Source organism: Cupressus sempervirens, chromosome 1 (assembly GCF_028749045.1).
Source record: "Cupressus sempervirens isolate cs-2001-9-10 chromosome 1, ASM2874904v1, whole genome shotgun sequence".
In the NCBI taxonomy this organism is placed as follows: Eukaryota; Viridiplantae; Streptophyta; class Pinopsida; order Cupressales; family Cupressaceae; genus Cupressus; species Cupressus sempervirens.
The window spans coordinates 442,082,822-442,154,910 of NC_143118.1; the positions used below are offsets into that span (position 1 = coordinate 442,082,822).

At 35.1% G+C, this 72,089-nt stretch overlaps 3 non-coding genes across 3 annotated transcripts; 2 read left to right on the forward strand and 1 right to left on the reverse strand.

The window, feature by feature from the left end:
* Positions 1 to 30,886: 30,886 nt before the first annotated feature.
* TRNAR-ACG (transfer RNA arginine (anticodon ACG)) lies at positions 30,887 to 30,959 on the reverse strand. Its single transcript has one exon. It is a non-coding gene; the product is annotated as a tRNA-Arg (tRNA).
* A 284-nt stretch (positions 30,960 to 31,243) lies between these two features.
* On the forward strand, positions 31,244 to 31,324 carry TRNAL-CAG (transfer RNA leucine (anticodon CAG)). The gene has a single exon. It is a non-coding gene; the product is annotated as a tRNA-Leu (tRNA).
* Positions 31,325 to 31,641: 317 nt separating this feature from the next.
* Positions 31,642 to 31,715, forward strand: TRNAV-UAC (transfer RNA valine (anticodon UAC)). The gene has a single exon. It is a non-coding gene; the product is annotated as a tRNA-Val (tRNA).
* The last annotated feature ends 40,374 nt before the right edge of the window (positions 31,716 to 72,089 follow it).

Genomic DNA, 72,089 nt, shown 5'->3' on the forward strand with positions numbered 1-72,089 from the left:
CATATACTAAAATTGGATAAATCATTGTGAGATATCGATGTACCTATCCATCTCTGATCAAATGATTTTTTAAATCTAAACACAATCTTGGGCCTCATGACCTTTTACCTATGAAATAAAGAAATAAATTTCAAGTTTTTAAATCTTAACTCCTATGTCATTTGTAATACATTTAGATTATAATAATAATTTATGCATTCAATTAGAAAAAATAGGTTTGATGAGTAAAAGTACAAAGTCATGTCACACTCTGATAAATCAAATAATTTTTGGTGATATAGTTTTAATTAATTTTTTTGTTCTAGACCAATGGTAGATGTCACAGTGCCAACGTGAATCATAATATTCTAATGAAAGGAGTCTTTTATAAAATGTTTTCAATTAGAACTCCTGAGACTCTAATCATACATAGAGACAAATCTTATAAAATAGTGTTGAATAGTTTCAATTCTAGAATTATTTCATCTCAAATTATATTGAAACTATGGGACAAAGATGAACATTCGTATATCGATAAATTTCTAGAAAATAAGGTAATAAAGAGATAAAGATCACACACACACACACACCATAGAAAGAGAGAGATAATATAAATATGATAATTCAAGAATGGAATTTTGAAAGAGGTTTACAATTTTTTGAAGGTGATCACATTCGTAGAGAAAGGAATACCCAATAACTTTCCAAAATAACCAAAATTATTCTATAATATTAATATTACTAATGTAAATATTGATTTTTGCAAAATCTGTCAAAGATTTTATCTTAATTGTTTGTTTTCTCTGGTTCCCCTCAAATGAATGAAGCAAGGACAGTTTAGATAGGAAAAGAGAAAGGAAAATTGGGGGAAAATCTAGGTAAGGATAAAACAAGCTATACAAGTATGACATCCATCATTCAATCCCTAGCTGAAACTTAATCTATTTATTCTAGTAAGATCTAGCTATTCTAGTCACTTGTAATGACTATTACCTTAAAAATGGAATGTATGATTATAACACATAAAGAAAAAAAGCTTGCAATCAATAGATCAACAACTAACATTATATTTGATGTGCATGTTTCCCTAAATTCCAGTTCCAATTATATGGAGCCATTAAAAATATTTCATATACAATTCCACATAAGTAAGAAAAGGAGGTCCTGACAATAGGAATAAGGCATTAGAAAAAATATTAATAAGAGGTTTGCTATATCTTTTTGTTCCTTATAATAAGACTCGAAACAAATGTCTTCATAAATTATCTTTTAAAAATAAACAACTAAAATTTATTTAAAAACAATGTAAAAAAGATAGTCTTAGCAAATAATTGACCTCAGTCAAAAGAATAGTAAAAATAATACAAAAAATCTTCCTATGAATTTCTTTTCAAAAATATCAACATAAGAATTAGTAAAAAGTATTGTAAGAAGATTACCATAGAACATTATTCACTTCAATAAGAAGGGTATTGATTATTTTACCATTTATTGATTTAGGCATATCATCATTGTACAATGGCTAGCTAATCTTTGTAGGGGAGAGGATCATAGTTGAACACTCTAAATTTGTGTTTCTTAAGATTCTAAGTAGAAATTTCAAATCACTTCCAATTTTTCTATAGCAATTTGTTTGAAAGGTTCATTGCTTGTAAATAAAATTTTAGTAGCCACATCATAATATATAATGTGACAATAACATGAAATTTTAAAACATCTCCAAGAAAATGAGAATCCTACATTAGCTCATGTTTTATAGTGCATTCATATAAAATCACATCATTTGTCAGTCTCTTAAATTTAGAAATCAAGGAGTCTTTGAAATTTAGATAGGGATAATCTAAGAGAAGGTTAAAATAAATCTAAAAATATGAGATGGTGCTAGGTTGGCTGACCCAACAACCCTTCCAAAATGGTCGGTATATAAAACAATTGCAAATTATTGATTTTAACAAACTTCTATAAGAAAAATCCAAGAAGAAATCTTACAAATTTTGGTAAACTCCTCAATATGGGAAAGACCACTTTGAATTAAATATATTTGGAAAAGGTCAAGAGAACAAGGAAGAGAGGGAATACAATAGAATCCATGTGGAAGTGAATTCATACATAGTAGAAAATAGAACAAAAATAGTTTTAGGAAAAATCCTTTTTGGTAGAGAAATCAATAAGGATAATTCTAAGGAATTATGGGAGGAATTCAAAGTGTAAGAAAATCTAAATCCAAATCAATATGAATCAACAAGCCAAAGAAAACACAAATCAAAAGAAATTAAGAAGATAGCACCTCGAGCTAAATCTAACTTAAGCAGTAAAATCTTCAAAGAAATAAGAGATGAAGAGGAAGAAATTGAAGATGATATAGTAGAAAATAATATAAACAATGCAAAGGATAATATTGATTCACTTGGACTAGCATGCAATCTAGAAGGCATAAATTATCCTCACTATGGTAAAAAAAATAAGAAAATAAGAAGGAAAATACATGATGAGTTAGGAACAAGAACTGGTAAAGCAAAGAATCAAAAGAAGATCCATGAAATTCTTAAAGCTGGGAAGCAGAAGCACCTTCCCACAGAGAAATGAAGTTAACTACATAGAATGTTAGGGGATAAAATGCCCATAATAAAAAATGCTTACTAAAGCAGAACCTAACCTTATTTGGATAAGAAGTAATATTAATCAAGGAACAAAACTAAGCAAATCAGGAGGAGTCAAATTAAGTAGGAAAGTTGGGGTTTGGAAAATTGATCTGATAGAGTTTGAGGGTGCATTGGGAGGTATTGGTATTATTTGGGATCCAAGAAAAATTGAATACAACAGATGGCCATCAAACAAAAACTAGATGAGAGAAAGAATTAAAAGTTATAAAGAGGACTTATATTTTGTGCTAATCAATGTATATGGACCCACACTAATAGCCAGTAAGAAAGCTCTATGGTATGAAATAAGTACCTTTATAAATAGTAATCCTTAATAATTATTTTGGATTAGTGGGGACTTTAATGATATTTTAAATCCTGAAGAAAAACATGGAGGCTCTCAAATAACCTCCCAAGTCATGACATAATTTAGAAATTGGATCATCAAAGAAAGTCTAATTGATTTTTCCCTTACAAATGGTCTCTATACATGGTATAACAAAAGACAAGATTTCTATCAAATTGTGGAAGGACTTGGAAAAATTTATATTTAGAGGGGATCTTATAGATTTTGAACATTGTGTGCAATCCTTTATCCTCCCAAATGCTAAATCAGATCACTTCACAGTCAGATTAGAAATATCAGAACAACACAAACTATCTAGAAATTCATTCAAATGCAAAAAGATGTGGTTCCGAGATGAGAAGTTTATGACACTCATTAAACAATGGTGGTTAGAAGGGAAGTTAGAAGGATCCAAAATGTTCTATTTTATATCCAAATTAAAGATATTAAAAGAAAACATACTAAGGTGGAACGAACATCACTTTAAGAATATATTCAAAGAAAAAAATTAGAAATAGAAGAAGAATTAAAAAAACTTAATGAAAAAATCATAAAAGAAGGACTAGACAATAACAAATACATAAAAGAAAAATAATTACTATCAAAACAAGAATCTATACTAGAAAAAGAAGAAATCTTTTGGAAGCAGAAATCAAGGGAAATCTGGCTATCATGTGGGGTTCAGAATACAAAATTCTTTCATAATAGTACTTTCAATAATATAAATATTAACAGAATATCAAAAAATAAAGACGGCAAAAGAAATGTTATAGAAGATCCAAAATAGATAGAAAAAACATTTGTAGACTACTATACTAACATTCTTAATACTTATGAATATTCCAACTTAATAGAACAAAGAACCATTGTTACATACCATTCCAAAATTAATATCAAATGAGGACAATAAATTCTTAAATATGACTGTCTCAAAAGAGGAAAATAAAATACCTATTTTAAACGTAAATCCAAATAAGTCCCTAAGATCAGATGAATTTTAAGTCTTCCTCTTTTCAAAATGCTAGAACATATTAGAAGACAATTTATGGAAAGCAATTGAAGCCATTAGGAACACAGGGTCACTGTTAGCAAAAATTAATAATACTTTCTTAACTCCTGTTCCTAAAAAAGTCAATCATGTAGAACCAAGAGATTATCGTCCTATTGCACTATGTAATATCATATATAAAATTTTAACTAAGGCCCTAGCTAACATACTCAAAGTAGTTTTTCTTAAGCTCAATTTAGAAGAGAAAACATAATTCATGCCTAATAGATCGATTCTAAGTGCTATTATTATAAATCAAGAAGTGATCCACTTTTCCCAATCTAATAAGGAAGCATGTACACTCATGAAGTTGGACATACAAAAATCATATGATAAGGTAGACTAGAGATTTTTGTGTAAATCTCTCAAAGTATTTGATTTCTCACATCAATGGATTAATCTCATTTTCAATTGTATGGGTACAGGAAAAACATCTCTCCTCATCAATGAAACTCTAGAAAGTTTCTTCAATATTTCAATCTAGGAATAAGGCAAGGAGATCCGATATCTCCCTTCCTAAATTTATTATTATGGAAGAAGCCTTTGGGATAAGTATTAGACAACTCAAGAGTAGTCCCTCATTAAAGGAGCCTTAGCCGTGGAAGGTATGTCTAGAATTTCACATCAACCAATTGCGGATGACACTATCCTCATGTGAAAGTCCCCTAGAAGAAGGCCACAACTCCCAAAAAATCATCACTATATATATGGAAGCCTTTGGTTAGAAAGCTAATGAAGACAAATCCAATCCCCCCCACCCCCTTAAATACTACTCCAAATCTAGAAGATAGTATATGCCAATTAATGAGATTCAAGAAAGGTGCTTTCCATTGCAAATGCTTAGGAATTCAACTTGAAAAAAGTTTAAGGGAAACAAAATATTGGCTTCCTGTATTAGAGAAAATAGATTAAAAAAATAGAAAATTGGAAAGGTAAATGGTTAATCAAGGTAGTCCTAAAGAGCAACTAAAATTAAACCATTTCTATTGATGTAACTATTCTAAGAATCCCTCTGTGGCTTCTCTTGTTAGGGTCAAGAAAATTTGGAGAAAAAAGACCACCATCTAGGGCCAAAAGGGTCCACTTTTGGTGAATATCAAGGAGGACGAAGTTTCAACAAAGGTAAATCAAATGCTACCGTCTAAATCAACTTTGCCTCAGGGCATAGAAGATAAAACGGGTCCTCAAGTTGAGTTGTCGAAGTTGGTTGAGTTGTCGAAGTTGGCCTCGATCTCCTCTCTTGTCTTTAGGGAGAAGCAAACTATTGTTCAATCCCAACTAACTGAGGGTGTTCTGGTAGAGGGAAGGTTGGATTCTAGAGTTGAGGAAGGAAAGAAATCCCCACAGCAGGCTGCTCAGGTGGTGGTGCTGTTAAGGTCTCCACTTTTTGAGGGTAGGCTGGCCCCGGCTCCCTTAGAGGTGGAAAATGATAGAGTTAATAGGGATATTATCATCTATCAAGACCCAAAGGAAAATCTTGTCTCCTCTTTAGCTGGAGGGACCAACACAAGAAATTTGGATTTTTTGGTTAAGGAATTGGACCAGTGGCAGGTTCTTCCAACCAACCCTAAGACTGCCCTTAAGGCTTGCAGGTCATTGAATTTTGGCATGAAGGGTGAAGTTCTTCTTTCCCCAAAGCCCAGGAAGAAAAAGGTTAGAGGACCTTCTCAAGCCTCTTCGATAGAGACTAGAAGCAGTTGCAAACCAGATGTGGGCTCAGTGGCCAAAAGAGGCAAAAAATCTGAGAAGGAAGCTAGAGATGAAGAGACCAGAAGAAGCTTGGCGAATGGATGCCAAAAAACTCTTCAGGAGTGTTCCAAGAATTAATCATGAAGATCATATCATGGAATATTAGGGGCCTTAATGGAGCCCATAAATAAGAAATTATCAGGAACCTGATCAGAGATCAGAGACCAGACATCTTGATGATCCAGGAAACTAAGATGAAAAAGGATTTTTTGGAGAAGATTAAGTTTAGCAACTTGATGAGTGGGGAGGCTTCGGACTCTGATGGTGCCTCTGGGGGTCTGCTAACCCTTTTTAATACCAAATTTTTTAGAATGGAAGCGATCTACAATGATGGTAATATTCTTTTGTGCAAAGTTTTTCATTTCCCTTCCAATGATTGCTGGTTCTTGATGAACTTATATGCTCCTAACAATAAGAGAGAAAGAAAGAATTACTAGACCAGAGCTTGAAGTCTAGTGTAGCGAAACAATTTAAAGAAAGGAATTATTATGGGTGACTTTAATACGCCACTATTGGATGAGGAGAAGAAGGGAGGTTTTCCTCCAGACTGGGAAAGCAAAACTGACCCTGCAAACTTCATTAATGGTCTAAATTTTTTGGATATGGACCTCATGGGAGGTGCCTTGGTCAAATAAATTCATTGGTCAGGACTGTATTCAGGTCAGACTGGATAGGGCTCTTATTCGATCTCGATTGGCTGAAGACCTCCTCTTGCAAATTAGCTATTTTGCCTAGAGTGGGTTCTGACCACTCCCTTATTTCCCTTTCAGTTGTTCCTATAGGTCCCAAAAGGCCTCCCCCTTTTCATTTTGAAAAAAATGTGGACCTCCCACCCTAACCTTTTAGACAATATTAAGCTCTAGTGGAGTATTGATGTGGAAGGCACAGCTATGTACAAGGTAGCAAGAAAACTTAGCAATGTTAAAAGGATGGTTAAAGCTTGGAACAAGTCTAATTTTGGCCATATTTTCTTTGAGAAGGAAATCCTAACCAACAATCTTTCTACTATCCAAACCTCAATTCAGGAGGAAGGGTATTACGAGTTAAATAGGGAGGTTGAGTTGTCTATCCTATCAGATTTACACAATATTATCAGTAAAGAGGAGAAGTTCTGGAGACAAAGATCTAGGGTAAATTGGCTCAAAGAGGGAGATCGGAATACGAAGTTTTTTCATCTCACCACTCTAAAACACCGTACAAACAATAGAATTACAGGTTTAAAGAAAGGATAGGGATTGCTGACCAAGGATGAGGAAATATCATTTGAGGCTGTTTCTTTTTTCTCTTCCTTGTTGTCTTGGGATCCTTTGCTTTCCAAAGTGGATCAGGGTGAAATTGTCTCTTGTATCCCTAAGGTCATCCTTCCTCACCATAATAAACTGCTTCATGCCATTCCCTCTGAGACAGAAGTTAAAGAAGCTCTCTTCTCTCTGCCAGCTAATAAATCCCCTAGCCTTGATGGCTTCCCTTATTTATTTTTCCAATTGTTTTGGCCTATTTTGAGGAAGGATGTGGTTCAGGCTGTTCAAGAATTCTTTAGGGCTAGAAGCATTCTTAAGGAGATTAACTCAAATTTTTTAGTTCTCATTCCTAAAATTCCTGGAGCCAATTCCTTGGACAAGTTTAGACCTATTAGTCTTTGCAATTCTTTCCATAAGATTATTTCAAAGGTTCTTACTTCTAGGCTGCTCAAACTCCTCCCATTGATTATTTCTCATTAGTAAACTGGCTTTTGTCCGGGGCAGAAAAATTTTAGACTCCATAATGATGGTGCATAAAGTGATTCACTCTATGGAAGTGGGAAAAAGAGAAGGGATGCTACTTAAACTGGACCTTTCTAAAGCCTATGACAGGGTCGACTAGTCTTTCCTGCATAGAGTGCTCAAGGCTTTTGGGTTTGATGACAAAACTTGTAAGCTAATATCTCAGCTGGTGTCTACTTCTTCTCTTACAGTTTTAGTGAATGGATCCCCCTCTGATTTTTTCAAACCCTCTCGTGGCCTTTGTCAGGGGGATACTCTTTCGCCTATTCTCTTCATTATCTTGGCAAAATGTTTAGGCATACTTATTGAGAAGTATAAGAAGGAAGGGAGAATCAAAGGTTTTAAACCTTCTTCTATAAGTGCCCCTTTTTCTCATCAAAAATTTGTTGATGATACCATAATTGAAGGGGAGGCTTCTGTTAAGGAGGCTAAGGCTATGAAGGACATCTTGGATATCTACTCCAGAGCGTCAGGGCAGCTCATCAACTAGGATAAGAGCTCTATTTTCTTTATCAACACCCCTAAGGACAAACATAAGAAAATCTCCAGAATCTTGGGATGCAATGTGGGGAAGCTTCCCTCTACCTATCTTGGGCTTCCTTTGGGCACGAACCCTCCTGATTCTTTCTGGAATGGCATTATGGATAGATTTAGTAAGAAGCTGGTTGGTTGGAAAGGGGCCTCTCTTAGCCAAGCTGGAAAATGCCAACTGGTTAAATCCACCCTTCAAAACTTGCCTATCTATGCTTTGAGCCTCTTTGTGATCCCTGTGAAATTTGCTGAGAGAATGGAAATAATTCAGAGAGACTTCTTATGGATGGGGGCTGAAAAGAATAAAAGGTATCCTCTTGTTGCTTGGGAAAAAGTTTGCCTCCCAAAGAAATATGGGGGTCTAGGCATTAGGAAGCTAACTCACCTTAACAAGGCTCTTTTGGCTAAGAAAATATGGCATATCTTTAGCAGCACAGGGGAATGGAGAGACATTATGAATAACAAGTATATTAAGAGACCCTCTAAACAATTTACCCTCTTCAACAAAGATATCCCAAGAGGATCTGTTGTTTGGAATGGTTTTTTAAAAGCCAGAGACCTGGCTAATTCTAGAGTTTCTTGGAAACTGGGAAATGGGGAGGATATCTAGTTCTGGTCTGATAGTTGCCTCATTCAGGGCCCCCTTATGAACAACCCCATCTATGAGGTCTGGATGAATGACTGCATCAACTATTTTGGGCAGAAAGTTAGTAACTATAGGAATGACCACGGATGGATAGACCTTTCTGTCATCTTTGAAGATCTTAACCCTATTATGATTATGCTTAACTCTATGGCCCTAAATAACAACAGGTACAAGTTGGTCCGGGGAGATAATGCTAATGGGCAATATACTACTGCCTCTAGGTACTCGGCCCTTTGGAGATTAAAAGAGATTCCTCCTTGGTCGAGGGCTTGGATTCTTGGCCTCATTCCAAAATTTAATATGTCCTATTGGCTGGCTCTATAGGACAAAATCCATACCCAGGATAACCTCATTAAAATAGGTCATTTTATGCCTAGCAGATGTGAGTTATGTAAAGATTAGATGGAGACTGGAAATCATTTGTTCATTCATTGCTCTTTCTCTAGGGAGGTTTGGGTTTCCCTCACCCAATACTTTGGATTCAGTTGGTGTGTGCCTTTTAACCTCCTGGATCTCTTCTATCAATAGAAGTCTATGTTCAATGGGTCTGAACTTCAAGAATTAAGTTCCCAGATCCTGCCTCATTTTTGTTGGAGCATCTAGAAGGAGAGAAATAACAGAATCTTCAGAGATAAAGAGGAGCCGACTATAGTGATAGGAAAGAATTTTTTTGCAAACATAAAGGAAAACTATTCAGTAAGGAAAGGGGGAGATATTGAATTAGGTGGCAGAAAAAAAGAGAAGGCAAAAGATAGAAAGATGAAAAGATAGGAAGCCAAATGGCTTCTCCCCCCGGAAGGATGGCATAAAGCCAACTTTGACGGAGCATCCAAGGGAAATCCTGGTTCCTCGAGAAGTGGAGGCATAATAAGGAATGGAAATGGAGATGGGATTGTGGCTTTTTCCCTCCCGCTAGGTTATCAAACCAACCACTTTGTGGAAGCGAATGCTGCGTGAAATGCTGTCAAAATGGCTTTTGAAATTGGAGTTACTAATCTTTGGCTTGAAGGGGATTCAAACAACATAATAAAATGTATTAATGGAAACTCTCAACCATCATGGTCGATTGCGAATCTTATTGATGAAACCCATGAGACTCGCCAAATTCAGTAGAGTCCACGTCACTCATATTTTCTAGGAAGCTAACCTGATCGCTGACAAGTTGCAAATATTGGGGTCGGCGCAAGCCAAATTATGACATGGCATCTCGGAAATACTTTGCCGGTGGATCTTAAAAGCTTGATCGATCTGGACAAGATCCAAGGAAGTATGGAGAAGATCAACTTGCAATTATGAGTATGAATGGATTAAGGGGAAAGGGCACTTCCCAAAAAGTTAGCATGGGAAATTGTAATTGTTGCAATTTATGATAGACTAGTCGACACGCTTTGTGGGTTGTTTATTACATTTACAATAGAAGCAACGGAAGGGTTAATTCTTTTTGCATTCTACTTAGTCACAGAGGATCCAATCTGTTGTAGTGCGAGGTGCATATGAGAATTGAGGGTGCGCAGAGTATAGATATGGTTGGTGAAAGGTGTAGAAAGGAGCCAGTGGGCAAAATTGAGAAATGGAAGAGCAGTGACAAAGTTTGGGAGCAGCTAGATTTGGACAGGATTACTAGATACATTACGAAATTGCATGGCTTTGATCAGGAGGTGACTAATAGTATGATTGGTTCATGGAAGGATGGTAGAGTGAAGGTGAATGGGGTTTCTTTCATGATCACTGAGGAGGTGATTTTGACCATTGCTAAAATCCTGATTGAGGGTTTTAAGTTTTTCAGGGACAAGAAGCTCTTGGCTAATGCTGTGCGAGATTTTGTTAAGGATGAGAAGGAACTAAAAGCCCTGAAGAAGATTGACACGTACTATGTTCCTGATACCATGAATAAACTATGGAGGTATGTTCTGAGAGCTGTTATAGAGTATATTACTTTGGACCCTAGGTTTGATAGGGCTCGTACCCACCACTTTTTTCTTTTGAATCATTTTCGGCACAGCCATAAAATTTCTTTTCCTTTTTCCTTGTTAACTTCTTTGAGCAAGGCGGTGGTTAGCTACAAAAAGAAGCCCTCTGATAAGCCCGCATTGCATGCGGGGTTCCTGTTGCTTATTTATGAGCATTTTAAGGCTCAGACTATAAGAAAGGATCCCCCTCAGACTGAGAATGTGACCTCTGGTAGCTCTAGCTACTCTTCAGACTCGGATGACATTCAAAGCTTTAACTCTGAGGATGACATGATTTCATTCGTTGATAAAAAAGCCACCCATCAAGTCAAGAACTCGCCTTCCTCCATCACCCCCAGCAGAAAAAGTCCTAGGGATCATCCGCAGAAGCATCTTGTGAAAGATGTGAAGGATGACAATGATGAGGAGGAGGATGTGGAGATGAAAGAGGAGGAAATGGAGATGTAGGAGGAAATTAAGGAGGATCAAGGAGGGAAGAAATGCAAGAGGGAGGGTCTGGAGGATGAGATTATGCAACAAGAATGGGACATGTCTTCGCTACCTCTTTCACCTATCCATATTCATGCACAACCTGAGGAACAAAATTTGGATTCTGAGACTGAGGGTGGGGAGGTGCAAGTAAATAATAGGAGGAAAGCTTGGAAAAAATTTAAAGTTAAGACCTCAAAAATAGGTATTTTTAGAGAGGCCATGATCTCGTAGGTCCTTGTGGATAACCAAGAAGAGACGAGGCTTGAAGAACTCATTGACCTAGCTATTGTGGCTATTTCGGACAAAGCTAGGGAAAATGGGCTGAATCTCTTGGACAATGCCTGCAATAGCATGATTGATAACTTCAGATCAATCAAGTGGTTTTTCCATGAGCTGGAGGAGGTTAAAGAGCAGGTGGGTCATATGGAGAATAATAGGAATGGAGCGAACTCTGATAAAAGAGATGACAATGGTGAGAGGCTTAGTCTAGCGGAGAGAAGGATCAACACCCTCGAAATCTACAATCATAATCTCTCGAATCAGATGATTTCGATGCTAAGCTTCATTAACAGCAACATCATATCCTTAACGGGCTAGATCAAAGACAGAGTTATGAAGGATGATGAGGATGGCAAAGACAAGGAAGAAGTCAGAATGGGGGTCGACACCGCAAAGGACAACATCAACAATGTTAAGGACCAGGAGGATCAAAGGGCGCACCAGCAAGAGGCTGAGGAGAACAAGATGGCCTATGAGGCAGCTCAAGTCATGCAAGACCTAGAGAGAAAGAATGAGGACTAATCCTCTACCTATTCTTTTTTTTCTTTCTGTGCCTTTTTTTGGCTTTTTGTAAGGGCTTTTGCCTTGGTCATTTCATGCTTTTTTTGTTCCTAGCCTTTTCTTTGGTTTTTGTTTGTCGGCTAGGCCTTGTGCTTATTTTCAGCCTTTGAACTGGAACTTTTTTGGCTGGGATTTTCACGCTTATTATCAGCCTTGTTAATGTTTTAACTCTTGTGTTTCAGGGTTCCTGTAAAACCTATTTATCTAATAAAAAACTATTCCAACCTACCAAATGCCATGTCTACCTTTACCTAAAATGTGTTTAAAAAGCATTAGACAAAAATATGAGAAACTTCTTTTGAAATGGGCTAGAAGATAAGAAGATTTTTTTTTTTTTTATCAAATGGGATAAAATTTGTAGACCTAAAGAAGTAGGAGGTTTAGTTATTAAAAATTTAAATTAGCAAAATGAAGCTTTGGGGGATAAACTAGTTTGGAGAATGTTCCAAGAGGAGGAAAGTAAATGGGCTAAAATTCTATATCAGAAATATCTATCTTCATCGGTCAATTATCTATTTTTTCATATCATTAATCCCCCTAGGTTATCTAGAATCTAGAATTTTATGATGTTATGTCGACCTCTCATATAAAAAAACTTAACTTGGGTTATAAGTGACCAGTGAAATGCTCTATTCTGGGAAGATTCTTGGGATGGTCTTGCAACCCTTGACAAATTGAGTCATACACTGAATACCAAAAATACCTTAACTAGTCTATGGGGTAAATTAGTATTTGATTGTCAAACCACCAGTACTTTAGAACATTTAGTTAAATGTGAATGAAAATCAGTCACTCAAACAAACCTTTCAAAAAATGAAAAAATAGAATATAATCATTTCATTAACCAAAGAATAGCAAATCATAAAATTATAAATGATAAACTAAATTGGGAAGCTTTCAAAGATGGGAAATACAAAGTAAAAATGGGATATGAGCTCATCACTAAATCTCAAAGATGGGAAGCAATTGAAATTCATTTAGATCTATGTTGGGATTCAACTTGCCTACCAAAAGTAGATATCTTTTTACAAGAAATAATCCAAAATAAGATTTTAATTGTAGATAGATTTATGAAAATAGGATTTGAAGGGCCCTTTAGATGTTCACTATGTAGAAGCAAATTTAAAATAACAAATCATCTGTTATTTAGTTGTCCCTTTGCAAAAACATGTTGGTTTTGGTTATGTAACAAACTTAATTGGCCAACAACATTTGACAATAATCTTTGGGACCATCTCAAAGGCTGGCCTAAGATTTGATCTTCTAAAATCTATAACAATCTTTGGAATGCATCCCCATCTATTTTTAAGAGAGAAATTTGGAAGAAAAGGGAATCGTAGAATCTTCATGAATGAGGACCTGCCTATCCCTTCTTTCTTGGACAAAGTAGATGCTAGTATTATAGAAAATGTCAACAACAATCTTAAAAACTCAATCAAAGAAGAAGATTCATTTTCTTACTGGGATGCAGAAATAAGAAATAATCAACACAATCTTATTAACCCTCCCATGATGTACTCTAAAAATGATAAGCAAGAACGAGCAAATTGTAATTCAAATCCTCCACCAAGTGGGTGGGCTGAATTAAACTTTGATGGTGCATCAAGAGGCAATCTCGAGAATGCTGGGATAGGATGCATCATACATGTTGCTGTAGACACATAAATTTGATTACACTGCTTTGGTAATCTAATTTAGCCATCTCTAAAGGCATCATTAATTAAATTTTTATTTAATTAATCCCTCGCCATCCCTAGTTGATTAATTTAATTAATCATCTATAGTCCTAATTGATAAATCAAATAATCTATTATTTATCAATTAAATCCTTTTCTCCTATCTAATTCCAAAAATCTCCATTTATTAAATAAATCTATTTGATAAATGAAATCCTCAAATTCAAAAACCCCTAACCTATCTCTAATCCTCCATTTAGCCTAATCCACCCCATCCACCCATAATAACCAAGCTTAGCCACTAACTCACCCACCCTCATTAATGCCATCCACTTGCACATCTCTAACATCCCTAATCTAATCCTAAACCCAAGCCTAATCCACCCCCTAATGTTGTCACATTCCTTAAACAAGTTTAAGACTTTCCTAATCCAAACCAAAGTCTCCCCTCAAAAAACCCAACCACTAAGTCATGAGTGCTCTTACAAAACATAAAAGACTCCTACAAGCCCACTCATGACTCTTACACCCATCTTCCACACTCTTCCCTCTTCCACACTCATTCCTCTTACATCCCTCTTACATACTCAACCCCACTCATCATGCCTTTAACCAACCCTTTACCCTACCCTCTCACACTCATCCTCCTTGTGACAAGTGTCACCTTCCCATTGGTGCTAAACAAGCACAATCCATGTGCTCCCCTTTGAGTGCATCTTAGCCCTCCTTAAGCCTTCATCCATCCTTGCATCTAAGCCCTCCATCTCTCTACCCCTTAGCCTATAAATTGAATCCCATCCCAAGCCATTTCATCAACAATCTTTGAGCTAAAGTTACCATGCTATTTTGAGAACCAAAGCCATCAATATTACCCTTATAATGCCAAATTGAGAGCTCACAAAGCTACCAATTTGCCATTACCCATCTCCATTGAAGCAGCTTTTGAGCATCTTGAGCATACATCCACAGCAAAATGACACATCTACAGAATCAAGAAAGCATGGAGTGTTTTCTCTTGTGAGGTTTGCACTTCTTGTTTGCTTTCTTTGTCTAAGCATATATGTGAATTTAGTTTTTGGTTTGTGAATGTTTACTTTATTTGTTAATGTTCTTTGCATACTGATTCTGGTTCTACATTTTGGCACGCCCGGTGGGACCCCACTATGGGTCATTTAATCATCTATTTTCATCTATATGTCATTTTTCTAACCATCTAATGTTTGTTGTTGTTTGAGTGTGTTGTGAGGGTGTTTTGCTTGTTTTTGCAGGTTAAAGAATGCACTTAGGAAGAAGAAATACCATCTAAATTTTTTTTTTTTTGCGTTTTTCAAATTTTTTGGCGCAGTTTTGGCGTCTGCAACTTGTTCTGTCTACGAAAATCCGCGTCTGCAAAAATCGTCGTCTGCGAAAATCCGCATCTGCGCAAATCGGCGTCTCTGCTTGTCACCTGTGTTCTGTGCTGCAAATCTATTTTGTCCTCTTCGTATTTTGGCGTCTCTGTATTTCAGCGTCTTCGTATTTTGACAGACTGTCTTCTCTGCTTTAAGCATTTTTACGCGTAGAAAAAACAACAAAAAAAGTTAAAATTTTTTTTCCCATAGTTAAGCTCTCATTTTTGAAGATTTTGGCTAACTAACTAAATTGCTGTTTTTTTTGTCTCATTGCAGGTTGGAGCACATATGGAACCACTAACCATGTTTCTTGTAGGTTTTCATGTTGCTAAAAAATGAACTTGAATGTTTAACCATTTGTCTTTGAATGCATGTTGCTAAAAAAAAAATGAACTTGAATGGTTAAACACATTTTCCATTGAATGAATGTTGCTCAAAACACACTCTTGAATGTCATGGATTAAAATCAACTTTCTTTGGAATGCATGCTTAAAACAAAAAATCCAATCTTGAATGCCAAGGATCAATTAACCATTACAATATACAACACTTCATTTGGAGCTTCTATAATTGAACAAAACAAATCTCTTTTTCACATGCAATCTAGATAAAGTTTGATTTTTGGACATTTAAGAAACTTTGTTAAGTTAAAATACAAATTTACAAAATCAATTTGAGTAGTTTCTTGGACTCACCTCTTTTCTAATCACCCATCAAATATTAACCATTGGTTGCAATCTCAGCGCCATTTATGGGGATGGGTCTACTTGAAAAAGGTGTTAAATGTTCCACAATCTAACTCACTCACTTGGTCTTTGAACGTTTGCTTTAAATTTATCAAAATTCTTAAATGGCCAAAACTCTAGATTAAATCGATCACACTTCAAGTTTGGGCACTAAAATTGAACAACAACTGACGTGGAGAGCCTCCGGGCGCGCGCTTGAAATTGAATCTCACAAACTTTTGTTTTGGGCTTAAAACAAACTCACACTCAATCTTGAATGCCTTAAAGAAAATTAATCGATACTTGACGTGGAGGGCCTCCGGGCGCGCGAGTTTTCTTTTGTTGACCCTAACTCTTCTTATTGTTTGCATTCTTCGATCGATTTACTTTTGTTGGCGCTTCAAGTTGGAATTGAACATTGTCTCTTAAACATGAGTGCTTGCAAAGTCTAGATTAGCACACATAAGAGTCAGTTGGTAAAAGAACAAGCGTGTTTTTTAGCCCAAGGTCATCCGAATCTTCTCTCCCCTTGTCGTCTTTCGAGGCCATCTTGGGTGCATAAGATTAGGATCCAAAACCTTGTTTCTTTTTAGGAGGCCTGCTTGGGGATTTCATCACCCCTTGGACGACCTCAACTCCAGTGCTCCGACGGAGTATAAGAATCGGGAGGTGAATTGAAAGACACCTCTCTTGGGATCAAGATTTTGTCATTCGGGCTAAGCCTCAAGGAACTTTATACCCTTGAGAAGTCAAAGAGGAGAAGTGGGTTACCGCTCCTCTCGGCTGTGTGACATCCTTTTGGTCTCATCTACGGATTTGGGCCTCACGTACCTTGCGTATATCGAGGACTCCCTAGCTAAACCAATTGTCAGCCTTGCAGAAAACCATCTAGGATGTTAATGTGTTTGGAGTGACTGATCGAAACATTTGTAGAACATACAGACTCCTTGGTGCAAGTATCACATTTTGAGAACCACAAACTTCTATCTGGGTGTTCCTATCTATTGTTTGTTTTTATTTTACTTGTTGAATGAATGTTTGCCAAACTTGGTCGATCTTAGCTTAGGGCACACTTAGCGTAGTCACTGCCTATTTTGGAAGTTGAACAAGTTGAAGCAAAACAACTGAGATTTTTCCCAAAGCCTAGCAAATTCAAGAATTTATATCGGAACAACCCAAACCCAAACAGAAGTTCCACAAGGTCAAACTCAAGCCATCTCTAGCATACCAAGAACTTTCAACCAAGAGAAAAGAAATAACACCAAGCCCAAAAATTGCCAAACTCCATAAAGCAGAGGACAAAGCTACCGACGAAGCACTTCAAGAGGCCTGGTTAGAGCGCACCATCAAATTTAGCCAACATCCAGGAGTTAATCCTGCTTCTGCCTTACCAACTAGGCATGATTTCTATGATTAGACACCCTTGTTTCTCCACATCTTCTTGGATAAGCTTCACTTTAGAGTCATCTTTGTAGAAAAGCCAGCCATCTTAGGTTATCCCCTTAAGCATTATTAGCTCATCCATCTCATTTAGAATCATACCATCTAGCTAGTAATCGAAAATCTGCACATCTAAGCTTTCAAAATTGTTGTCACCTTGCTAAAAGTTTGCCATTCCTAAAATCTTCCAAATCCACCAATCTCACCAAGGTTATCCCTTTGACAGAGCTTTGTCTAGGGTAATCTAGCTTTGTCACTTGTTATCCCTCATCACCTTGAGCTAAAGGTTGGGATCCACAAGTGGTCAATCTCGTGTTCTTCCTAAAGGATCATCAGTCTATCCTTAAGTTGACACAATCACCACCAAGCTTGCACATAGGAAAGCAGACCTTTTGCACTTTGGCAACATATCTTTGAAGTTAGAATCCCCAACCCAATCCTCCTTAGGTTTTGTCATATAGCTTTGCCTCAACCTAGGAAATCATTTGCATAGAAAAGCCTTCCCCCTTTTGCATCCATCAGCATTATTGCATCTCATCCCTAGGAGCATTTTTCATGCCACCCGTCACTTGCTTAGCCAAGAAGAAAGAAACAATGGAGCCCTATCGTTTGGATCGAACAGCCTCACCCCCCTTGAGCACTCAGCCATCCTTCAGCCCAGAGCAAGCTATGCCATCACCTACTAACATTGAAGCTTTCATGAACCAACCAGGAAATGCAGTATTGGTAAACGCCATTATAGACAAAAACAAAGAGACAATCATGGCTAATTTTCGAAGGGACAATGTAGGAACCTTTGACTTCGGAAGACCCCCTCCATTATCAGATCCATCTCACCCGTTGTTTGGGCAGCTGCCACCACCCATAGGCTCTTATGATCCAAATTATCCTCAATATATTCCAAAAGAAGAGCCTCCAGCCAATCCATATGACCCAACAGACCCAAACATACCATCATCCACCCAAGTAGAAATCTCCATGCCGCAAGCCAACCCAGCCACCACCACTCCATCCTTGGTTCATACCTCTCCGCTGCAAACCCCCTTTACTCAAAACACCTCACCGTTCACCCCCTTCACTATTGCTACTGCTTCCCAACCCAGCCTTCCAAATCCACCCATCTCCCAAATCAGTGCTAGCATCTTTGGCCAACCTCAGCAATATACAATAGGGATGCCACCCATGGGGCCAAGTAATCAACCTTTCATCGCCCTCAGCTTGTTCACCATAGCCCAAAGTACAATCCCATCATTTCCATTAAGTCTTGGGAGCTCAATACCACCAGCCACAAATCCACAAGCTACTACCTTCACTCCACAAAGCTATCAAAACCCACAAGCTACTGCCAATCTTCTACCAAGCTCCCAAGTGACCCCAGCTCCCACCACCACTCTACCAAGCTTCCAAATCCAGCCACAAAGCTATCAAACCCCATCAGTTCCATTCCCAAGCTTTCAATTCCCACCACCTCCACCACCAACTAATCCATTACCTCCAATTACCAACTACTTTTCAATGCCACTTCTAGGAGGTAATCCACCACCCCAGCCAACCACCAATTATTTGCAGATACCATCCCAAATGGGGGCACAACCCACATATATTGGTCAAACCCCACAAGCCCCCCGATCCTTTCCCCAAGCCTCACAACCATCTTATACCTTACCTCCACAAAGCAATTCATTTATCCCATAGCCAGCTTATGTTCCTCAATCCAAACCTCAAATCCCATATCAACAGCAAGCCTCGCAGCACATGCAGCAATATGCACCACCTCCCCCTCAACAACCCGTCATCCACCATGCAGCTGCCCAAACAATGTACGATCCCTATCAGCAAATCCCTCATAACCATCCATATTCAATGGCCCCATCCAGCACATACCTACCTCAAGGCACTCCTACATTGGGGGCACCCCAACCATCACCTATCAATTTAGAGTGGGAGCAAATGAAGACAGCTCTGAAAGCCATCCAAGAAGGGAATGATCCAAAGACATTCAAGTTTGAGAATGTGTGTCCTTACCCATTTGACAGAGCCATTACCACGACACCATTTCCCAAACACTTTGAGGTACCTAAATTTGACAAATTCAGAGGAAAAGGAGACCCTGTCACACATATCAAAGAATTTTACATGCATTGCCAGGACGTGGCATACAATGATGTCTTCCTCTTGCGCCTTTTTCCCAAAAGCTTGGCTGGACCAGCTCTTGAATGGTTTTATAGAATCCCCTATGGCACAATTAAAAACTTTGCTGAATTATCTGAGGCATTTGTAGCCCAATATGCCCATCTTGTTGAAACAGAGCTATCAATAGTTGATCTTGTCCACACCAAACAAAAAGGTGGAGAAAGCCTTGCCGAATACCTGCAAAGATGGCAAACCCTTACCACCCGCATATCCTGCACCTTGCCAGAACGCCATGTGGTGAAAATGTTTATTGATAATGCACATCCCAGCTTGGCTCACCACATGACCATGAACTGTTTGCAGACCTATAAGGATATCAAAGAGAAAGGAATGATCCTTGAGCAAGGACTCATCAAAGATGGTGTGGTAAATATTTACAAAGAGGCCAACCAAAATCAATCACATTCCAATGACAAGTCTAGGTATTGGAACAAAAACAAGCATGTTGCAACAGATGGGGTTACTGACACCAGACATGTGAATATCGTTGGTCCTTCTCAAAACCAGTCTAACCCACCATATCAAACAAACAACCAACAAGCTATCAATTACCAACAACGAAATAACCAAAGCTATCAAAACCACAATACAAGACCCAACTTTCAAGGGTCTAACAATCAAGCTAATGCCATCAATGTAGCTGCAGGGCAAAAGCCCAGATTCCAACTTGCACCTAGAAACTATACACCCCTTGGTGAGCCATTGGATGTTATTTTTGAGAAATTGGCTAAGGAAAACCTCATCAAATTTCCTCCTACCCAGCAAATTGATCCAAGCCAATCCAAAGCTGCATGGTACAAGGACAATGAGTATTGCAAGTTCCATAGGGTAAATGGTCACACCACCCTCAGATGCATGAAACTGAAAGACTATGTGCAGGACCTCATTGATCGGAAGGAAATCACTGTTGGTGCCCAAACCTCTCCCAATGTAGGCTTACAGATTTATCAAAATGCTTTTCCTCCACACAACAACCAAAATCCTGGAAAAACACCTATCCAAAACAACACCAACAACCACCAGCCAAACCAACAGCATGGGAAGAACAATGACCACACTTCATCCTATATAGACTATGGTAGCCTTATAGGTTGTATATCTGAGAAAGAGCCTTATGTCAATGTTATCAATATCCGAGGACTAGACAATGAGTGTGCGGTCACCACTCGAAGAGCGCGATTTAACATCGCAGGCCCACCAGTTTCGTCAGCACCATCAGCTCCATCAAAAAGCCGGTACAATATCTTGGAACGCCTTGGGAACATGCCAGCCCAAATCTCCATTTTAGACCTTCTCCACGCTAGTCCTGTGTACAAAGACATCCTTGACAGTGCTCTCATAGAATCCCGTGTCCCTTCTGATATCAATGCTACTGATTTTCGTAATCTTGTTGGACACCTTTCATCCTCATGTGCCCTATCTTTCAAACCCACCGACATACCTGTGGTTGAGCCAGATCACACCCTTCCGCTTCGCATAGCCATCATGGTATCCAATTTTGCCGTGAAAAGAGTAATGATAGATAATGGATCAGCCTTGAACATTTGCACCCTAAACTTCATAAAACAAGCTGGGTATACTGAGGCAGATATGATCAGTGAGGTTATCACCATCAAAGCTTATGACAACTTGGAAAGGACCACAGAAGGGACTATTTTGCTACCAATCAAGGTTGGGCCAGTCATTCAAGAGACAGTTTGCCATGTTGTTGATCTAAACCTACCATTTAACATCCTCCTTGGTCGCCCATGGATTCATGCTATGAAGGCCGTTCCATCCACCTACCATCAGTGCATCAAATTTCTGCATCAGGGCACTGAGGTAACCATCCATGCCGATCCAGAACCCTTTGCTTATTGCAATGTGGTTGAAGCTTCATATACAAACCATTGCCCTGGAATAGACATCGGCACAACCATCGCCAGCTCATCCCACACTTGTAATGACGCAAAAACCATCCTTGCCTCCACCCTATCTACTGTAAAGATCAATAACAAAGGTTGTGGAGAATATAGTCTATCAGATGCATTTGCTGTCGGAGCAATCCCACTTGATCCACATACCCATGGACGGCCAACATATCAAAAGCTAAGGAGATTCCACCTCCTCGATACAAACAGTTTGGCCCAACCACCAACCACCTTTGTGTCCTCAAAAACCCCTCTTCATGAGGAGCTCACTCAAGATATCAACAATTGGCTACATAAGGATGCACCTCCAAGAAATCAAGCACGCCTTGATCACTTCAACCAGAAGTATCCCCAACAACATAAGCTCATCACTGAAAAATGGAACTATCAAGGAGGTGGACTAGGACCAGAAGAAAGGGGCATGCAATGTCCCATCGAAGCACATAATTGGGAAATAAAGTCAGGTCTTGGCTTTGGCATACCCACAACTGGGGGCACCAACGAGAATGGTCACACTTTTTCGAACATCCACCGCGACCTTGTCAAAATCGAAGACATTCCTAAGGAAGTTGAAAAGAGAGCCTATGACGATATCCCAGACCAAATCTTCCTAGGAGACTCTGTTCTCCGAGAACTATCCATCCATCTCATTGACCTACCACTCGCTCATCCACAACTCATAGATTGGGACCAACCAAGTGTCATACATATTGATGAGTTCGCATCAGAGGAAGTGCTTCTAAGATTCATGGGAGCCGAAACTCCTCATAAGAAGACAAAGCCAGATTCTGCCTACATCTACAAGCTAGATCCCAAGGGGTATTTTGGAGAAAATCCCCAACCTAGTTTCGATACACCCAAAACTAAAACTAAGGTAAATCTGGGACTAGCTAAGGCAGCGAAGAGAACCCCTCAGCAAGAAAATCCAGAGCCACAAGCAGAACATGAGGATTTAGTATTGCCTCCTCAAGATAACCGACCAGAGGTGTCTTCTATTCTAATAGAGGATACTAGAGAAGTCAACATTGGTTCTTTAGAGATCCCTAGAATTGTTCACATTGCTGCATCCCTATCACAAGACCAAGCTGACCTCCTCTTTGAGGTTTTACGAGAGAACATTGGCCGATTTGCATGGTCATATCAGGACATGCCAGGACTTGATCCAAAGCTTGTAGTTCATCATCTTGCAGACGATCCAAAGATCAAGCCCGTCAGACAAAAGCTTAGAAAAATGCACCCCAAGGTGGCATTACTAGTCAAAGCTGAACTAGAAAGAATGTTAGCTGCTAAGGTTATCCGATCTATCAACTACTCAGAATGGATCTCCAACATGGTCCCTGTCACTAAGCCTTCCGGTGACATCAGAATCTGCACTGATTTTGGAGATCTTAACAAAGCTTGTCCAAAGGATGATTTTCCCTTGCCCAACATAGATATGATTGTAGATCTTACAGCTAGACATGAAATTCTGTCCCTTATGGATGGATTTTCCGGGTATAATCAGATCAAGATTGCAGAAGAGGACCAGCATAAGACAACATTCACGACCCCTTGGGGAACCTTTTGCTACACCATGATGCCTTTTGGCCTAAAGAATGCTGGGGGTACCTATCAAAGAGCTATGACAGCCATTTTCCATGATCTTATCCATAGCATTTTGGAAGATTATGTGGACGATATCCTAGTCAAATCTCACACCTTCATGGATCATCTTGCTGACCTGGAAAAAGTCTTTGATAAATTGGCCCAATATCATCTCATGTTAAATCCCAAGAAGTGTGTCTTTGGGGTCACATCTGGCAAGCTTCTAGGCTTCATAGTTTCTAAACGGGGTATAGAGATCGACCCCAAAAAGGTCAAGGCTATCTTAGACATGCCTCCTCCCCAGACACTACGACAACTTCGCTCTCTTCAGGAAAAACTTCAATCTGTCTGGCGCTTCATCTCCCAGCTTGCAGATAAGTGTACACCATTTTCACACTTGCTAAAGAAAAATGAGAACTTCAAGTGGGATCTTTTATGTCAGCGCAGCTTCGATCAGCTCAAGCAGTATCTCACCAATCCCCCTATCTTGGTTCCACCAGTTCCTGGTCGTCCCTTGATCTTGTATATATCAGCAACACCTACTGCCCTAGGGGCACTTCTAGCACAACATGATGATTATAGCAGAGAGAGAGCCATCTACTATATCAGTAGAACCCTAGTTGGTTATGAACTCAATTACACTCCTATGGAAAAAGCTTGTTTGGCAGTTGTTTTCTCAACTCAAAAGCTTCGCCACTACATGCTAAGTCATACCATCCAACTAGTCTCCAAGATTGACCCTCTCAAGTATATGCTCTCCAGAACAGCACTTACAGGCCGTTTGGCCAAATGGGTTATGCTACTAAGTGAGTTTGACATCCAGTATGTGGACAGAAAGGCAATCAAAGAGCAAGCTATAGCAGATCACCTAGCTGATGCACCTCTAGTAGATGCATATCCTTTGCTCACAGAATTTCCAGATGAGCATATCTGCCTAATTGAAGAACAACCCCCATGGAAGCTTTATTTTGATGGCTCATACACCTCTCATGGATCAGGGGCAGGAATATTATTAGTTACACCTCAAGGAGATTACATTCCAAAAGCCTTCAAGCTACAATTCCCTAGCACCAACAATATAGCAGAATATGAAGCTCTTGTAGCAGGATTAAAGATAGCTGCAGAATGGAATATCACTGAGTTAGAAATCTTTGGCGATTCCTAGCTCATCATCAAACAAGTCTTAAATGAATATCAAACCAAAGATGAAAAGCTATTACCCTACAAAGAGCTAGTTGATCAGCTGACCCAGCATTTTACAAAGCTTCAGTTTACACAAGTGCCTCGAATGCAGAATAAGGTAGCAGATGCCATGGCCACTATCGGCTTGCTCTTGGAAATTCCCCAAGATGCTACGCAATATGCATTTTTAGTTGAGCAACTCCTCACACCCGCTTATGCGAATGAGGATTCAAACCGTGTTTGTATCTTGGTTGGTCCCCAATCCCCTTGGTACCATGAAATTCACGCTTACCTTAACGATGGTATCATATCCCCTCACCTCACACGCACCCAATGCTAGAACCTTATTCGAAAATCATTCCGCTATGTTATCATAGCCAATACCCTATATCGTCGGGGTTATCATGATACTCTCTCTCGATGTTTAGATGAAAATGAGGCCGCGATGGCATTAAAAGAAGTACATTCTGGACTTTGCGGTGCCCACACGAGTGGTATTGTCCTAGCACGACAAATCCTTAGAGCAGGCTACTATTGGCCTACCATTGAAGAAGACTCTTCTGACTTTGTCAGAAAGTGTCTCCCATGTCAGCAGCATGCAAATCTTGTGCACGCTCCAGCACAAGATCTATAGCCTATTGCACCACCTTGGCCTTTCGCTTGTTGGGGCCTTGATCTAGTTGGAACTATCACCCCTCTCTCATCTGATGGACATAAATGGATAATAATAGCTACAGACTATTTCACTAAGTGGGTGGAAGCAGTCCCCCTAGTCTCAGCTACAGGAGTTCAAGTCTCCAAGTTCATCTTGTACCACATTGTTTGCCGCTTCGGCATCCCATCCACCATCTTCACTGACCACGAAGGTAACTTTGAAAATCTCAACATGGAAGAATTATGCACTTCCCTTCGCATCCATCACCGCTTTTCTAGCCCATATTTCCCACAAGGTAACGGCCAGGCAGAGGCAACTAACAAAACCCTCCTCAAAATCCTAAAGAAAGTTGTCAATGATTTCGGCCGTGATTGGCACTTTCAAATAAATTCGGCTCTATGGGCCTATCGAACTTCCTTCCGTACATCTACAGGCACAACTCCATACTCCCTAGTCTATGGTGCCGAAGCGGTATTACCTATAGAAGTTGAACTTCCCTCACTACGCATATCTTTGCGAGGGCAAATCTCAGATGAAGAATACAGAGTAGCTCGACTCACCCAGCTAGATCTCTTAGACGAGAAGAGACAACAAGCCTATGACCATCTCACAGTCTATCAAACTCATCTCAAAAGGAATTTCAATAAGAAGGTGCTCCCACGACACTTTCAGCCAGGTGAGATGGTCCTCAAAGAAAATATGAAAGTCCAAGCAGATCGAGAAAAGAAAGGAAAGTTTGAACCCACATGGCTTGGTCCCTATGTGGTTACTGCCTCCTTTGGCTCCGGAGCCTATCAATTGTGTACACCAGAAGGAGAACTCTTGAATGATCCCACTAACATCATTCATCTCAAGAAGTTCTATGCTTGAAGATCCTTGGTATACCCAGCTTTTGAAAAAATACAAAAAAAAATAGTAAAGAGAAATAAGCGTCCAATGGTGAAAACTTGGCAATTCAAGCGCCTTGGATAGGTACCTTGGTGAAAACCTGGTAATTCAGGCGCCTTGTGTGCTAAAGACTAATCCATTATCTATCACTATCCTATCCCTCATCCATCCACCCACCATCCCATAAAACACCTGCTTGTTCCCTTGGTGTTCCAATCAAATATCCAAAATCTGATGGAGCTTGTCAATACCTCCTGTATAGCTTGTAAATCTTGTACCAAAGCTTGTATTATACCTTGTAAATCTTGTACCATACCTTGTATATATTCGAATCTTGTCCAAAGCTTGTACCATATTCCAGCTTGTAAATAATCTTGTATCCTAGCCTATATCATATCACATGCACACACAGAATCCCATTTTCCTTAAGCTTTTCACAAACCATCTACCTATCCACCTATCAACTATTATAGACATCCCATCCTTCAAAAACATTTCCATCTCACAAAAAAACCAAAACATGAACAAACTTGTACATTTGTAACATACCTTGGTCTGTCAGCTTGTACATCCTCTTTAGCTTAGTATCATTGTATCTATCCGGCTTTCGTGTTAGTTCATCCTTGGTCAACATCTTGCACACATCGCACACCTTGGTTAGATATTCCAATGCATCCTTTGGCTAGATCTCCTGTCACCAAAGTGTTATCCTTCTTAGTTCAGCTTGCCATACGCATCACTCATCCAGATCCATCAGCTTAGGTGCTCTTTGATAGATTCCTATAGGATATAGCTTTCCTCATGTCTGATCTTGGTCCGTTAGTACCTCGTCCTACCCATCTCATTGGCAAACAATTCTCTTTTGGATTTTTGCTTTCTTTTGATTTGGGATCTTCCCTTTTGGGTCTTGAAATATCTTTTCCAAGCAATCTCCTTGTTCCCTCCTCAAGGTTGCCACGATCTTCCATATCATGGTATGCTGCGAATGGGGCAATTAGAGCGTAAGGTCTTGATCAGGTCTTTTGCTTGTTTTCTTTTTCTGCTTGTGGGTTACCTAGTGTCGTTTCCATGCTGCTTCCTCTGGGATTCATGTGTGATACTAGGGCAATCTTTGCGTGTTTGTTTCGAGTCAGTTCGTCAGTCCTCTGGACGGTTGGTGAAAAGGCCTTGATGTTCTTGGTAACCTTGGCAATTAACCAACAGTCCTATAGCAAATCTAGTGCTCAACTACATGGTGGTACTTCTCTTTGAAGTATCCCCCCGCTCAAAAAGCTTCAATGGATTCCTTTTATAGCACTCTGCTCCTCCATCTCCCCCCCCAATCTTGGAAAGTCTTAAGCTTGCTTTACTATTGTGCCTCTGATAGCCCTTTATCATTCTCTCGTAGTGAGAGTTTGAGCTAATTCAGCCCTTTCTCTTCGCCAACCTACGTCTCAGCTCGTTTCAATTTCTTGTACTTTTCAAGAAGTCGTCGAGCCTCATTTCTCTCCCCGCCGCCTTCTTGAGGGGGCATCATCTAAGTCTAGTCTCTCCTCTTCTTATCCGAGACTGGGGCAACCTTGTTGCTAAAACATCTTCCTCGTGTCGTCTTCATTCGAACTTCTTTGAAATAGTGTTGTCTCAACACTATGTCAAAGAGGGGCAAAATGTAGACACCTAAATTTGATTACACTGCTTTGGTAATCTAATTTAGCCATCTCTAAAGGCATCATTAATTAAATTTTTATTTAATTAATCCCTTGCCATTCCTAGTTGATTAATTTAATTAATCATCTATAGTCCTAATTGATAAATCAAATAATCTATTATTTATCAATTAAATCCTTTTCTCCTATCTAATTCCAAAAATCCCCATTTATTAAATAAATCTATTTGATAAATGAAATCCTCAAATTCAAAAACCCCTAACCTATCTCTAATCCTCCATTTAGCCTAATCCACCCCATCCACCCATACTAACCAAGCTTAGCCACTAACTCACCCACCCTCATTAATGCCATCCACTTGCACATCTCTAACATCCCTAATCTAATCCTAAACCCAAGCCTAATCCACCCCCTAATGTTGTCACATTCCTTAAACAAGTTTAAGACTTTCCTAATCCAAACCAAAGTCTCCCCTCAAAAAACCCAACCACTAAGTCATGAGTGCTCTTACAAAACATAAAAGACTCTTACAAGCCCACTCATGACTCTTACACCCATCTTCCACACTCTTCCCTCTTCCACACTCATTCCTCTTACATCCCTCTTACATACTCAACCCCACTCATCATGCCTTTAACCAACCCTTTACCCTACCCTCTCACACTCATCCTCCTTGTGACAAGTGTCACCTTCCCATTGGTGCTAAACAAGCACAATCCATGTGCTCCCCCTTGAGTGCATCTTAGCCCTCCTTAAGCCTTCATCCATCCTTGCATCTAAGCCCTCCATCTCTCTACCCCTTAGCCTATAAATTGAATCCCATCCCAAGCCATTTCATCAACAATCTTTGAGCTAAAGTTACCATGCTATTTTGAGAACCAAAGCCATCAATATTACCTTTATAATGCCAAATTGAGAGCTCACAAAGCTACCAGTTTGCCATTACCCATCTCCATTGAAGCAGCTTTTGAGCATCTTGAGCATACATCCACAGCAAAAGGACACATCTACAGAATCAAGAAAGCATGGAGTGTTTTCTCTTGTGAGGTTTGCACTTCTTGTTTGCTTTATTTGTCTAAGCATATATGTGAATTTAGTTTTTGGTTTGTGAATGTTTGCTTTATTTGTTAATGTTCTTTGCATACTGATTCTGGTTCTACAGTTGCCAATCAAGAATGACTAGCCAAACGTGCTAAATGCATAAGAAAGGTTACAAATAACATTGCAAAAATGGAGGCCTTAATTGAAGGATTATACCCGAGTTTGGAATTGGGGATTAGGAATTTGGTTATTGAGGAGATTCTTAAATAATTTTAAATGCAATTAGAAAAAGAGGAACTCCAGATTGGTAGCTCAAGTCCAAATTAGAACAAGCTCTTGAATTAATACACAAATTAGAGGCCTTCTGAATTTAGCACATTTACAGAGAAGGAAATAAAGATGCTGATTCCCTAACAAATGCAAGGACAGATGGAGAGGAAATACTTGTTAAAAAAGAACTAAATACTCTTGATTAAATATTAATCAAATCCACTTATAAAAATTTCAATGACTAAATGGATGCTAGTAAAGTAAAATTCAGTTACTACTTTTGCTTTGAATAAGTAATAATATTTGATTCTTTTATAATGGTTATTTTTATAGACAAGAGAATCAAGGATCTTGGCCAAGAATTTATAGTATTGTAGGACTCTGTACTCTTTATGCTCAAAGGAATGAAAAGCAGCTAATTTGTTGTTCATTTGTGTCCTATTGCTTGCTATTATTGGTGTGGTACTAGAAATCATGGCTTCTAAGCAAATCGTGAAAGAATTGAATCAGCTTTCACAAGCTAGACATTTTTGTAGTTTCTAACCTATTCCTAATTGTAAGGAATATTGATTCTTGCAGCAAATTCATTCCTTGATCAAAACCTAGTCTGTATTGTATAATGTTCTCTCTTACAAGAATGTGATTTTATCATTTTTCAAGTACAAATTTGTAAAGTGGTGAAGACATGTGAGAGCTTAGAAGTGTTGGAATTTAATGCAGTGGTTGTCTTGCCCCTGGAGCCAAATGCCCACCTACCACCTGACGGATTGCAGAATAGCCAGAAAAAATTAATACGGGTAGGTGAGATTTTTAAATTTGGAAATGAGAGGGAAAAATGTTTTAGGTCAGAAGACAAAAAGCAATGATTAGATTCATTCGACGAGATAGGTAGAAGTAGAAGAAGTTGAAGAGCTCAGAAGTTGCAGAGCAGAGAAAGAAAGAAAAAGTTGATCAACAGATCAGTTGTTGCAGAGACAGAAGAAATCGTTGTCGTGCTTGCAGTTGCACGTGCTTCTTCCTATCGTTCTGTAAGTTTGTAGTTTATTGGTTTGTCCTGTTGAAGTAGTGATTGCTCCAGGCACCATTGTATGCAGCCATTAGAGCTCCAAGTTTTAAGTTTATTGAAGTTTGAAGTTTTACCTTTTTAGGGTTAATTTAGGGTTTTTTGGTTGAAGCCGGATGCTCCCAGATTTTGTAATAGTTTAAATCTCAGTTGAATAGAAAAGCAAGCAGGCATACTTGAATCTATTGTTCTTCCTCTTCTATTCATTGCATTTGAGAAATTTGTTTGAAAGGTTAAAGCTTGGATCTCTGGTTTTAATGGTGAAAGCATTCACGTTAGAATTTTTCAAAGTTATAAATTTTTCTCAGTTGGAGCCGAGCTTACTTGGCATCCATTGTTTTCCTTGCAGTGCCGAGCTAACTTGACACTTGTTACATTCCTCTTCAAGTGCCAAGCATCCTGTCACTCGACACCTATTGCCTGTCCCTTGGCACCTTCAAGTGCTGAGCAATCTGTGACTCGACACTTTCAAGTGCCGAACAAAACTGGCACTCGGCACCTTCATGTGCCAAGCAGTTTTTTTTAGTGCCAAGCAAAATTTTTTAGTTTAGAGTTGTGAGTTTTAAGTTTAATTTATATTTCTCACAAGAAGAGCCATCGTAGTTGTTATCAATAGCTATTTGTACATTTGTTAATCACATTTGCGTCTTAGTTGAATGTTTATCAGATGTTCCTATAAAAACATTTTTCGTCTTCATAAATTCGTTTATCAGATGTTCCTAAATTTAGTATTTTTGTCTTCCTAAATGTGACAAATCTGAGAATAAAGTCAGAAACAGAATGATTCCTGTTAGACCTAGATCATGTACATCCCTGCACCGATGACAATAGAATAACTCAATTCTTATCAAACCGATTTCTTCAAGTAGATTTAACTAAAGTGGGTCTCATTACTTCGTGCAATCTAGTAAAATCATGGTGTGCCACAACATTACTGACAACTATTATTTTTTCGCTTCTACCTTCAATGTTTAAGGCATCATTAATCAGCCACTTATTATTTTATTGATGATATATACAATGTTATCTCTCTTCCATTGACTGGCTTTCCCTCTCTCTAAACAACCATCAGGTGATCTCTGAGAGTTTCTTTCATAACCTTGTCCAAAGTAGCATGTCGGAATGGCAGGAGCAAAGTGAAAAGTGACTGCTGATTTTAATGTGGAAAGAGATTTTACCAATTGAGAAAAGAAGCAAGAAAGTGAAACATCGGAAGCAGCTCCACAAAGTAGAGTACCGACTCTACTGGGGATCGAACCCAGAATCTCTGGTTTCGTAGACCAGCGCCTTATCCATTGGGCCATAGAGTCGACACGTTTATTTCTAATCACTTTTGGTTTTCTCTCTCTATTTTACCGCTTGCTCAGTCATCTGTACAGAATTCCTTGTGATCATCTAATGAAAGAAAACAAGAATTAAGTGAAAAATGCTGAGGGATGAGCAAAGGATTGATTTCGGCAATGGTGTTTTGCACGTATATTTTATATCGGAACTATAAAATTGGATATTTGCTGCTACATAAATCCCTAGTCTGTCTTCTTCTGTACAGATGACGCATTTTACAAATCAGTAAAAATAGTCAAGAAATATAAAGGTCAAGATGGCCGAGTTGGTCTAAGGCGCCAGTTTCAGGTACTGGTCCGAAAGGGCATGGGTTCAAATCCCATTCTTGACATTATGAATTTCTCAGTTTTAAAATATCAAAATATGCAAAAAGGATGCTGAGGATATTATGGCGGAGCACCTGCAATGCAATACTATTATGGTGGAGAACCCATTGACAATACCATTAATTTATGTTTTATATGATCTCTATTTTTAAATCAGACTCCTTCACATGTTTCATTTTCATCCTCCATATGTTGGAGAAAAGAAATGATAAATATTTGAACAAGACGAAATCAAATATATAGGTAGGTAGTTTAATATTATATACAATCCACTATTCGTGTGCAAGATTCTCATAAGAGAATGCTGTTAGAAATTCAAATTGGTGCTGTGGTGTAGTCGGTTATCACGTCAGTCTTACACACTGAAGGTCCCCAGTTCGAGCCTGGGCAGCACCAATTGGTAAGCATAGAGTTTTCATTCGCAGCAAAGAGGAATTAGAAAGTCGTTGGTTCCAGCAATACAAAGCAGAAGGAGAAAATACATTTTTAGTCTCTTGGACATTCTATTATAGTGATATCATATCGGCACAGATGACTGTGTAGTAGGAAATATTGTTGGGTCGGTAGCTTAACATTTGAAGAATTTGCAAGCATTAACGTACAGTGTTTAAATTTATGTTTAATGAAGGAAAAGTTTTTCATAATTACGCTGAAGGCGTAGCCTATATGAAGGTGAGGAGCTCTATTTGTAATCGAACGAATGAGAATCTCAGAGAGGTAATGACTACCATTGAAAGCATCTGATCCGTTCATTTACTTTTACTATTCTCTTTGTCTTTTTCGGTGTCACCTCCATCGGGTCTGCTCCTTTTCTTCATCCTCGAACTTATTTTTCAAATGTGACAAAGTGCTCGTTGCAGTAACATAAACGCTCGACCATCCAATACATCTTGGTCACTCGTCATTAATTTGGTATTTGGCTGCATCATTAAAGTGTCATTCAATTCTCCACTCATCAATATGATGCAATACTTTATGAAGTCGTCTTACTCTGTCAAGTTTAACAATTTTTTTCCAATTTTCATTGGCGTTTACACGGGGAGGTGAAAATGGCTTCAAGACATCCTATTGGTGCATGTGGTCGCGTGTACTGAAAATGTTTTGTAGTTCAAGAAATCCTATTTTGCGCTTGTACATTAATGATGCTGCATGTTGTCCCAGGTATGATGGAGATTCCCTTTTGCATTTTAAGGCATCTGTTTGTATAAAAATTGTGGGCCAAAACTCTGTAAGGCTCCCTTCACAGTACCAGAGACATTCCAAATATATCTGATCTTTGGGTTATAAGAACAGGGGATAAATTAGATGGTCACTCCTCAAGTCATCACGTTTAATTTCAATTCACAGCATGACTGCATTACAGACACAATGCCATTAAATTTAATCAGCTCCTTTGAACAATGCCCTCAAACTCAAAAATAAGGAAGAAAAGAGCAAAAAAAAAATCTTGTTTTATCACATCATCCTTCTGGTCTAATTTGTCACATAAATTTGTAGAGTTAGTTGTTCAAGCTCAAATTCTAATTGAAGTCCGATATAGAATGGGTTGGGAAAAATAGAAATCACGAACCAAGAGATATAGTACAGCTAAATAGCTTTTATTATTTACTGTTCCTAAGACTTAAATGTTAAGCCATTGACAAAATACCCAAAATTATATTTCATGGTTCCAATAGTCCCACAACGTATGCCCCCTGTTCCTCGTAACCATAAAACAAATTACAAGTTTCATGATCTTCATTCATTAGCATACTCTCTCCACTTTGAACAGGAGTTTTGATAGGAATCTAAATATTCCGCCCACGCCTTCCTCATTGACTCATTTGGTTGTGGGATAGCAGGCGGTCAGAATCTTGGGATTCGGTACATAATTTTTATCTTTCATCTTCATGGGATCCACCTATAAGTACTGAACCTGCAGAGCATTGCAAACCAGAGTGATGCAACAATTCTCAAGCTTCCTTTTGGATCTTATTTGTTACTTTTGACTCGGAACTCTGTGGTACTTCCTTTGAAACTTACATTCCTACTCAAATTCTGGTTTTCCAAACTGTGTCTTATACTCTGTCATGCCGCAGATAGGAGGAGCAGGGAATTAATGATATCTAAATGAATTTTGCACATGATGATCTAGGCTATGGGGCTTTTACATCGAGCATCAATTGTTAGCTTCTATAAATAACCTCTGCTCTTTTTTTTCACATTCTTCTTTATGCTTACCGAGCCTGGGCAACTGTTAATGCTAAACTGTGGTTTTGTATTGTCAGATCCTTGTATTTGGAAGGCACACTCCAGTGGTGAAGGCCCAATTTTTTCTCTACCCTTTGAAATGTTCTCCCAAATGAGTTTCAAACTTCAAATGTTATCCTTAATTTCACTTTAAACATCATTTAAGACCACGAGAATTAGGCATTGAAATTCAAATTTGCTAATGCACTTTATTTATTTATTTTTTACAGTCACAATGCTTGAACATCCACATTTTATTGACAATTCAAGGGTAGAAGTTGCAGTTTGGTTTACCAGTGCATTTGATTTCTGCTCAGACTGCAACTTCAGTCTGGTTGACCAATGCATTAGCATCTTTGTTCACTTTGCTCCCATCCTATTAGGAAAGCTACTTGTGGAAAACACCTTCCAAATGTCAATTTATAGGAGAAATATAAAAGAATGTAAATCTGCTTTAGAATATTGAGATGCACGAGAAGAAACAAGAACATTGAAAAACAAATACACACAAGACAAACACATACAAGATTTAATGTGGGAAACCCACCATCCAAAAACCCTCGAGAAACTTTGTATTATAATAAACAATTTAAATACAACAAATTCTGGTTTCAGGACAAGCTCATAGGCTCAGATTGCCTTTATAATCAACTTGACTTTCACAGCCCTAGCCTCAGCCTTAACCTCAACCTCAGCTTAATTAGCCTAAAAAATCTCACAAAAATTTATACACTCTACAATTCGTTATGGAATCTAGTGCATTAATCATCAAGAATAGAATGGTTACAGTCCCAACGGTTACTCATCCATCTCACGGTCACTTGTCCAATTGGCAATTCCCTTTAGCGTTGGGTCACTCCCTTCGGCATGGGATCACTCTCTTTAGCCTTTGAAACTCCCTCTGGCATTAGGAACTCAAACACTCCCTTCAGTCATTGGTCATTTAAACCAACTTTGTCGTACTGCTTCACCATACTACTGTGAGGCATCACTATATGGTTGTATGAACCACACATGATTTCACTGTACCATATCATTCTACTTCACCTTACCACCGTATGGATTACTCACAACTCTTCTATCAAAATAATATTGTGTCATCATACGGTGATTCACCTCCACCATACGGTATGGTGGACTCACCATACGGTGAGGTTCCTTGCATGGTACGATGCACACTTTGTCACCTTAACAATCTCCCACTTGATGAAGTAGCACTAACCATTCCAACAGACTCATCTCTAATCACAAGAGATAACACCATCATCTACATCTCTAAGTTTCCATGAGCACCTTCAACTAATCTATCGATGCCAACTCTGAATGCAACACAAAGTATCCAACAAATGATCAATGTACTGAAAACAAAGAAACTAAACCAAGATCAATGTCAAAGTTCCAATCATGGCCTTGGGAAAACAAACATGACAACACAATCTAAACAATCTCAACTAGAGAGATTACATGCTCCATTTATTAAATGAAAACATAAACCACACTCTTATCAAAAACACTATTGAGCCCTCCAGATGTCAACATCTTCAGTCACATGAAGATAAACATCTCCAAATAGTACTTCAGCAAATGTGAAAAAATCCTTCTACAACATCAGAATCTCACGCTTTCAACATCTATAATATGAATGAAGATCAATTACTTTTTTGTTGCCAACAACTCCCACTAAACCATGGTGTCAAGTTACACATGGCATCTATGTCATTGCCAACAACTCCTATTGTACGGTGGTGTTGAGTCACACATGGCATCATGACAAACATCTTCCACATGAAGATTGAATCACTCTAACCAGTCATCATCAAGTGACCGATTAGCCAAAGCAACAGTCCTTGCATCTTCATGATCACTCTGAGAAGACTCAAAATTGGAAGAAGTCTCCATTTTCTTCTTCTTCTTCTTCTCTTTACAATCCTTTTGGATATGACCAGTTTGCCCACATTTCCAAGACTTCATTTTGGACTTTTTCCCAGAAGATTTAGGCTTCATGTCCTCCTTGCTTTTGTCCTTTGCTTTGCCTTTAATGATGAGAGCCTCTATAGCCACTTGAGAAGATTTTCTTTGTATCTCCTCTAACAGAAGTGCAACAACCACTTCATCCATTTTAAATTAGGTAGTAATACTTCCAATGGCCATCACAAGATGATCCCATGAATCAGGCAACAAGTATAGCAGTAGCATGCAACACTCTTGTTCACTAACAGATACACCAATAGATATTAGTTGTGCAATAACCATATTGAACATGTTTAAATGATCCACCACAACCATTCCATCATCCATTTTCAAAGAGTACAACTTCTTTCTCAGGAAGAGCTTATTTACAAAGGATTTTTCTTGATAAATATCTCTCAACTTCTTCCACAAAGAATGTGTAGTTTTCTCCTCATGAATATTCAGCAGAATAGAATCTGCAAGACTTAGCCTTATCAATCCTTTGGCCTTTTGATCTGTTAAAACTCAATCTTCTTGCTTCATGCCTAAAGGCTTGTTTCTAGACACAACAACCCATAGATCATGTTCAACCAATATAGCTTCAACTTTAACTTTCCACAACTCAAAGTTTGTACCATTGAACTTTTCAATCTCTACTCTCCCTATACTCTCCATCTCAATTACTAGATAAATTACTCGATAAACACTTTTCAAACTCCCACTAGAAACAATTTGACATAGAAAACAACTCTACCTGACAAGGATAACCTAGGCTCTGATACCACTTGTTAGGAAAGCTACTTGTAGAAAATGCCTTTCAAATGCCAATTTACAGGGGAAATATAAAAGAATGTAAATATGCTTTAAAAATCTCTTTCTCTCTCTAACTCTTTAGATATAACTCTATCTCCCTCTTTATAACTATTTATCTCTTTGTAGATTTTTGTATTCCTCTATCTCAAGCTACATGTATCTATCTTTCTCTATCTCTTTCTATCAATTTTTATTCATCTTCATCTCTTATATCTCTTTTTTTTTAATGCCATCAAATAATATTAATATTCTTGCTAAACTTCTCTTATATAATATTGTAGAGCTGTAAAACTAGTGCTTAAAGGAATATAATGAAGAATCAAAACATTCAAAACAATAGATTTAACTCACATATATGATTAGACAAAAGAGAATTAAAATACCAAAGTAGCCTAAGAACATGCAAACCTCTTAAACCAAGCAATCTTCCCTTTGATGCGTAGATGTGTCTGTAAGATGGGATGTGTGCTTAATGGCATTGCTCAATCTTCAATGGAGGATATGATTCAAAATGGATTTGTGGATGGATTTTGCCATTATGATGGTATTTTGATAGTCCTTAGTCTCTCAAAATAGCATTATAACATTAGCATAGAAGTGGATTCTATTTGTGAAGGGAGAGTGTTTCATTTTGTAGGCCAAGGGGTAGTGAGATGGAGGGTTAGTATGCAAGGAAGGAGAATTGGTTAAGTTGGGCTAGGATGTAAGGAGAAGAGAGCACATGGATTGTGCTTCTTCAAAGCTCTAGCCTTGTGACAAGTGTCACAAAGGGATTGGATAGGGAAGATAGTCAAGATAGGTGGTTAGAGGAAGTTATGAGGGAAGAAAAGGGGGGATGAGTGTGGAAAATAGGTGTAAAAAGTCTTTAAAGAGCCTTTAAGTCACATAAGAGCCTTTAAGGCTCTTGAATAGGAATGCAAGACTTTAAGGATGGAACTTTGACTTTGGTTTGGTTTAAGACTTTCTTAACCCTTGGTTAAAGTTGTGTACATGCTTGAGGAAGGGATTAGGCTTAGCTTAGGATGAGATTAAGAGGAAAGTGGTTTGGGATTTAATGAGGTAGGTTTAGTCTTTATTTGAATATATTAAAAGAGGATGTTAAGTCTTCGTTTGAATATTAAAATGGAGGATAAAGTCTTTGTTTGAATATTAAAATGGTTGGTAGGTGGAAGTTTTGACTTTAAAATAGGAGATGAAGTCTTTGTTTTGAATATTAAAATGGGAAGTGGGTAGAAGTCTTGACTTTGACTTGGGTTAGGGATTCTTAATCTAGGATTAAGGTTGTGCACATGGTTAAAGTGAGGATTAGGCTTTGGATTAGAGGGGTATTAGGGGGCAAGTGGCTTAGATTTGATGGAATGGGTTAGTTAGGTGGCTAAGTGAAGTTAGTATGTGTGAATGGGTTGGATTAGGGGTTATGATAGGCTTTAGGGAGGCTTTTAGGATTTTAGATATTTTATTAAATGATTTATTTAATAAAATGGGGATATAGAATTAAATTGAATAGATATGAGGATTTATTCAATTTAATAGAGGAATAGGGATTTAATTGATAAATTGATTTTGGGTGATCTTTTAATTTTATCAATTGCACTATAGTTAATTAAATTAACTAATTAACTAGGGGATGACAATAGATTAATTATATATTAAATACTTAATAAATGATGCCTTAGGAGATGACTAAATATGATTACTTATGTAACGCCCCGCTAAGGGATCCAAAAGAATTAACCTAAGGTTTTACTAAGTTTGGTGAACATTTTTTTTTATTTTTAAAAGAAAGTATAACATACACATCAAACACATAGTAGCGGAAGCAATGACATGTAATCATCAACAACATACATAACAGGTTACATTCCTTAAGGATCCCATGACATTGAATCACATTTAAATCTAATCTAAAACTAAGTCCATCAATTACCACATCCATATAAAAGAATAATGAAAAGTCCAGTGTCCATTTAATATACATTTGTTCTGAATGCCTCTTGGCAAATTAATTCGGAATGCTCATTCATCCACTGTACATGTCACAGGGTATGAAAGGCTTAAAAGAATATACATATGTAAAAATAAAGATACATCATCCTCAAATCCATGATACAAAGTACAATAAAATAAATGAAATTATTCACCATACATGATACATCCATAAATCCATAATGATAAAACATCCATCATAAAATCTAACCATCCATGAACAAAATGAAGGTAAATGCCAACAAAGAATGCTCCAGCCATGGTGACTCCGGATGGATCTCAATGGTAAGAGTACTAAAAAGCACTACCATCCAACTATGTGGAACCTAAATTGCCCACTCCCACTGTGCTGAGGAGATAGTCTCAAGTCCCAACCAAGATATCAAATCACATATCACAAGAACTCTCTAAGTCCAAGAAATCCTAAAAGTATACTAACTCAAAGGTTCCAACATAGATAGACATCTAGGCCTAGAGGCACATAAAGACATGTAGGAAATCTACTATGCAAGCGGGAAAGTGTCATCGCACGAATCATATTGGAAGTTACCCAAGCAATCCCTCAGGAATCTTGGGTCCCCATTAATCCTGCGGCCACTAGTATCCTCTCATACTAACGAGGCATACTATCGAATGCAAGGTCGTAACCAAGCATTCTCTCAACTTCCATCCTAGTCTGTACTAGCACTCAAGGCATGGGTGAGAACATAAAATTAATCTTATTACGTTCATTTAAGTCGGTATTTAGTGTAATGTTATCACTTATTAAAAAAAACAACTTACAATGAGTCATCCCCAAAGCCACTTCGGGTCTCCCGTCCCTCATTGCAAGCCACTTCCCGACACTACACATAGATAACCTACTCTAGGCTCATGAAATCACAAAATCACCTCAGTCCTATACAAGCGATTGGAAAGCATCAAAAGATAAGCCACAATAGTCACATCAGTTCTCTACGAGAAACTGGAAAGCATCAATTGACAATCGTAATGATCACAATAGTTCTCTATCAACAACTGAAGGCATCAATGATAAATCACAATATCCAATGGTCCTCAATGAGCAACCAGGAAATATCCAAAAATAAATCACAATACAGATTGAAGACTCCAAAAAGGTCAAGTGAAAACATGTCACAACATGACATCATCAAGAACAAATCACTTAAAACACCTTAGCTTCACACAAGGAAACTGGAAAGCAACAACAACCAGTAAATACATCCATCGTAGAGCATATCAACACATCACCATGGTTGGGTTTTAAAAAAATCGAGACCAAAACATCATAATATCACAATCACACAACCCCCGAGCCTCTGGTAAACATCCTACACTAGTCAACACTCTAGGACCACCCAAACCCCAAACATAACCAGTACATAGAGAACATCATAGTCTCATAGCTTGGTTGATTTGAAAGTATATTATCGAGTTAAAAGTAGAGGTTTCAGTTTGCAAATTAACGTATGTTTCAAATAACTAAGTTTCATAGTTTACCCCAACGAATTAACCCATTCTTATAATTAATCATAACACAATTTAAAAGTAATAATAATCATTTATTAAATTATTAAAATAATAACAATAATTAATTATTAAATGAAAATAACCCAAAGCCATTAAAAATCAAATTTCTAAATGATAGATATACTTAACATTATTAAATGTTATTTATCATTAGCTCTAATCAGTTCCAATATTCATTTACATTTTCAAATTAATAATTAATAATTAACAATCATTAACAAATTTCTTAATAAATAATATATATTTATATTTATATCGTTAATTAACTTAATTAATTAACAACTAAAATTTTGAGTTTAGTCCTTTTAATAATTATTATAAAACTTATTATTTAAATAATAATAAAGTTATTATCATAAAATTTATTAATAAAATTATAATTAATATTAAAATTTATATAAAATAAATAAAAATTTATATTATAAAAAAAACTTAGAACAAAAATCGAATTATACAATTTTAAGAAAGGCATGGTTTTTTAAAGTTTTTTTAAAAAAAATTGCAAGCGATTTCAATATATCGTTGCATACAGACTTAATAACTGCAGTGCACAACTGCTGTCGCAGTCGGCCTGTGTCGGAAGGTACGACTGCGCAGCAAGTACGACTGTGCAACAGTCGGCCTGCCTTTATATAAAGGGCACGGGTGGGGTATTCCCCCCACCAATAAATTTATTTTTTTTAATATATTTTTAAAAAATTTATATTTATATTTTTAATTGTATTAAATTTCATAAAAATTGTTTTAACAATATCATTTAAATATATATATATATATATATATATATATATATATATATATTATATTTAATTATTATGTATTTTTTTAAATTAATATTTTATAAATTAAATAATGTTTAATCCAATTAAATACCCTCTCCACATTAAATTTTCAATATATATTTTTTAAAATCTAATTCCCACTTTATTCTAATAGAGGAAATATTATCATCCATCCAAAAATTTTAATTTAGAATTTCATCTTCAAATTTAACCCCTTTCTGATTAAATGTTATTTTCTTTAATCTAGAAAATGAGGGTTTATGATGACAAACATTTAATAATTCACAATATTAAAATCTTTAAGCTTCCATGACAGAGAATTCAGATTTACGATCCATAGGCATGAAGAAGACAGGAAAAGATAATTGCATAATCAATCAGCAATCAAAACACTAGACCCTACCTGAGCTTGATGCTAATACACAATCCTTGAAAACTGTGAGAGAATTCACTCCTCTTCAAGAAACTTCCTCTGAAAACTTTTCCTAGAAATCCTATTGAAATTTGCTTCAAATCTTGCAACCAAAATTCGTCTCCCAAAATTCGTGTCTCCACAAATTTGTGGTGAATCAAAAATGAACCCTCAAGTGATAATAAGGAGTTCTTTCCTCAAATCAGGGCTCTAATTTTGCATTCACCCGAGAGGACTCCTTGCTCACCTGAGTTAACTCTAAAATTAACTTTTATTAATCTTTGCTTTATCTTTTCATGGACATTAACTGAATTATTAAATAACTTAATTTAGTTTTCCGCTTGACTTCTATTTTTAATCTTTATTACTTTTAATCCCATGCGCACTTTATGAAATTAAAATAACATTTTTTTTCACTTATTTTATCTTTTTAATTAATTTCTTTTATTTAATCTCATGCATGCATCATGCGATCTAGAATCCTTTTAATAATTTAATATCTTTTCACTTCTTAATTCATTTTAGAGACTTAATTGATAAAATATTTATTAATTCAATTAATAATAATATTTAACATTTATTTAAAAATGAACTCTAAATATATTATTATTATTAAATTAACTAAATATTATCACATTCTAAATTTATACTAATAACTTTTATCTCCAAACTTTAATTCTTTATATTTAATTAATTTCTCAATTAATTAAATATAATTAAATATTAAAATATCATAATAATTTTCTATTAAATTAAATCATTAATTAATCTTTTAATTAAACTTAATTAATAGAAAATACACCAAAGACTCATAAAGACAACATACGAAAACCCATCATAGAATAACACATACGAAATCAAACTAAAAGGTTATAATCACGAATTAATGTCATTCAACGTATTCAAAGGGTACCAGACTCAGATACTCATCCTAATTTTCAATTAGGACAAATGGCTTAAAGGGTTGGGATTTGGACTTAAAAATTTATCTCCCCTCTCTTACCATTGAGATAATGCGATAGGGTACGCTCATCCTGGCAATTCAGGGAAGTCAATATCCGGTACCTACAACCTGCATAGAATCCACGCATGTACAGACATAATATTCTAAGCTAAACAAGTAATGGCAGGAAGTGGTGCATCGTGTAGATCTCGACTAGCAGGTGACTACGACTCCCTTCCTTAACCACATCAGAAATGCCACACATAAAGAAAACAAACATGCACACCATACACATGCAGTATGGGGTAAGTATCCATAAAAAAAAACATGTGATAATAAACCATCTAACTAATCATCATCGATAACTGAAAACACTGAATAATCATCATACACACATGAAATATAGAGTACCAAGTAATCTCATCATATAATAAACTGAGTGTAAAACAATATCTAATAATCTCCAAAATAATAGTACTAATCATCAAACATAAAACTAGCCTCAAAGAGTTTGGCAATGATAGCAAAAAAGCAAACTAGGGGCAGGCACTACAACTTAAGTGATCTAATCAGATTTATTCATCCATCTCTTTCCATCACCCCCATTCTATTTGCTCTCTCTCTCTCTCTCTCACACACACACACACACACACACACACACACATTTTCCTCATGTCTTCTCCATTTATATTAATTCATACTGTCTCTATGTACCCCTTTCTCTTCTCTTCTCTCATCATCTATCCCTTTTCTTCACCACATGTCCCTCTCCTTTATATCCACATTTTTCCAATCTCTCTCTTGACCCATCTCTCTCTCTCTCTCTCTCTCTCTCTCTCTCTCTCTAATATATATTTATCTTTCTATTAAAAAAAACATAACAAATAATTATGTTTGAATTTTAAAAATTAGTACAAATTGTTTAATATTTACATTCATTACAATATAATTAAGAAGCATACATTTAAATTGAAAATTATTTTTACATTAAACAATTATAAACATAAGAATAAATTCCACCTATTTAATGAATACGTATCTATTTCTAAATTCTACTTATTTAAAAATAAATAAAAAATATTCTTTTATTATTAATTTGTTATTTTTTAAAATTTTACTATTATTTTTAATAAATATTATCTAAGTTTAATTAATTTATTATCATTTTTAATAAATAGTGTCTAAGTTTAAAAAAGAAAAGAAATATTATAAGAATATAATGTTATGTTTTAAATTTAGTTTAGATATATTTTAACAATAATATATTTTATTTGTGTATTTTTAAGTAAAATCTAATAAAATATTTTAAAAGTTTGCTCACAACCTGACATTTGAAGGTGAGTGAGAGAAAACATGGCGGAGAGAGTATTTAACCAAATCATCGCTTTCCACTCTTCACATATGCACATTGTCCACAGTAAGCTCCCGTAGATATCTCATGTTTTGTCATCCACATCTGCATGTCCACCATTGTCAAATAGTAGCTCCTAGACAGGTTCAAATATTGCGAAGTAAACATCTCCACTTAACTCAGCCTCTAACAAGTCTAAGTCACACATACTTTTGAGCCTCACCAGTCTAGGAGGGATGTGTTAAGGTTATGAAGTGTGCATCATACGGTGCAAGGAACCTCACCATATGGTGAGTCCACCGTACTGCATGGTGGAGGTGAATCACTGTATGGTGACACAATATTGTTTTGTATGGTGGTGTTGTGAGAGATCTCTATACCTGTATGGTGGTAAGGTGAAGTAGAATGATATGGTATGATGAAGTCATGTGTGGTATGTACAACCATACAGTGATACCTCATGGTAATATGGTGAAGTAGTATGACAAAGTTGGTATGACTGACCAAGAACCGAAGGGAGTGTCTAAGGCCCTGATGTCAAAGGGAGTTTTAGAGGCCAAAGAGAGTGATCCCATGCTGAAGGGAGTGACTTGATGTTAAAGGGAATACCAACTGGAAGAGTGACCGTTGGATGGATAAGTTATCGTTGGGACTGTAACCGTTCTATTCTTGATAGTTAATGCACCTAATTCCATAATGAATTGTAGAGTGTATAGATGTCTATGGGATTTATTGGGCTAATTAAGCTGAGGCTGAGGTTAAGGTTAAGGTTGGGGCTGTGAAAGTCAAGTTGATTGTAAAGGTAATCTGAGCTTGAGAGCCTCTCCAGGAACCAGAGTTTGTTGTATGTAAATTGTTTATTGTAATACAAAGTTTCTCGAGGGTTTTTGGGTGGTGGGCTTTTCCCATAAGGGTTTCCCACGTTAAATATTGTCTGTGTTTACCTTGTGTATATTTGTTTTTCAATATTCTTGTTTTTTTTTGTGCATCTCAATGTGGAATTATTCAGAGTAATTGGCATTTTCCCTACCCCTCCCCTCTTAATATTTTTCTCCATAATTGATCTTTAATATATCTTTGGCATACCTATTGCAAACCAAGATATACTACTACATATCTCCCTTGTCAACAAGTCGCCCAAGTTCAAATCTCGCAATCACTTGGAGGTCATTGTGCTTGGCAAACATGTATAAATGCTCAGTAGGAAGTAGCATTTTTGATTTTGCATTTGTTTTAGCCATGGATTCACTGTCACTAGAGAATTGAATCCTCTTGACCTTTGTGATGAAGAGAAAGATCATGAGTAGAACTATGATTGCACTTGTTGATGTGAACCATGTGATTAGGTTGATTCAAACACACAACATTCTCGATCCTTTGCTCATAGGGTTCACAGGCTTTGACTTTCTGATAATATGCTAACCATCCCATAAAAGGGTAGTATCATGCCATTAATTTAAGTAGAAGAGGATAAATTGATGTTAAACTATCCTCCCACCTTTTCTATTTGCCTTTGCAGGCGGTGAAAATAATGTTTTTTCATTCCTTAAATGTTATGCTTAGCATTCAGACTAGGTGCACAAATTCCTTCATTGGGTGTGATAATGAGCACTATGACAATAAGCATGGATATGTTATGAAGGCTAATTTCTACCTCCAGATGTATAGAGACATGCCCACCAGAAGGGATTGTTGGAGGGTGTATCTCTATTTTCTTAGAGAAACAAGCAGATCCTACGCAATATAATTGGCATTTTCCTGCTAATCCCAAGGAATATTTTGTTTGCATCAACTAGGACGATGTTTATCAAAGACTATAGGTTGCCAATGTGTGTTTTAAGGATGCTTTTGACATCGACTTTGAGGGAGTTTTGTAGAGGATTAAGAAATAAAGAAAGAGGAGAACGATGGTTGGTTGAAGTATCTCTGAATTGTTTTTCCTTTATTAGGCGAGGGATTCTATCTATTCTTCTAATTACAAAGAAAAGAAAAGGATTTTCATTGCTTCACCACATTTCAAGTTTTCTTAAAATAATAAATGTCATTTTTTGCTTGACTTTTGTCTTTGCAATCTATTCTCAGTTTCGACCAAATCACTCATTTCTTTTGCAATTTCCATTGTAGTATCATAATTCTTGTTAGCATACTTAAATGGCATAATTTCAAGATTTTCTTCCAATCATGGTGGAGAAATTGGGAATGATGGGTTTAATGGAAGAAATGTGTAAAAGGTTTCATTCACTAGTGGGTTTGATCACTGGTTTGAGGAGACAACAGAGCATCTCACAACAAAAAATTATAGTCGTGGATGATTAGAAAAATAAAAAATATTTCCAATGATTTGATGCAGATTGAAGATCTTTAACTAGGGTTTTTGACCTACAAACCCTCCGTCCCAATTACTTGTCTATTTATTAGTGAATAGTATAGGCAAACCATAAACCATTAAATAACACTATGTAAGTCTAGGTGCACTCACATACTAAAGCATAAGAATTGTGTCACTTTTATATTTAAATGGTTAAATAATATGAATACAGATACCCAATTGGGATTGATCAGTGATTGTAAAAAATAAAAATATGTTGATGATGATGGATCTTTGAATGAGCACAAATTTTGTGTTTGAATGGTTTAGCTCATTCCCTACCTTGTTTGTTCAATCCCTAGGCAATTTCTTACGTGAAGTAAGGTTTATCAAATTGTTTGATTGCTAATGTAGAAGTTGAATAATTAGTAAGTGATGTTGGACAAGAAAGGGTTTATAAAATTCTTTGAATGCTCTTACAGATCAAGCATCTGAATCATTAGCATTTGAAGTAGTTAGGAAATTCAATTGTAGATGCTTCCCAATTTCTTGGACAAGGGTTGACCTAATTTTGATTAGATTATGGAGTTGGGGTGGGGAGTTTCAGACTAAATATGACTACTATAAATATGACAATTGTAAATATAAAACAATATTAGTTTACCATTTCAAATTTTTGAAAGAAGAAATTGTATTTATAGAATATTAGAAACATGATTTATTATTATAATAGTATTTATAATTTTTTTAATTAAGATATCTATTAATTTATCAAGTTGTATATTTTCACTCAAATTTATTATGACAAACTAATTAATACAGAGTAATACATAATTTATTTCCTTAATGTCAAATAAATACAAATAAAGAGACATTACTCAACTACTTGCTATTGTATTTCAATAATTCATAAAATAAAACTTAAAAGCTAATATACATTATTTATAGACCCTTTTTCTTAAAAATATGATCAATGGGCTTTAACCTATTGATAAGTTATATATATTTTTATAAAGATTTTAAAATATATATTTTAAAATAAAATTGTATTAACTAAGACATATTATTCTTTGGTATACCAAAGAAATAATATTTTTCAAAAAAAATATGATTGACAATATATAATACAATTTTAATATACATTATATTATTTATATATTATAAAACATCCAATATAATATATATCTAATGTAAATTTTTTTTTTTTGAATGATGTTCAATATAAATATTTCAGTAATTAACATGTAATATATAATTTAAATATAGATAAAAAAAATATTACACATAATCTAATATCAAATATAGTAAATACTATATACTAGCACTTGCTCTAGAAAGAGGTGCAAGAGGTACACCAATAGTTTTTTTTTTTAAAAAGACAAATTCAAAAGATGTAAATTTAAAACAAATATTTCTAATTGATAGTGTAGATTATATATATAGAATAGAGGGATATACATTTGACATTTCTCTTTGGAGGTAAAAAAAATGTAGAACTATATTATTTGATTTAATGCAAGACATCAAGTTCAAGAGTTGATTTGAATTGCACATTTTATTATTTTTATTGAAATTGTAAATAGAAATGTAACAATACACATAAATCTCATCAAGGAGGCACATCGAATACATAAATATGTACCAAAGAATAAGATGAGAAGATATGACAAGTCACAAAAAATCATAATGATGTAACTACAAGGATCATCCAACGTTAGAATAGATAGTCTTGAAACATATATCAATGGTAAAGTTCACATTATTTTTTGATTGATGGAACCAAAAAATGTCCACTCCCTCAGTGTTGAGGATATAAAAATAGACTTCATACTTGATTTGAATTGCACATTTTTTTGAATTTTTTTGAAATTGTAAGTAGAAACATAATAGGAGTCTTATTTGCGGCAAGGCAGCAAAGACCTATATGTAAGCAAAAAAATAGGATTAATTATTTATAAGAAGTAGACATGAGGCAATTGTAGGAAATGTAGTAGTCATGAAATTCTAGAAGCAATCAAAAGATACCTGAAATACCTGAAAGTTTCTTGAGCATTTTTTTGTGTGTGAACACCTTCTTTGAATCTAGCAAGTGTCAACCTATAGAAGAGAGTAGTGAATTACCTAGGAAGCCACACAAACACACAAGTAAATGGGAAAAATGGATATTTGTAGAATGATAGACATTACCATTTTCTATAAAAGTAGCTTCAAAGCCATGGTTTTGATGCGAGATTGAGTGCAAACGTTCTTCTTCTTTCTTTCTAAGAATATTGCATGGATTTTTTTTCATCTTACAAAAGCACTCAAAAGAAAAGGAGGGCTCTATATAAAGCCCTTGGATGGATTTGACTCTAGAGATTGCCATGAAGGTGAGGCCTTGTCTTTCAGTTTTACCTATATCAATGTTAGTCATGCCTAAGGTTAAACCCTACGATTTGTGTATAGTGATACCCTAGGCTATGGAAAGAGGTATTTGAGTATGATTGCCTCAGGAAATGGGTTCTATCGAAACAATTTTTGGGTTTCTAGGATCCCAAGGTGGACCATTATAACTACTGAACTCTATCGTGACATATGAAGGCAACGAAGGAGGTCTACATCCTATTGGATACACTATATCTTTGACCTCTCCAAGAGACCCATTAACAAGACCAGTAGCAACCTAGAGGTTTGTTATAAACATGACACATTGAAGTTTACATAATAAAACTTCTTTGGGTAATTGGTCATCATCAATCATTTCTTCAAGCCTGTGATGTGTATTTGTTGTAGTGCACAATGCAATAGGGACATTGAGCTTTTTTAGCAAATTTTTGTTATGAAGTGAAACTTGTTCATTGGTAGAAAACAAATGTGTTTCATGGTCAAACTCAATCTGTTCATCTGGAGTGAGGTTCCTATTTGTGCAAGTCATTAAAAAATCCCAATCATGTAGCATTGGTTCAGCATTGCGGATATTGTGTAGTACTCTGTGAAATTATATTTGAAGTGGATCATCACCTTCCTGTCTATATATTGTTTCTAATGTTACCATTGTGTTAAAGCTATGCCACAATTGTTTTGCATTTGTGTGATATGCATAGAGTGGTTTATCCATACCTGCTAGAAGTTAGGCTAGGTCACCTACAAGAATCAACGACATTCCACCAAAGAAAAGGTGTTGTTTTTGGAGTATAGCTTCACGTAGCCTAGAATCAATTTTAAGTAGTTTGGGACCTATGAAACTCATTTCATCTATTAAAATGTATTGAACATTTTTCATGTCTTCTTGGTATTTTTTTAATGCTTGACCTTGATGTGATTTCATTTCTCAAATTGGGATTTTGAGGGCTGCATGTATGGTTGATGCATGAATATTGAAAGCTGCAATGCCTGAGGGTGCAATAACAAGGAGTGAATTTATTTATTTGGCATTGAGTTGTGTAGTGTATTTCTTATGCAGTTGATAAGGTATGATTTACCAGTTCCAACAATTCCTTGTATGACCATGTATAAAGGTTCCATGGAGAAATTAGATGTAGAGTGGTTTCTAATGATAGAAAGTGCAATTCGCTGATGTTGTGATAAATTGTAACTATTGGCAGAGACAGAGGTAGAAGGACCAAGAATTGAGCCAACATTTTTTTGTCTATGTATAAATTGAATGGCATGTCATTCAAATTCAAAGGAACATTATGGTCTTCCCATGGATGGTTGTTGTCAAAGTCACATTTTCCCAACATGTCAAGATCATCTAGGCTAGAACTATTGGCAAGGCCTAGTTGGGACATAAATTCCCTCTCATTCAGTTGCAATGAATCTTGTATATCCATGTCACCATCTAAATCATTCTCCTCTTCCAAGATCTCGTCATCTTGATAAGTGCAGTCTACATGCCAAACATTATATTTTTCTATTTTTAATTGCTTCCAATGTCTAATAATGTCATCTTTGTCCACACCTATATCTACGCAGATATCATGAAAGTGTTTGTACAAGAGCAATTCAGTCCAACAAAAGGTTTCAAAATGCTCAGAGTCTTCATTGGGAATTGCAAAATATTTTGGATACACTTGTACTATTGCTATTTCCTTTCTTATTCTCCATTTATCTTATTTGCAAGATGCAACATATGTGTATGATCTTGCTAATTCAATTAGTGTAAGTTGTTGAAGCTCAGTTGGATGTTCCATGTATGCTTGTATGTAGCTAGATTCTATTCTACTACCAACACTTGTTTGTTTAAGGAGGTCCAAAACTTTTTGCCCCACATTCAAAGACATAAATTGACGATTGCAATTCACAAGGGGCAATTTTTGAAGCATGTGACATGTTTCTTGTGCACTAATATCTCTCTCAGCAATAATTTCAGCCATAAACTTCGGATATGCTTTGACCACATTGTCATCTACATTTAATCTGAGCAAATTCTAGACAACATTTGAACACAGTTTTCACTTTTTCTTTCAGATTTGGATGCATACTTAGCAATGTATTTGAGAACTAATGCTCGAGATGTACTAGGTTAGCAATCAATATATTGATAGCATATGTAGGTTATGAATGTTCAACCTATCATCATTTCTAGCTAGTTCAAAGCATTTGTGCCCTGTTTCATTATGGTATAACGATGCTTGTTCACATTCTTTCCAAGGTGCTTTATATCTACATTTCATTTCCTTACCTTTCACACGTAGGCATGTCCTCTCAGTACATCGAGTGTACCTTTGAACACAATTAACCAACTCTTCATAATCAAATAAAGGATTAGTAGAAGTTATTTTAGTTGTATTTAGAAGACATGGATTTTTTGTTGGAGCCCTATGTTGAAAGTTGTTTATGTCTACTTTTGAGCGAGTGTTCATAGTTGAAACATATTTCTCAAAGAACTGTTTGTCCTTTTCTACTACTTCAGGGTTTTCCCAATCAAGTGTGTCCATATTTGGAGCATTTTTTAATCCAAATGACACCATGTATGTGCATAGATCCTCTTCCTTGCCTTTCAGAGTGATACCAATAATTAGTTGCCTCCATGAGTTTCTCAATGATCTCTTCATGAAATTTTTTTAAGAGTTGGTGTAGATATAGTGATGTTGTGTGTAGGTTATTAATCACATTATCAATATGTTGTTTGTTGGTAAGTAATGAAAATGGTACATTTGGGGAAAGAACACTATGCAAATCAGGCCATTTAGTGTCTACTGCACTCAATGTAAAGAAGAATGTTGGAGATCCTATTTGGGTTATCAAACTTGTCAACTCCATATGACATGTATTCCAAAATTCTCTTGTCCCTTGTAAAGTAGACCCAAAGTGCATTAATTCTTTTGTGAGTTGGTTGTTAGGAGGTTAGTTAGGTGGGAGCAAAGGTCTTCTATAGTGGATAGTGTATTGTCTTCCACTTTTTGTTTAATAAATATAGATGTAGTAGACTGTCTACAATGACGCATCATAAGATTCAAGAGGAAGTATGTAAAGCGTGGATGTTGGCCAAACCTATTATCATGGTAATGAATAAGATGCACAACATATTCATGGATTTTGACTTCTCTAGCATGAGGTTCCATGGGTAGTGCAATAAAATTTGGGGGAAGTGTGGGGAAGGCCATGTCAAACAAGCCCTCAATAGTATACTCATTAATGGGGGTTGAACCTATTGGTGGCCAAACCACAATGGCATCTATCTCTTGTTCCATTTGTAAAGAATCTTTTATGATTTGTAGTTGACAACATTTTTTTGGTAGGCTCATAATAAATGATCTTGAATATTGGGAGGCATCTTCCATGTCACATTGTATGTTTTCAACTAAAGTAGTTGTCGAAGGCAAAAGTTCATTGCAATCATCAATTGTATGTAGCATTTGCAAAATATCGGTAGTGCAAGTAGGAAGCATTGATAATGCCAAACTGTCTATTTCTACATCTTTGTAGTAAGGGTCAAACTTGATCTTGTATGAGAGTGCATTGTGAACATGGCTTCTACTAACATAGCAATCATAATTCTTCCCACTTGTATTTAGTCTTCGAACCATTAAGACATCTAGTTGGTCAATTGTAAGTGGCAGATATTTTGTAATTGTTTGAATATCTTGGGGAAAGCTTATTGTGTGGCCACTATATTTGTATTGCCCACCATGAGCATGGGTTACTTGCAAGATGGGAGTAAAAAATGCAATAAGCATCTCCTTTACCTGGGTGAGAACTCTTAATATACTTGGTTGCTCAGAGGGGTCCATGTTGTTGGCTTCTAAGAAACAATGTATTCCTATTTCAGAGAAACATCTCTTACAAGTTAAAACTCTATTTGATGTGCACACATTCATATCAGGGTAGCACTCCTTACAAGTAGTACATGTTTTTAGTTGTGAGAGGGAATCTATCCTAGTTCTAAATCTATGGGTTGCATCTATATATTTAGAGGAAAACTAGAAATTGATGTGGTTCATTTATTGTTGATAAGAAGGGATTTTCTCATTAGGATTTGGTGGTGCATTCATGGAAGGTTCTGGTGTAGGAGAATCTGTAGAATCGTGCAGGTGGTAGGGGGATGTTTGGTTCAATGTTGACTGCAAATGTTGGTAGCATTGAATGTAATGACATAATGACATGCTCTAATTTCTTCTCTATGGCGGCCATAGTATACATGACTTCTCTTGTGTGATTGCATAGCAACACTATTACTATAGATGGGCTATCTATCTTGATTAGGAATAATGGGAGCCATATCTTGAATTTTATAGTAAGAAGAAAAATGCATTTCTATCACCATTATAAAATTACAAAAGCAAGGAACTGCAAGAACAATAACAATAATATCAAAAGAGTAACAACCCTTCAACACAAGTTGTATAGGTGGAAAAAATAAATGTTGAAGAGTAAGAGTAGTAGTAGTGTTGAACCTCTTTTTACAAATGTTAAATTAGCCTAAGTAAAGGGTTGATTATTGTTATAGAATGTATTTGGTATTACCAAATGTAAAACATATTAGATAATAATGAAGCTGCAAATAGAAATTAAACATTGGGTACAAGTATAACAAAGAGTACATAATTTGTAGAGAAAAGTAAGTCATTGAAAGACATTAAATAATAGATATAATAAGAAAAACATAAACTATAAATGTTTTCTACCAAAAGGTTAAAAGACAAGTTTTGAAGGGGTCTTGAAACCCTATTGACGATTATACATTATTGGGGATAGTAGTCAAGACAACAAAGAGGAGGCGATAAGCATAGAGAATGGATATTAAGGAGAACCAACAAAATTTGTGATTCATATAAAATATACTTATACAAAAAAGATGTCATTTTCATGTATGGATAGTTGTTTGAAAAAAATGGAAGTCATGTGCCTTCATGTGTGGTGCATTATCTTTTCAGTTGCAGGCACAGGGGCTATAATTCCATCAAAGAGTGAGGTACACTCACTTATGAAGTCCAACCTAGCAACTTCCAGGATCGTTGAGTTCATATGCAACTCATCATTATATGGTTCTATTTTGCTTGTAATTATGAATAAAAACTGGTTGCATTGAGCAGTTCGTATAGAAAACTCTGCACGGTCAAGTTCATTATCATCAAACTGTAGCATATAGAGTTCCTTTATAGGCATAGGATTTTAGTTGCAATTTCATCGAAAGTAGTTGCCCACAATGATCTAGTATGGTCTTCAATCTTGACTTGAAGTACATATCTATAGTCACAATCTCAAAAGGGTGGTTAGACACTTTGGGCAATACCACTTGTAGTCACTATTTTTTTCAACCCTTTTCTTGCATTGCTTCCTGCTATGACAAGGGGACAAGCTCGATAAAAAATTTTCTTACTTATGAAAAAAACAAGAGTTGCTTTAACAATGTATTGGAGAGGTTTTGAGGAAGTTGGACATTCCTCTTCAATCTTGGTAATGGTTTTTTGTGCCAAAATCATAGGCAAATCTAGTAGGGTGGGTGTTGTTGCAAGAAATGTATGCCCATGTTAAAAAAACCAAGACTTTAGTTGGCGGGCTTCATCAATATCAAGATTTACAAGTATCTATGAAGTGGAGAGTGTTCTTACAACCCTACCATTGTATTCTGCCAGACGACCACCTTTTATAACAAGCACAATTGACTTCTGTAGATGATACATTTCTTGTAATTGTGCACCTTCTTTCATAGCTACCTGTCCCCACAAAGTTACATTGATAGTGGATGTAAAAACGTCAACCATCTTGAGACTCCTTCTTACAACCTTAGTTCCATCTTGCCTTCTTATTGTAGAGGTAGGATCTACACAAATGACAATTCCAATGGGATCAAGAGTAGAATTAATATTCATATTCATAATCTCTACAATGGGTGTAAAAGTGTATCAAAGTGTTGGAATTAAAAGGTCATCGTCACATAGTGAAAGTGTTAAATCCTCTATTAAGGTGATTTCAAAATCACTATTCAATTTATTGTAAAACTTTTTTGCTGATTTTATGGTACCACCAGATAATGTGTAGACACTCTCAACCTGGACTTTAGCAAAGTGGAGGTCTACAACATCATTGAAGCAAGTTATTCAGACTTTAGTCCTTTTGGTATCGATAATGTCAAAACTAAACATATGAACATTCCCATTCTTTGAGTTGAATTGGTATTTTTCCTTTTTCATGGTTATACGACCTTGAATAGTCCACATTGTTTGATATGGGTTCAAACTTCTAAATGGAGTGATTGTTAAAGTGCAACATTTTTTCTATAGAGATGCATCAAGGCCAAACATCAATTTAGTATGAGTCATATGCGCTTATGTTCCTATCTAATCAACATTTTTTCTTGTGCTCAATGGACTAACAAAGGAGTGGTTTATAGTTTTCTCTTGCTCTTTGAATAAGAAGATGGGAACACCAATGATATCATGTTTTGTGCACAAAACCTCTAAGTTAGAGATTGCAATCCACCTAAAAAGGTAGGCAAAATAATAATATTAGTAAGGGTACATATTTGCATAATAAAACATGAAGGGATTCATTAAATAGAAGTGGAGTGGAAGTGGAGTTACCTCGACTCGCAAATGGTGGGAGTAGAATAGTGGGTGACATGTATTATAGAACCTTTTTGGATTTCCTTTGAAAGTATAAGATCATTAAATTTACTTGGCAAGGTTTCTTTTTGTAGGTGAAGGCCATCAAAGAGCTCTAACTTGTATCTATTTGTTGCTTGAGTTCCTTGTCCAAACGATGCAATACCAAATACTTGGAGATGCGGTTGCAAATGACTATTTTCATTGTTGATAAGTCTGATAGCATCTTCCGTAAGAGTTTGAGACATCATTTGGGGAGATTGAATTTTCCCTATAAACTAAGATAGATAACTACCATTATCTTGTTCAGATTTACAAACATAGTAGTAAGAAAAAGTGGTCAACTTAGATGAGCATGTGGCTGTTAATGTCATAATAGGCCACATCACATTAATAGGGTTGTACCTAAGCATTATAGTATGGTACCACTTTGCATGGGAACATAGTGGTCATAGTATAAGAAGAGTAGTTATAGGTGACTTTGATATGGTTGAAAGAATGCTTATGATGAAGTGTAGGAGGGAAATGAATTAGTAACTATAGTGAACTCCCACTATGAATTTAAGCAAAATAAAATGGAAGGTAACATCAATTTAACTTTGTGCTAAAACAATGCATACTCGGATATTCTTACTTATATAGAAAAACATGTACATGTGCAAAAGGAATATAGGTAAGAAGGCATGTCAGGAATGTGCAATCCAAAAGTAATTTCTTCAGATACACATTTTTTGTTGCCAAGCATTTTCTTGGATGAGAAGTAATGTTTTCCATAAGTGGTTAGTACAATAAAAAAAAATAGTTGGTTTTTAGAAATGGTAGAATATTGCTTATTGATGTTAGTATATAGAACTACTTAGGAACATGATATTAATTTATAATAAAGAGATAGTTCTAATCGTATCTATTGACTTTATTTTCAAACCAAAACATATACGTGTGGCAATTTTCTAAACATAAGAGGACATACAAGGAAATGATACACCAAAATTGCTTTGGTGAAGCCCAAGTTTTTTGAATAAAGTGTGAGAATAGATTGAAAAGAGTGCTCAAACTTGTATTCTAAAGTGTGCAAACATAAACATAAGACAAAAGTGTGCAAAGATGCATGAAGATGTGACACACATAATAGTGTATAAAACATTATGCCATGAAAAAAAATCATTCTAGTTAAATATATATGAGCTATTTCATAGATATTGTAGCTCACTTTATAATATCAAACTAATGTGGCATCTCTTTAAGAAAAGTAAACCATGTAAGGGTAAAGGAAGAAGAAAAGTGAATAGTTGTTGGAGATATATGTAATGCATAGTTGTATTCAAAATAGAACTAAGTGTGTATAAATTAAACTTCAATCAACATATGACATAATAGAGGAGGAACATAAGGTTGACTCATGTATTATAGTAATAGGAGAACTATAAAAAAACCCATATTTTTTGGAGAGTTGTAATAGAGTAACGATTAAGATAGTCTTTAAGAGCATGACGAATAATAGGTGCATTCCCTTGACTATAATACTCATCAGCATGAATCTCCCTTAGATAATTGCAATAATGATAGTAATCAAGTTGTTGTAAATTGATTTCTTGCAAAACTTTCTCAACCCTAATGATTTCAAATTCTTGAACATCACATGTATGTATGCTTGCCACTTTCATTTGTGCATATAGTTGAGCACAATTTTGAGAAGCACAATTCACAAGACTTTGCATTTCAGTTTGGGGATACCCATTCCAATTGATAGACCCATTAGACCCCATAGATGGTTGTGGAGTATTGACCTCTAATGTATTGCTCAAGATGTCTATTATGTGGTGAGGTTGGGGAGGATTAGCCATGACCTAAAAAACTAAAACAAATGTTAAATATAAAAAAGAAAACCAATAGGAACATTGATAGTATTGAATGGAAGTTAATTTTATCCATATATTATAAATAATTTGCATGAGTATCCTTTTTAATGAAAGATAAGTGTAAATGCATGAATGAATGCTATTCTAAAGAGTTGGGTTGTAATGTATAAGTATTGAAATTAATAGTTTGAGTCCCCTATTTGTGGTTGGTGAGCAAAAAACATGTACATAAAAGGAATATGGTTAAGAATGAAGCCAAATGCTTTACAATGGAAATATTTGAACAAGATTTCAAATTTATCAAAATAACTTGAACTAATTTATCGAAAACTCAAACTATAACAATTTGCAAACAAACAAAAACCCCAAGCTGCATCGATAAACAAAGAAAAATAAAAATTGGATCAGATTTGGTCCAAATCTTTCATTCATATGAAAAATAAAATAGTATATACATAATATGTATGTATGTATGTATCTATTACATACATGGCTAAAAAAATAGAAGTTAAGAATGCCATAAAACAAAACACATGGTAAACAAAACCAACAATTACAAATGTTAAATTTTGAAGCATAACATTGTAATTTAAATTCAACAGCTCAAAATTATAACGAGTAGAACTTCCTTCTTTGAATGTATCATAGTTAAAATCATCTTACTATATTAAAATATCATAAAATGAAAATGTGTAGTAGTGTTTCATAATAGTTTGCTAGCTGCTTGACATAAAAATATTTTTATAACATATAATTAAAAACTTAATTTATAATAACATAAGTATTTGTACTTAAAAATAATAAAATATATTTTCTAACTGAAAGTTTAATTATATAAAATATTCAAAAATAGCTAACAAACTATTAATAAATTTATATGATAAATTCTATTAGTATAAACATTTTTCTATAAAATATTTTAATAACATAAATTATATAATAAAATAACTATCAATATAATTATTTTTTAAATATTCAAATATAACTATGATTCAGACATAGGCAGGTAATTAGAATTTTAGAATCCACTTTTGCCACCGATATAACTATATTCAAATATAACTATGGATTTTGCTACCGATTGAATTGGAAGAAAATGTATCTAATTTTAGAGAAGATTGTAGCTATTTAGAATTTAATTGTTGTTTATTTATTTACTGGGGAAATGCATGCATATTATAGAAAATACAGGCATGTGTATTTTTGAATGGGAAAACACATAAACATTATTGGAAATATGTGTTTAATAAGATATAAAATATGGTTCCATATTTATTTTTTAAACATGAAATGTTTTAGTACTCCAGCAATCAACATGATTCAACATTCAAGTAAACAATCTGTACTTAATCCGCAAGCAAAAAACAGTAGAGAATTGTCATGTTTTAACTGCCAAAATCATCAGATTATCTGTGGATTTTACCAGATTTTAGTGCATAAATCCCTCTTGTGGGAAAAAATAAACCTCTAAAGTAACAAGATGATGGCCTTCAAAATAGACAATCACATACACTGGATGCCTAAAAAAAACAAATGCTACCAATAATAAATTGTAAAATTTTTCCGACTATCGTAGCAGCTATTGCCATGATTTGGCCCATTGATGTTTTAGTTGCTCCATAATTGTTGTCATGACAGAGTTCTTGAAGTGGTGAATAAAAGATTTTTTTTTTAAAAATGGAGAATTTATCTTAAATCTAGGAACTCATCAAGAACTAATCTAATCAATCTTTTAGTCTAGTGCATATAGCTTGATAGGTCTAAAACTGAAGAATAATAGAAGTATATGTTATCTTTATTTGGATGGCCAGTACTATAACAAAAGGAAATAAAACTTCTTAAATTATAACATGATATTTTATCATTTTTATTCCATTTGATGCATATTTTAATTTAATTTTTTCATTACATAGTAAAACTGGGCATCCACACATTTTTGTTGCCGTGTTCCATAGGTTCCTAATATATAACAATAACAACTCCGATTGTTTTGTCTACAAAGCATACACTGATGCTTAGGTTTCCTAATCTACATCTTCAAACAATTTAGAGCATTAGTTCTATGTATGAAATTCTGATTGAGTTCTTGTAGATAAAATTCCTCTCCTATAATAATTGTTTTTTAGGATATTACATATATATGGTATTCGATGTAATTCATCTCATTTTTAATATTTTTTAAGATCCATGCACTAGGTTACTAGATATTCCTAAGCTTCTCCCCCTTAATTTTATATCATTTCGATGCACTCATAGGTTTCCTGTTCAACATAGTCTGTAGCTATCATCATGCGTTTGCTTGAGCAATGTATTTCATGTTGTCTTAGTCTATAAATTTAGAAGAGTATAGTTTTACGTATTCAAGAATTTATCCTCAAGTTACTCTTCACTGCTATCAATAAATGTGATTTTCAATGAAATAGCTAACAAGCATCTTGTGAAATATAGTTATATTTGAAAATAGCCTAGTAAGATTACTGTATGAAAAATTGCATACTATAAAACTTGAAAGCTTACCAAATGAAGGAGGAAGTTGATAAAAAAAATTGATTATTATTGAGATAAATAGATCTTAACAAACTTATGTTACCTAATTCAACTGTTATCCTTCAAAACAAGCCATTCCAACTCAATCTGCAATCTGCAAAAGTATTTTTCCATCTAAAAATTTGACAAAAACATAAAACTAAAATAGAAAATTATAAATTTCAACCTAAAGCTGCAAATTCTGCTAGAAGTCTTCTACAATAATCTCGTGCCTGATTGTGGATAATGGAAATATGAAAAAGAGTTTCACTATTTAAAGACCCCATGGCAGTACTAACACTTGAGTATAGTATTTAACTCTCATAAATGATAGTAAAGAGCTATCACACCAAGTCATAAAAGCAGGATTACTGTAATTACTCTATTACGTGATGACCCATCCTAACATGATGGGAGTAGTCCAATCAATTTTGTATCCATGTTTAGATTTCAATACATCTTACTTAAGAAATAAATTAGATGGCTTGTATGCATCTAACTTATATAAAGTTTAGATATCCATATTAAGAAATAGTCATGCTAATATATGGGCCATAACGTGGAGCTTGTGATAGTGCTGTAAATAACTCATGATGCCCATAAATGAGATCGAGCTCATGATTTGAGCAAATTTTCGGCCATTGGTAGTCATATCACTAGATTAGGTTCAATGTTTTCTATGATGGCCTGAATTAGCATTTACTTTCCCACTTGTACATTTACTTTGACGTGAGTTGAAATCCTAGGTTGCTAGTGTAGAAGGAAAAGTTTTTAATATTGTCTAAAAAACTATTAACTGGCTCCATATTTTTGGCGTGAGACAAATCGCGATTGTAGGCAATCCAAATGGGAAAGCCTATCAGCTAATTATAGTTAAAAGGGGCACATTTGTAGGTTAAAGGTATAGATGAGATGAAATGTCATTATGTAAATGAGTCATTAATTCAATTGTTTATTGACAACTATATCATTATTTTTATTTTTATTATTTTATTATTTTTATGCATTCATGTCAGTGCTAATATGATATTAACTTGACCAATCAAATCAAATAATTTAAAAGTTTATACACAACTTACAATGTGTATATCTATTTTACATTTTTCCTTATTTTATAAATCACATTTTGTGCTCATTCTATTAGTCCATGCTATTTTTGGTAGGGAGAAAAATCAATTTTTCTTAATAAAAATTTACATTTTTTTTTCAACAACAATAATGTCATGCGTTAATGATAGCTTTATCTTTTTCACAATTGTGACAAGTTGATTAGAGTTTCCAAAAAGTAATTATTTTATCTTCCACCTTACTACCTAAGACATAAATGCATGTCTAATCAACAATCGTAACTAAATCATTTTTCTTACCAAAGATTGTAAATATATCAATCTATTATTTTTAACATCTTGTGAGTTTAAGTTTATTAAAAATCTTACTTAAAAACTAATTACTGTATCATTTGAAAATACATTTTTTTTTCTTCACAATAATTTAAAATTAATTTATTCTAATTTTAAAATAATTTTTAATTCTAAATTACAATTAAATTAAGAAATAATATAAAATAAATTTTAAGAATATAATTATTTAATATATTTTTAATAAAAATATTTATAAATTTTGTTACAAAAAAATTTAAATTTTATTTTTAATATTTTCTATTTTCTATTTTAAATAATTTATTAGTTTTACATTGTCCCTTAGTTTTGTTATCATAAAATGCTAATTTTTTTCACACTATGTTTAACTAGTTATTTTTTCCAATCTTGTTTTAATTCTTTTTACATTTTAAAATTTGTAAAACTAATATTGTTCTTCAAACTTACTAACTCTTTTGTTGGTTTGGATCAAGTAGTCAACAATTTATTTTTTTAAATTTAATATTTGAATTTATATTGGAAAAGGTAGAAATGAATACTTCATTGATTTAACTCAATTTTATAATTGTTATTTAAATATTTCTTAAAATAACATAATCCTTAATCTTTTAAAACAAAAAAAAATTCTCTTCCAACCATCTCTATTTAGTGTCCCTATAATAACATGTCATTCTCTCTCTCTTTTAAATCTCTTCATATCCTTTGTATCCTTTATTTCTATCTATAAATCTCTATTATCATTATCTCTCTTTTCAATCTGTCTTCATATATATAAATCTCCATTTTCCTTCTTTTCTAACTATTTTTTATAAATGGAATAATGCGTATCCTAAATAGCTAGAATTAATCATGACAGTTGCAGAGTCTTCAATGGTCATATTTAAATGGCAATATTACACATTCCACCAATATTCTGCATAAAGTGCAAAATTTACGACCATTGTATGACATTATAAGAACTCATAGTTTATCTTATTCAAGCCAATTTCATTTCAACATATTCATCTCTGTATTCCAATCACATTGAATAATTATATGTTAGACCATGCACAATGTTAGGATTTGCAATTTATTTATGTACTCTAATAATCTCATCAATATGGAGTAAAATCATATCTTTAGTTACATCACTTGGAGTGTGGATAAACACAACAAAACAAGACATCAATGAGTTGTGTTGATTTGAAAAACATAAGATATTAAACTCAATTTTTGTTAGATATTATATTTAATATAATTTATGTTAATATTTATTTTCTCCTCAAAGCTCTTTTTAGATTTGCAAGATTAACAGTTTTAAGATCCAATAAGAACAAATCAAATGTTACTCACTTTTTACCTTTCTCTCTCCTCGTATATGAAAGAATAATAATTTATACATTACAAATTTTACATCTCTATTAATCTACCTTTATATCTATTTATATATCTCTTTCATTTTATATCTCAAAATTTATCTTTATATATCTCTCTCCACACATACTCTACGTTCATCCCTTCCTATCTCCACTTATCCCATGCATGCATACACACACAATGCATTTCTCTCTCACTATCTATCATTGTCTCTCCCCCTCCTCTCTCTTCTAGAGAATTTTAGAAATGCAATTCTAAAATTAATTCTAATTAGTACAAGAAGGTAACTAATAAGCTATTTTCTATTATATTTTATATGAGAGAGGGGTAAGGATATTGGGATTTCAAATAAAGATGAAGAGAGATAGACAGAGCAAAAAAAAAAAAAAAAAGTGATGTAAACAAGTCATAGAGAGAGGTAGAGATTAAGGGGAGGAGGGAGAGAGAGGGGGGTGGGGTGTTAATTAGGAAGGGTACAAAGTTCTACTGATCACATTTATTTCATATTTGTATACAAATAATAGGCTACACTTTTTCCCTAATTGACATCCCACACTATTTGGCATACCTTTGCACAATAAGGTGTGATTGCTAGTTATAATCTAATTTGTAGGTACTCTTGTCTTACGACTATAACTAACGTCAATAAAAACTAATGTAGCAAAAGTTGAGCATACCAAGATGATCGTGAATGATTTGTGAATGATCATGATTTGTTTTATATGATGAATCTCTCTTCTAGCTACCTCGTGTAGCTATTATTCTTTGCAAACTTGCTTTGTTTCAATTTTTTTTAAAAAAAAAGATGATCATGAAAGAAAAAAGTGTGAAAAGGAATAGAATATGTTATGTGACACCGACTAATTTGGCATAATGAGTGTAAGCTTTTTCATTGAAGATGGGAGTGTGGTTGATGTAGAGGAGGCTATTTCCTTAGTAAGGTTAGATTTGGAAGATTTAGTTATACACACACCATGCACTTGCATTTCATGTCTTACTTAATGTTAATTGCATTTTGTTATGATAAAAATTTGTGTAAAAGGTTAATAAGAATAGGTACATGACTTTTGTTTTCATGAGATGCTTTTATAGCATAAATATTTGGCATTGAGCTTGAATGCTTTTATTTTCAATTACAAAGAAAACTATGCAACATAGTCAATATTATAGGAAGTAGTTTAACTATCTTTTATTTATGCATATTTATAATTACATTTATTCATCTTTAAATTTCTAGCAAAATGGATGAGAACCACAAGTTATATATTTGTGCAAGGTCATTAAAAAACAAAATAAATGAGTTTCAATAAAAACTTCATAGAAAAGTAGTGAAAGGGAAGTTGGAATGGAGCTAGTGTCATGAAAGTTGGGGAAAAGAAGGTTTTTCATTATGAGACTTCAACTTCCTTTAGGACATGTCATTTGTGGAGTTTGAAAAAAAAGAATCTATTGGCAGAAGCTTCCTAGGTTGAAAGATTTGGGAAAGTGTTAAGTTGGAATGTTGTGCAAGGAAGGATTTCTCCAAATCTATAAAGGGAAACTATCAAGTTCCTCTCTAAATAAATTCCTCAGTTTGTTTTCAAATTTGCATAATCATTGGTTAGGTTCTATGCAACAATCTTAATGACATGGAACATCTTGTTACTTTACCATTGTTTAGAAATATAACTTAGCTAAATCAAATTTTATTTTGAAGATGGAAAGACATGTCAACATCTTCCAACTTTATGCATTGTTGTTAAATAGAACTACCTTTTTGAAGGACCTAGGTGTTGCATCTCCAGTAAGCTCTATCATTTTCCTAACTAAAACTTAAGCCTCTTTTTTTAAAGATGAGGTATTGTAAAAGGTCCCATCATCTTTAGAAAAGCAGTTGCATAATTTTCTTAGATTGTTAAAACATTGTTGATCTTGAAACATTGAACACCTTAAAAGATAAATCTACAAAGCCTAGAATGAAGTCTTGGTTAGTGCTAAAATTTCCATGAGATAGGGGTGAAGACCTAGTCAGATTTATTGCTTACTAGGAAAAATGGTTTAGATCACTAGAAATTTGTATAGATTTCAACTTCTTTTATTCATTTTATTGTGATAAATTATGCAACAAGCAAGTTCATCTATTTAGTTGGCTTAATATTTTAGCTCTTGGCACATAATATGTGTTACATGCATGTGTTCTATATGAGGTTGTCAAACAAAACCATGTTATATTCTTTTGCATAATTGTAATGATATCGTATGATTTAGCAAAGTGTTACATCTTGATTTTTGGCTTAATTTAAAAATGTTCATATAGCCATCGAGGTTTCATGTGAAGTCAGTTGATAGGTAAAACTAGTTATGATGATGTGAAATGGTAAGATGGTTAATCGTTAGAATTTCATATGAAGATGGCATGTGAGTTAATTATTATAATCCATGTGAAGATGAAATGTTAATTTTTATGATGTTATTATATTGTTATCTTGAAATCTTAGAAATTTGGTTATTCATCATAAATTCATGGGAAGCAAAAAGGTGGTTAGTCTTTATGATGGTTTATTAATAATAACTTGTTATAATAATTGCGATTATATTGAGGACTATGAAATTATCATGGATAATTTCTTTCCTTGTAGGAGCAAGTTGAAGGGCGAGAATGGGAAGCATTGCTATAAAGGAATTGGGCACGAGGGCACCACTTATCACTAGGAAAATAGGTATGAGTCCTAAACAACCATGGCTAAGGGTAAACAACTAGGCAAGCAAGAGCATACATTGGATGACCATGAGCTAACTAGTTAAATTATATATCACGTAATAATAATAAAATAAATCACTATGACTTGGCATGATTACCTTAGCAAGGAGAGTGAGCTGATGACAATTATTAATAATGACATGAAAAATGCTATTGAAGGAAAGATTATATGAGATTGAGTGATTTATTATGACAAGTGATGGTTTTATTATGGATTGTTATCATATCTCAAGGAGGTACTTTTGTGTCATCATCAAAAGGACTTGCTACATTTTAAGGGTGAAATTTTTCTTGAGATTAAACACACCTTGTCCTATGTTATAGTTATCAATTTTCAAAGAAGTTGTAGTGCTAGTTGTGCAAGGGGTGAAGAACCTAGGAAACAAGAGCTATCTACTTGCAAGGAATGGAAGGTGAACTCTATAGTGTGGAAGGTTCTCAAGAAGGGAAAAGTGATGACATTCATCGAGAAGCTACACAAGTACAAGCCACATATCACTGATTATTTTTTCAAGAATTGCATCAAAGAAAGGGTTACACTTCATGGGGTAATAGTGAATTTGACAGAGGGTTTTATTGCTAAGATAATTGGTCTTCCAATGGAGAGGCTAAAATTTAGAAAGGAAACAAATGTATTGAATGGTGCATTCAAGAAATTTTAGATAAATGATGTGGAGGAGAAAAGGCTTGTGAGGATTGGGGATTTCTATGAACTGGACCAAATCAAGGTAATTTGGCAAGAAGCCTTATCTTGCATTCGTGAATGTTTCATTCTGGATGGAAGATAATAAAGGGTGCATAAATTCCATTTTGTGTTTTAAAACCATTTTTGGTATAAAGATAGGTTTTCCTTCTCTTTTTATTTGAAGTTCTCTTTGCTACATAGTCTTTAGGCTCATAGGAAGAAGGAATCTAGACTTGTGCTCCATGAAGGTCATATTTTATTAAATGAAGATTACTGTAGAAATAATGTAGTAAAGGTTTCACCTATAGTGGAGAAGAAGAGAAAGTCAGTTGGTAGTGCACCTCATAATCAATGAGTGCTAAGAAAATTGAAAATAAAAAGGTTAAAACCAAGGAGGCTTGCATTGATAACAAGGGTTAAAAGAAGGAGATTAAGATGGAACAAAAGAAGAAAAATAATGAGGAAGCTACAGAGTCTAAGCAAACTGCAGATGATGAAGATAACACAAAAACAGGGGATTTTAGCTCTAACTTGGATGGGTATTTTGGTAGTAGGGGTATCTTAGTGGTAAAGAATGAGGGGGAAAGTAGAAAAGAAAGGAACTTGGGGTCAAAAATGAATTCTGAACCCTTGGGGTAGAATGATGGGAGCTAAAGTGAAAAGCCTACACCCACTAAAATGGATATTATTGATGTTAAGAGTCTGATGGATTCTAAAATAGAGAAGAATGATGAAGGAAAATCCCTAGTCATCAAAGATTAGTGCCTCAATAAGGAGAATCATAAGGATATGACAGAACAAAAGGGTTTAAATACTAAAAATCAGCCCCATCTCAAGGAAACCTAGGAAATCACTAATGAGTTAGTGAAAATGTTTGATGAAGAGATTAGAGATGATAATAACTTGGTGAAGCTATATTTCCTTCACAAAGCTAAGCTAAAAGTAGATGCTTCCCTCAAAGTTGACTCTTGGCTCTATAATGAAATGATTTTTCTAAAGAAAAAAATGGGAGAAGTCTAGAGAGAACTAGATCATGAAAAATTGAAGAGAACCCAACTGGAAAAATAAGTTGCATGGGAACATCCTTGATAAATTAAAAGAATATGAAATGGACCTTTGACAACTAGTTAAATATAGTGGGAAAAAAATAGAGATGGTGACTTCTAGTTTATGTGCCATGTCTACCAGTACAGGGAAAAAGAGCAATGAGGAGGTCATGTTACTTGATGCTAATGCTGCCAAGATATTGGGTGGTTTGAGCAAATGAATGAGACAAAGTATGAAGAAAGCTACTATTGAGGCTCTTGGTTCTACTGTAGAAGACATCCTACAAAGTATTGTGGAGGTCAACAAGGAATTAGCTAAGGTTATTAAAGATCTAATTTAGTTGTCGGTCTAGTGTGCTAGTTTTTGGTCCCTGTTTGGGTTGCTAGTTCTAGTTTTCTATTTTTGTGTCATTTCTAGCTTTTATCTATTTTTGACTCTAGGTTCTAGGTCCTTGTAAAACATGAGCTTGTTCTATTTTAGTACTTTCTTGGTCTAGGTCCATGTAAAACCTGGCTTTTTGGTGTTTGATTGTGAACTTTACGTTTCAGGTCCTTGTAAAACTTGGTGATCCTTGAAGGTTATCTTATGTTTTTGTAAGGGGTTTTGGGTCTCGTCAAAGCCTATTTTTGCATTAATCTAAAATAAAATAAATCACTAAATCATGTCTTAATATAATGACACCATGATACCTAAATATATTCATACATGTACCCATATATATGTATATGTGCGTAAGTCAATTACTATGCATAAACCTATTATGAACATACACATAAAATACATATTTTAGGATTTATGCATGTATATATGTATGTGTGCATACACATATGAGTACAGGTAAGTACATCGATGTCATTATATTAAAATATAAAGTGGGTAAAGCTATTATTATTTTTCCACCTTGGCTATGACCTTATATTTTTTTCATGAGTGTCCAACTCTTCAATTGTTTCATCAAGCCTTATGTTATTATGGTGGCCAAATTAAATATTATATGTTTATCACTCAAGGCTATTCCTCTTTGTTTCATTTTTATTTCTCTCCGTCACCCTTTTCTTGTTCTTTCCATAACCAAGCATGGGGAAGAACCAATCATATATGTGACAAGTTCATTACCTAGGACACCCTCTGATAACATATTTTCCTTACCAAGCATTAAAGCCCTATTATTGTAACCATTCTTGGTCATGATAGCTTTGTGATATAAGCTTCCATCGCCCTATAGCTCTATGGTTATTTTTGACCATTTTGTGCCCCCCTCCCCCCATTTTTTCAAACATTGACCAATTCCATGAAAACCAAGCTAGTAGCTATGTCTATGTCCTTTAAATCATTCATTAATTTCCATGCATACTTGAAAGGGGATATGCAAAAAACCTTAGACATACCCTTATATCCCTAAGCCTTCAAATCTTTTATATTTATGTGTTATATCCTTAGAGTTTCAAGTTACGATCTTGCAATCATTCCATTGCATACAATTATGGCTTAACCCTTAAATAGAGCACAAACATGTGAAATGAATATCTCCATGGTCAGTGTGGCTTTTGTTGAGATAATGGGTGTTGCACACATTGCATAGTATTGTTATGTTGTATTATTTATTTTATTATGTAATGTTACACCTAGATGGACATGCAACATGTTAAGATTCCCATGGGATATACTTGATGAATTATATTGTAACATTGTGATAATATTTGATGTAATTATTTAATATTAGGGAAAATAATTAAAATTCCAATATTAAACGTGGGGTCAATGGGTTAGGTAGAACATGGTTATGTAATACCACTTGGTGGTTTTTGGGACTTGCTACTATATAAGTAGCCATAAGGTTGATTGTTGTGTAGAGAGAGAAGAATAAAGGAAAAAAAGGGGAAAGAGTCAAGTGAGACAAGGCTTGATAGGTTAGCCAAGGGAGCATTTGTGAAGGTTGGAAGCATGGCATGGGATGTAAGGATTCATGCTTGTTCACATAGATTTCTTGGTTGTGGCTATGGCTTTGAAGGCTTCCACGGTTGTATTGCAATGGTATTTTTCACTGAGTAATACATGGTGATGGATGCTTTTGGTGGCTAGGTCTTTTTCCCTCAATGAGGGTTTCCTAGGGTATATCTTATGTCACATTTTTGTGGGTATGTTGTCTATTCTCTTGCATGTGGATTTTAATTACATATTTATTTTAGATCTATTATGGGTTATGTGGAAATTGTTATATTTTTTATTGCAAGTTTCCTTATAGCTTCATAATATTTTATGCCAAACTCTAGTTCTAGGTTGCAAGGGTGAGAGGGACATAAGCATCTATAGTTAACCTTCCTTGACTGTTGATTTAGAGTAGATCAATGTCCAATGTATTCCTTCTTTCTAAAGGTGCATGATGTTTAGCCAATGCAGGAAGATGATGAACTGTCATGTGTCATGGTGGGCTAGGGCCATAGGGTTTCCTTAGTTGCATTGTCAGAAGGGAAGAAATATCTTCATAAAGTGAGGACCTCTTCTTTTGATCAATGCTTTGCATTGATGAGCTTCACAATTTTAAGTTGCGACGATGTGAATGTAAAGACAATTTTAGTTTTGATCTCACTATCCAATTTTACAAGATCAGTGGCTGGCACATTCCCACTTTTTGGAATTGCACGAAGTTTAACTAATGTGGGAATACTCCCTCATGGCATGAATCTTAGTGGAACCCATGCATGAACTTCCTTCATCACTTTGTCATAGAGTTAAATCTCTAACCTATGGTCATGGCGAAAACACTATGAATGCTTATGGATCACACAGTCACGAAGAATTAAAGGTTTACTGGAGCTAAGGCTACAAAGCAATGAAGCACCATCAGTGTACCATTATAGGGTTAACATTGAGGTTAATGATTCAAGTTGCAATGGTGTGATATTAGTCAATTTTATGGTTTTTCTTGTTCACCATGGTTCATGGAAAGGAGGGATAACTGTTTATGTGCCATCACACTGTTAGAGTGTGAATGGGCTAATTTCATATTGTTTGCAAGGGTGCAACAATTAAGGGAAAACAATGAAGGTAAGCTGCAAAGCAATTATTACATAATATGAAGTAGTGCATGGTTTCATAGGGATAAACAATTGATGGAAAAGTTAAGTTGCTAGGTCATGAAAAAAAGTAGACATAGGTCAATATAAGGAAAAAAAAGGCTAGACAGGGTGGCAAAATATGTTAGGGAGATTGGTCCACGTAGTAGGGCCTAAGGCTTGACTTTAGTTGACTTGCTGATTTATCCAAATTGGCATGATACAAACAAAAGAAAATAACTCTTTAGTGGCAATAAGATCCTTTTGATCATTTGTAGGTCATCTTCAGTGTTCCCCATGCCTAATTAATGCAAAGGACTCTCCTTTCACTATTTTGGTTATCTTTCTACCCAATCAGATCATAATGGCTTCCATTTCTATCTTCATAGGGCTCTATTTGGTGAAAGATATGATTTCCTACATCTGGATGTGTACTTGAATCAGATCTTCATCAAATTTTTAGTGATTTTTCTCTACAAATTTAATGGTAGTAGTTGAGTTATGCCTTAGGAAAGAAGCTATCTTAGTTATACTTGAAAAAGAAAGTTTTGTGACTCTTCCAAGGGTCGGTCATTTTTCTCTGATTCTATAATAGTAGTATTCTATGCTCTATTACTGTAATTTCCTTTTGTCTATGAATGAATTTAATTGTCCACTATAACTCATTCTCCCATCAATATTAATGCATAACTTTCTTGCCTCTATTGGTGTTTTATTTTCATTCTTCAATCTAGCATGACAATATATACATTTTCTTTTGGATGTTATAGAGTGAAATTCCTTCCGTGTAGCATCTCATTTGGTTCTTGATCTACATGTGACTATTGAGTTAATGCAAAGGTTGAATCAATATATCTTGAGATTATATTGATGCGTAGTGCATTATTAGGCAGAGATAAGGCCAAACAAACTATTTTGGTGTATCACCCTTTTAGGTTAGATTAGGTAGTTTTCTTTCATGCATTCCTTCTCCCTTTCCCTATTAGAAGTAGTTAGATGCACCTTGATAGTAAGGAAGCTAACCTTCTCTAGAGACTCAATCTCATTTTTTAAGTCCCACAACTTGGAGATTGTTTCCATGTTTCACAAGGTTTCCTTTAGGTAAGACTATAGGAAAGAGTGCAAGATTTTGTGATAATAGTTACCTCTAATTTCTTCCTATTGTATGATTACATTATAAAATCATGAACACAAATGGTATCATACCACAGTCATTGACCACAACCACCATTTCCTAGTTTACTTTGTGCTAATTTCTATGTAACTAGTGAAAAATTCATTGTGGATGTGATTTTTCTTTAGGTATCATGAACCAAGAGTGAGGCCCTACTATTGAGTGTCCATTATTTGTGAGTGTAAGAGGCCTATTTTGTGCAACAACCACTTTCACCAAGAGGTAGTGACATCAACCAGGTCATGCATTTTAATATTCTTTCAAATTTATATAAAGAAAAGTACTTGTACCTTATTTTACCCTTGGTGGCTAAACATAACCTTAAGTATCAAAGAGTGACTTATAAACTAGAATATTGATTTTATCATAATATTGATTTGATACCTGAATAATGATTTCATATCAAAACTTTGTGTTAAGAAAAAAACATTTTAGTGCAAGCTAATATAGAGGAATTTTCCATGTCTCTAAGATAAGGGTCATCACTCACAAGAAGAACTGGTAAATAATTTTCAAAGCAATTTGAATCTTTTTTAAGCCATCAACCTAGGTCAAGCATAATGCATTGATTGAGAGTATAAAATTCTTTAGTAGTCTTATGAAAGTCAAATACTATGAATATTTTGGTGAAGCCATAGATCTAGGTTGGGCAACATGCATAGTTGTGAATATATAATGTTAAGGAAAATCACCCTAGACATTCATCCAAGAAGACCAACATGGTCAAGATGAAGGGGGTGTATTGATATTCGTTAAACCACTTGTACATCCTTGCATGATAAGAGAAAAAATGATCAGTAACAAATAAGAAAGTGAAAAAAAATGTTTAAATTGAGTCAACTCATGGTAGTCCAATGTTAAGATCTTATTGTCTAGTTGAGTGGTGCATTGATACACTAGTACCAAGATAATCAGTGTCTAGATAGGGTGTCCCATGTCTATTCTCAGATAGGGAGGGCTTTTCTCAGATGAGATTGTGTGGTGACTTTTAAGGGTCTATAGTTGGGAGGTTAAGCCCTTGACAATGCTTCTCCTCTCCACTAGTTTCCAAGACTTGCATAAGATAGAGTTATGATTTTCATCCAAATCTCTTCTAATAATGGTATTTTACTTTAAATGAATTTATAGTTTCAAATTGAAGATATGTTACACGGTTAATATCATTTAATCAACTATCTTCTTTTTATTTATTTGATTATAGCTGTTGGATCTCTTTCATTTGACTATGTAAGTAGTTGTGAAATTTTCTTCATGCGAGTAAGTAAAGTAAAGTATCTTTATTTCTATTAAGTAATGGTTAGTTATGATGATAGTTATATATGTATCACATTATTGATTAAATACTCTTCCAAATATTTGGTAAGGCATTTTGGTTAATCTGTTATAACCAGTGATTTATTTCTTGTGAACATGTAAAATAATTGTTATAATTTCCTTCTCATGCTCATGGATATGAAAGGTAATTGTCTTCAATGATATGGCAGTTGTTGGCTAGGACCTAGGAAAAGGGGTTGTTATACAAATACTTTTACTTTAAGTAGAAAATGTGTATGTATTTGATGTAAATCTTTGGTGACGAACTAGGAAAATGTGTAAGTACTTGAAATTAATTCTA